The sequence below is a fragment of the Aplidium turbinatum genome, chromosome 6 (genome assembly GCF_918807975.1).
Source record: "Aplidium turbinatum chromosome 6, kaAplTurb1.1, whole genome shotgun sequence".
NCBI lineage: Eukaryota > Metazoa > Chordata > Ascidiacea > Aplousobranchia > Polyclinidae > Aplidium > Aplidium turbinatum.
The window spans coordinates 20,117,990-20,190,078 of record NC_137477.1 but is presented as its reverse complement, the minus strand read 5'-3'; the positions used below and the strand labels follow the sequence as shown (position 1 = coordinate 20,190,078).

The 72,089-nt window shown below is 38.0% G+C and overlaps 2 protein-coding genes across 2 annotated transcripts in view; one reads left to right on the top strand and one right to left on the bottom strand.

Moving 5' to 3' along the window:
* The window catches only part of LOC145772095 (protein phosphatase PTC7 homolog), an 11,043-nt gene extending 2,827 nt beyond the window's left edge, over window positions 1-8,216 (bottom strand). Inside the window, exons 1-6 of the mRNA XM_082583920.1 lie at window positions 7,953-8,216; window positions 6,495-6,668; window positions 6,182-6,361; window positions 1,473-1,671; window positions 1,191-1,314; window positions 140-272 (exon numbers count right to left, since the gene is read on the bottom strand). Coding sequence (XP_082440046.1) covers window positions 140-272; window positions 1,191-1,314; window positions 1,473-1,671; window positions 6,182-6,361; window positions 6,495-6,668; window positions 7,953-8,163 — 1,021 coding nt within the window. The 5' untranslated portion in view covers window positions 8,164-8,216. The remainder of the gene's footprint in view (window positions 1-139; window positions 273-1,190; window positions 1,315-1,472; window positions 1,672-6,181; window positions 6,362-6,494; window positions 6,669-7,952) is intronic.
* A 23,304-nt stretch (window positions 8,217-31,520) lies between these two features.
* On the top strand, window positions 31,521-71,703 carry LOC145772491 (SCO-spondin-like). Its single transcript, XM_082584366.1, has 31 exons — window positions 31,521-31,711; window positions 36,304-36,438; window positions 36,683-36,754; window positions 40,869-41,041; window positions 41,582-41,717; window positions 41,991-42,123; window positions 42,728-42,897; window positions 43,448-43,684; window positions 45,053-45,296; window positions 45,482-45,555; window positions 46,497-46,685; window positions 47,003-47,081; window positions 47,923-48,023; window positions 48,411-48,601; window positions 48,988-49,127; window positions 49,457-49,542; window positions 51,508-51,656; window positions 52,348-52,493; window positions 52,811-52,896; window positions 54,921-55,075; window positions 55,663-55,793; window positions 56,415-56,500; window positions 58,955-59,118; window positions 59,493-59,638; window positions 60,161-60,246; window positions 60,898-61,064; window positions 61,164-61,297; window positions 66,231-66,316; window positions 68,117-68,273; window positions 69,216-69,344; window positions 70,253-71,703. The coding sequence occupies exons 1-31, from the start codon at window positions 31,570-31,572 to the stop codon at window positions 70,530-70,532; spliced, it is 4,404 nt and encodes a 1,467-aa protein (XP_082440492.1). The 5' UTR covers window positions 31,521-31,569; the 3' UTR covers window positions 70,533-71,703.
* The last annotated feature ends 386 nt before the right edge of the window (window positions 71,704-72,089 follow it).

The window sequence follows — 72,089 nt, the reverse complement described above, 5'->3', positions numbered from 1 at the left end:
TTCCACATTTTATGTAGCTCGTTAGATGAAAAGATAAGGAAAACATTGACATCCATTGAGTTACCTTCAAAGTAACTAAAACCCATAACGTGCTACCCAACTCGCCGTAACTGAAGTTAACGGAATATCAATTTCATACCTTTAACCGTTGCATAGCCATTTTTTCTAGCCTGCTTTGCAAATGGTGACATGTAATCTGGGTCGAATGATCTGTGCAGGGCTTGCTCTGCGATGCTCCATGCGGTTCGCTTCACACTTTCATATTTGCTATCCTGGTAAAAGAAAACTTGTATTAGCAGCAAGGAAAATATCTTCTAAGAGTCAAGCTCCCAGCAATGTTCAAAAGAAGCGACCGCGCTGCTATGAGAAACAAAACAAACACGAACTCAATACAATTGACTTATAGCTGCCATTAGCCTGCAGCTGCACACAAGTTGCCGAATAGAAATATTCGAATTGCTGTGATGACTGTATTCAATTTCAAAAGAGAAACTACTTTCAACAAAATGATACAGGGGGTTCAAAAAGTAATGCAACCAGGTTTTTAGCGACATTGAATTTTTATAGCTACCTTTCCATGTAATCTTCTACTTTCGAAAATGCCTTTTCCTTCTAACATTCTTAACTTTCTTTTGGCATAAGTGCACATGTAAAACTTCGCAGCCTTGACTTCCAACCAGTTTTCGATAGCTATTCTGACTTCTACATTTTGGAAAACTGTCTCTTTCAAACTTTCTTTAAGGAGCCCAAACATATAGAAATGAGATTGCGGATACCCAGCCAAAAGACCTAACGTGTTTTAAGGCTGGTGTGAAGTTACTTCCTTATGAAACTATGTACAATTTTCCCTTCATCATTACATCGGTCTGATCACTGATCAGTGCTAACAGTATTGGAAGATGGTCTACCACTACTTGGCCAATCGAAAAATCGTTTTGCCAGGTTCCTATTTACTGCATCGTTCATCTTATGTTCAGAGCTGTTTCTCCGGTAGAAGAAAGTCATCAGCAACTTTTAGTTTGTGCCGAGATTGATTTGGGACAATCATGCCTGTTTTACTTCTTAACGAAGACACTTAGTCATCACCACACAATCTTCAAAACAATCAAATATAGAAGAAATTAAACGTTGCATGACTTCTCAACCCCTCGTACTAGGGAATTGCACAATCGACTCTGTAAGGGCGTTACCTTTAGGGAAGACAACTCTTCTAGAATTATACTATCTGGTAAATTGTCGAATATTCCATCAGTGGCAGTTAATATAATGTCTCCAAGTTCAATGTCAAAAGATGACGTGTCCGCGTCTTCGGCACTGCAAAGACAAAGCCAATAGAGCAAAGTCAGATTGTAACAAGCTTGTATCTTTATATTACCCTTAGAGCAAAGCCAATTATTTCCAAGAACGCGTGAGCATTGTCACATTCAACTGCAAGCCAACTCAAAAACGTACAAAGAATGGAAGCCACTTACGCGTCTCTGAGAACATCCCCTCTGTGGTCATCAGGTGGCATCGAAAGTTGATAGGGCGTATTGAAGGAATGTTGCTGCTCGCTTGACCTGTGTACGACGTTGCCTTTTCTAATCACCATGAAGCCGGAGTCACCTAGATTGGCAGTGTGCAATGTGTGTTTCGTACGGTCTAGTGCGACAATGCAGGCCGTGCAGCTTCCTAAGATAAAATCATTACATATTAAAAGCTAAGCAGTAAGCAGATAAAAAAAAAGCATACATGTCTTACTACTACTCAGATATAGACATTTTTATAATCTAACTGGGACGAAATAACACAAGATAACTAGCACCGTGTACAATTAGATGGTTGAAAACCAAAACTAGTGATTTATAACTCGGTAGGGATACGGACGAGATATCGGCTCAAAAAAATCGAAGTTGCACGATAAACCTGAATAGGATTCCAATGTGTCACACAACGAATAAAAATAATACTGCAAAGGAAAAGTTACTTTGGTTAGTGATTACTTGTTTAAAACACCACGCAGATTACTTTTTTTTCCAGCTACTGCATTATTCACATTTCACAACTACTTCTTTAAATATTACCAAGCGCAGCTGAAGTAAAAAATGCACTAACTCATTAAAAAGTCGCAACAAACAATTCTTTAAAGGTAATATTATACCTTAGTGACTAACACTGCAGGTTTAATAACATGCTGTGCAGTATTTCCAGGTTAATTAAGGGAGATTTCCTAAACCCATTTCAGAGAATATTCCCACAGTTGTTCAAATAACTATCACCATGTTTACTAATGAAACATTGCATGTAAGGAAGCCCATTAAATGGACATGACTTATATTTAAAACTGTTCCAAAAAATGGTTACAGACATGCAGAAAGTTAATTTTATTTTATTCACTAAATTAACAAAAGGTTTATTAAAACTTTTCAGTTATTTCAGAAAACTTAGAATGTTCGATACAGCCCAAAAGAAAGGAAAATTTGGTATGAAAAATATGGGTATTATATGTCTGTTTATTTCTTTTGTAGCTTACGTTACCAATACCATGACCTGATTTAGTGATTAAGGTATACAGTACAGTCAGTACACCTTCTAAGTTCTTTATTTTGGTACAAACTTTGAATGGGCACTGGGCAGCAGTTGATGCACATCATGCAATGAAAAGTGTTTAATTCAAATTCACACAGTTAAACATACACTCTAACCGCACGAGTATATAGTTTCCAAGCAGTATTTGGCTATTGTTTCATTGTCAACCTATTTTTAGCTATGCGTGATTATATTTCAGGTTCGAGCAGGTTGTAGATGTAGACGTCATACAAACAACCAATTCATCAAAGAGTCAGAAAGTTGCATAGCGAGTGCACAGAATGAAGTTTCTGCAAAAAGTAGCCTATGAAGCCAAAAAGCACCAAGACTAGTAAAAAAATCCAGTGACCGCACTTAATTTAATGATTGTTGTGTGTTGTGCCTTACTATTCCTAGCAAAGTCTGCAGATTGTATCAGCTCAGCTTTGGCAAAACCTAGTCGAAGTTTTAACGGAAAACTAAGTAACTCTTCACTCAAGCCTACCAACCGCTTGAATATGTAGGCTGTAGTGTAAAGACATAATTCATGTTATGCCCTGAGACGCCACGCAATGGTAATTACGCAGCACTGTGCGCGTACCTGCCGTTGGGCGACGCAAGGACTGCTACGTGAGCGATGACTGAGGTTTTTGTGGTCATTCGAGACTAACAACCAGCTCAGTGGCCGAGTGGTTTCGCCTTCGGCTCTGGTAGAGCTGAGATCGATTCCAGGTCGGGTCAAACCGAAGACTTTAAAAACGGTACCGATTGTGTTCTATCCTGCATAGCGCAGTGAGAATGAGTCGGGTGATAATGTGATAACATCGTAAACCAGATATAAATTAAAAATGAGCCCTGTCGCTAAAAGACCTTAGCTGTTGTAGAGCGACAATAAATAAAACCATAACATTATTATTATTATTCGAGACTAACACAACATGGTGTCAGAAGTGAGATAAAATGTCGCATCAGATAATGTTACCAGATGCGTTTAACTGGCAACATAACGAGTGGAGCCAGTGGATTAAAAGATTCGAACGATATAGGCAAGCATCCCAATTAGCGTCGAAACCTGAAAAAGTGCAAGTCAACTCTCTAGTCTATTTGCTAGGAAGCAAAGGTGAAGATGTGTTTTCTTCATTTAAGTTATCAGAGGCCGATTCGATCAACTACGACGTAGTCAAGGAACGCTTCAACAACCATTTCAAACTGCGCAATAACGTAATTTTCGAAAGAGCAGTATTCAACCGCCGAGATCAACTGCCATGCGAGCGCTTTAATGACTAATGTTACTTCTCTGTATGGCATGATAGAAAAGTGTCAGTATGGCGCTATGTCTGATCAGCTATTGCGAGACAGACTCGTCGTAGGAATTACAAATAAGTCGCTGTCCGAACGCATGCAAATGGACCCAGAGTTAACTTTACAAAAAGCTATCGACGCCGCACGACACGCAGAAAGCATTGCAGAACAACAAGGTGAACTTCAAGGTAGAGCGGAGAACAATTTCGACTACGTGGACGGGGTTGAAAGAAAACGTCGCAATAAGTTCTTCCCGAAGCGAGAATGCTGCCAACGATGTGGTAGAAATAAACATTACGAAAACGAAAAATGTCCAGCTGAATTCATTACTTGTTTTAAATGTTCAAAGATAGGCCACTTTGCAAGACAATGCCGCAGCAATAAATACCAGGAAGTCTCGTCGATATCAGCTGATAAAGTCGTAACTAGTTACGAAGAGGAAAAGACGTCCAATCTACAAGAACAAGATCCGGCAGGATCTCAAAACCACCTGAACGTTTGTCATATTAACTGCTTACGTCTTGTTCTGTACGTCTTGTGTTTTTTTTTGGGGGGGAGATAATGCAGGACTTTAGTTGTGTCTTACTAGTGCATATTGTTTTAATTTACTATATTTCATTGAAAGTGTCTCACGATAGGAAAGTTGACAACGTTCCGCGAAGTTTCATGATTGTTTAACTTGTAATGTATACATGAGACTTGCTCACAGAAGCTTAACTGATCTTATTTAATACCGTACCCTATTATCTTCCCATGAACCGTGTGAAAACTTATTCTGTTTATCGTACTGTATTTGCAATGTGTGGTTATACACCTGTTTCTGTATGGTGTCTTTACAGTACCTCGATGCTTGGGCGGAGATGTAGTGTAAAAAAAGGCATAATACATGTTATGCCCTGAGACGCCACGCAATGGTAATTACGCAGCACTGTGCGCGTACCTGCCGTTGGGCGACGCAAGGACTGCTACGTGAGCGATGACTGAGGTTTTTGTGGTCATTCGAGACTAACACAACATAGGCTACGGTATATTTTTTACTGATGTTTAGTGTAGTTATAACTAAAAGTGAATTCAGTCATGTTTGGAAACTTGAAAAATTTATTGACGAAGCTTTCGCCGACGCAAACCTGGACTAACAACAAATAAATGCCGAACACGCGCATTAAAAAAACAATATATTTTTTTGTTCAATATAACATTTTGTGTGAAAAGCATTGCCGGTTTAAGCTACTTCACTCATGAAAGCCATGACATATTTTTCTGTTCAAAATAACATTTTGTGTGAAAAGCATTGCCCTACCTGCCAAGCTGATACAATCTGCAGACTTTACTAGGAATAGCACCTAAATGAACGGGCGCCACAGTGTTCCGCACCTAAATATCTTGACGTGCAGTGTGCACGCCTATTTGACCGGCGCCTAACTGTCTGCGCCTAAAAGACTTGCTCCCTAATTTTTTTCTTTTGTCACCTATGATAAATGCCGATATGTTACCTTTTTTGTTATCGCTTGCAATCATTCGATATCACAAAGTTAGCAAGTAACAAGTACGGCACTAAGTTAACCATAGTTTTATAGTTACAAAATATTAGTATTTAACATGACTAACTGTTGTACTATGCACCACACAAATAATAATATCAAGTTCGAAGACATACTGAACAGTGGCTACTGGCTAGCATGATTGCGGATACGGAGAAGGTATTCAATTTGACTTGTGATACATTTGTATGACGTAACATCAAACAGATGGCAGGAAACGCCACTACGTACGTATGAACAGGTTTAAATGACGTAAAATGCTCACACCAGCTGACACAGCACAACTAGCTAGGCCTATACTTAGACAAACGTTAAAATAATCGTTGTTACAATTAATTTCAACATAGACAAAAGCCATCATCAACACAGGCCAGTGTATTGTGGTGTGAACAACTAACACAATGTTGTCCACGACATTGAAGCTAAACTACAACGAAGTTATTTTCTTCAATGAGCCAAAACCTCTTGACCTATAGGCTACTAATAGTGGATATTTGTGTTTTCTTTTAAATTCATTTGAAAAAAATTGCTTTTGAGTTTAAAATAATCTTGAATCAACCGTTTGGCCAAAATGTTTCAACAACATCTAGCAAAACTTAAAGGTAAAGCACTCTTCTATTGGCAGGCAGTTGGACAACCAGTAGCCTACATCTAGAAACCCCTGGAATCAGTGACCTGCAGTGTAAAAAATAGGGTATTTGCGCTACATCGCCACTGCCTTGCGCTTGAGGGTGGTAAATAGCAGAGCCCTTGGACTAGTAAGAGTTAAAACAAAGAAAACTTATGCATACCTGCTGGTGCCACTTTGTCCTCTAGAATTTCTTTGTATCCCGATGCAAGCAGTTCAAGTGGTTGACTAGGGACAAACCGTCCGGTTTTAACAAGCATTTCACATGTTTCCATTAGCTTCTTAGAAAATTTTGAAGGATCAATTCCATACTGCCTCCAACCACCAACACCATCGGCAACTCCTACAGGTTGAGACAGTGAAAACAAGCACTCCAAAGGCTAATCTGACAAAAACTGATTGAGTATTTAGAATTTTGAAGTAAAAATAATTATAAAAACGTTTCACTGAACTCTATGTCTAAAAGTGTTTAGTACCTAAAACATCAGCAGCATTGTAGCAAGTTACGAAGCAAGCATCATCACCAAACAACTTCTTATCAAAAGCAGGTACTGCAGTGGGTGGTATCCTTGATGTTCTTCGAGATGGGGAATCAAACTTGGAAAAACCTGATATTGCCGATACCAATCTACATGGGTTGACAGCATGCACTGTTGACAATAAAGAAATAAAACGTTGTGGTCTTAACGATGGCTAAAGTGATACTACAGTCAACCCCGCTTAATCGGCCCACGTTTAATAGGACCACCCGCTTATTCGGACCATTTTGCACTGGTTCGGAATCCAAATCCATTTTTCTGTACAATTTTTCCCGCTTAAACGGACCACCACCCCACTTAAACGGACCATCTTCCGCCCTAAAATAGGCCTTTATGGTTAACGTTTTTTACTTTTTGTACATTTTTCTGCGAGGTGACGCGTCAAGAGTTGTTGATGGGCAACGTGCTACATTCTCGCTAAGCCATTTTAAAGTGAAGTAGGCTACAGATAAACAAACGCTTGTTGTCACGTCATAAGGTCAATTGTCATCTAATGAGAATTGCAGTAATTGTGATGCAGCACCGAATACTGTACTGTACAGAAGAATGAATGATTGTAAAATGTAAAATGCTTAAACTATTTTCAAAAACGATGAAAAAAAGTAACGAAATTCGTTCTCCCCGTTTAATGGGACCACCCGCTTAATCGGACCAATTTGGCTTGGTCCCGATGTGGTCCGATTAAGCGGGGTTGACTGTATCTTCTTATCTACAATTATGTTTGTTTTGATCAATGTCATATGGTATTTTCATATACGGTACTGCATAACCTTCCCAAACAGCATCTTATAAAATAATTTTACACTTTCAATAGCCTAGAATAGGCCTGCTTGACAAACATTGATACATGCAGAATGCAGATGTGGGCAGTAATATGCAACTGTTTGGTAGCGATAGCGGTGCTAAATTTTGATTAGAGTGGCGGCGGCAGTAGGTATGCTAAGCTACTATTGCTTCAGTTGTAGCCTACTTCTGCTACCCGGCACCACCTATTTTCCAATTTAAACAGAAAAAAATGCATTATGATTTTTGATGGAGACACTGAAGATTAAGCATAAAATTTCACCTAAAACTTGTTTTCCATAACCTGAAAGTAGACTGCATAGATCCCATATAGTTGAATACAGTATGAAACAATAAACATTAATTTGAAGCCGGATCTGTGAATTGCACTGTCTACTATTGTTTAGCTTTTCATAAATAAAAGCAGTTGAAATCCTATAATTTGCATAAATTTTTTCTTCATAAAACACCAAGTGCTTAACTTTTCCATGAAAAGATTAATGCAGATAATTTGCAAGCAGCTCTCAAACTTTTTAAGACAACAGGTTATTCCAAAATAATAGCCACTACTGTACTGCAGTATGCTACTACTGTACATATAAAATCACATACCTGGTGACGAATAAGAACAATTTTGGATTGACCTTCGTGGAAATGATGATACTATAGGAACATGATTGAACTCATTACTGCCTATTGAACTGGCCAAGGAACGAGCCAACACACGGCCATACGTAACAATAGAAAACATTTTACAAACAATTTGTGGAGGTTGCCATGTTAACAGCAGCTTGCTCAACTTCAAAGGGAAGTTTGGAGGCATGCAAAAGGTTGGATAGGTATATACTCCAATATATCACCAGCACTTAAGCCTATGTCACCTGAAATTAAAGTAGCTTGTGAATGTTTTGATAATGAACATGTGATATAATTGGATTCACATTTTGATAAGTATAATAATCAGAAAGAACAAAGCTATTTCCATACAGTAGGATGCATCATGAGCTGTAGGTGTAGGTAACATAACTCTCTTATAAATAGGTGCAAAAAAGCAAGTTTAGTCATCAAGATATATCACACATGACATAGACATGATATTTTCAACTTTAGATATTTTCAAGATGCTCAAAAATTTATGTGCATAAAAAACTAACAAAAACATTCCAGTACAAAAAATTAGATACGCTCATATGTTATCTGAAATTGTCCATCTCAGTAAACAGTGAAGTGGGATGACGGCAAGAGCAAAGCCTGTTTGTATTAATCTGCATTTTGATTTCTTTTTATAGTTTGAGCAAAATATCTTAGTGTTTGAAAATTTGAGTTGGCAAGCTCTGATGTTTTTTAGTAAAGAACTTTGTTTTGCTATGGCAATCAAATGAAATAGACTTTCTTCCCTTCCAGTCACAACCTCCTCCACTTTTCTCAATCCTGCAAATGTTGTCTATTACAAAATAGCTGTACAGTATGTCTAGCATGCGGATGTTGTGGCCAAGATTTTAAACTAAAACACCAGGTTTAAAAGTTCATAATGAAACAATTGTTTTCTATTATTTTGGTAGTTTAGAAAACTACTGTACATATTCGATTAATGATTATAGGTCAAGATTTTTGCAAGTGATTTTCACCTTACAAAGCCATGGTCGACCTATGTACCTAGACAAGGTTTTGTCCAACTCGGCAGCTTTCAAAATTAGCATAAATTTTACTGCAATAAAATCACTGTCAACGTAAAGTTACGGATTGTGAAACTGCGTCGGTGTCAGCTAAAAATATGCAGAAGCAAATTCGAAATGGGTGTTGTAACAGCAACCCAGTCAGCAAATCATCCTTTTTTTACATTGATTCAATGCCTGCAGATGTTGAAACGTGTAATATCAGTGTCAAAAAAGGCAGATGTCGGACAGCAACTGCTCAACCGAGGCAAGCGCAGCACTCCAGTAGGCTTAGTGCGAAATGAAAACTGCAACTCCTGACATGAGGGGTCAATGATTTTAAAAACAACACCGCCTTGAAGAAAAGATCAAAACCATTGGCTTCAAACAAAACTAGGACAGCAAAATGTGCAATAAAAATTCCTCATGATGTTATTGAACATGTGTGAGAATTAAATCAAAAAATGATAAAAGAGGAGACGTTTTATGATATTGGTCACAAACATTAATATTGTCACTTTGATATTCTCAACATTTGCTTCATGTCCTGGGCAGATCTTATTTGGCCCTGGGGACTTGGATGACGAGTGCAGACGAGTTGGTATAAGCAATCTGCTCCACAACTTTGATCTTGCTTGTTGTGAAGCCTTCTTTGTTGATCTGCAGAATGGTTGGACGTCTGAACTTGTCCATTGGCCCTTGCAGCTGTGCCGTCCGGGTGGAGGCTCTTGGTTGACAAATTTCGTTTGGCATCTGCTTAGGTGCAGATGCTACTCACAGGGTGGGGAGTGAGGAGCCACTTTGTCGTCCATTCAACACTGAACTTAAAAAATGAAAGAGTGTTGGCTTTGCCGCAGGTGAAGTTCATGAAGGCACTAACAAAAAATTAAGCAAGATGCGAGCACACAACAAATTATGTCTAGACGTGAACGCAACAAATTTGACTCAGCAGGTAAGTTGAATGAACAACAGTAGGCCTACATGTTGATTTAATGTTTTTCTATAAAATTTGTCAAAAAATTAATGTAAATATTGTGACTTTTATGAAGAATTTCTCCCTTTTTTCATTTGTAATCAACTTCTTTTGGAGCTGGTATACAAGTCCCCCCTTGGTAACTCATGACAAAGAGAAATTGACCAAAACATGTGGATTGAAGTGTGTGAAATTCAGTAAAGCAAAGGTAAAGTAGTTTCACCCTATATGTTTGGTCGAGTCCTGTCTTTGTCATGAGTTACAAGGGGGGGGGGGGGGGGGACTTGTATACCAGCTCCTTCTTTTTATGATCACAGTCATGGCAAAACTATAAGTGCTGACTAACATTTGCATAAAAGAATTTATAATCTTAACCTTATAAAAAAATTATTGCATATATTTAAATGAGTTTTTTTTAGCTAGGACACCAAATTTTTGTGCGACGACCTTAGAAGTTTTAAACACACCAGGGCGTCGGAATGCTCAGTTTGAGAGTCATTAGGCTATTCGACATGCGATAACTCAGCAATTGCTTCAACTCAGCAATTATATTTCAGCTACTGCCAAGTAAGCAAATAAGATTTTCATGCTCACGTCGGACCGGGCATGCTTGGTCATCGCTTGCTAAACTGAATTTGGTGACTACCGGTATTATATGTCAAGTATTAACGCAGCCACTTGTTAAAATGTTGCTATCTCATTTAACAAAGTTCTGCTGACTTGTAGTACACTCCAGTTTGAAAATCAATGTGATAAATATACAAATAAAGCATAAACAATTTTTACATATGTCATAATTGGATGCAACCTAGTTCGTACCATGAACAGTTCGGACCGTCAGTTCGTACCTTGAAAAGATCGAGAGAAAAAATTAAAAACAGCTGAAGTTGCTGATCGCAGTTTCCGCAATCATTTTAAAATTTTCTCCCTGAAAAGATCGAGAGAAAAAATAGCTCAAAACCGAAGTCCGCTGATCACAGTTTCCGCAAACATTTTTCCGCAGTTTCCGCTAACCCTAACCATAGAGTAATCTATGCTCTAACCCTCCTTGATCGCAGTTTCCGCAAAAATTTTTCCGCAGTTTCCGTTAACCCTTACCCTAATTCTAACCATAGAGCAATCTATGCTCTAACCCTAACCCTCGCTGATCGTAGTTTCCGCAAACATTTTTCCGCTGTTTTCGCAAACATTTTTCCGTAGTTTCCACTAACCTTTACCCTAACCATAGAGTAATCTATACTCTAACCTTCGCTGATCGCAGTTTCCACAAACATTTTTCCGCAGTTTCCGCTAACCGCAGTTTCCGCTTACCCCAACTCTAACCATAGAGTAATCTATGCTCTAACCCCCGCTGATCGCAGTTTTCGCAAACATTTTTCCGCAGTTTTGCAGTTTCCGCTAACCGCAGTTTCCGCTAACCTTAACCCTCGAGTTTGTTTCAAGTTGTTTGGGGAAACTCCGATCAGCGACTTCGGCTTTGTGCTATTAAACTGCGATCAGCGACTTCGGCTTTTTTAAATTTTTTCTCTCGATCTTTTCAGGGTACGAACTGACTGTACGAATGGTTCAAGGTACGAACTAGGTTGCACCCGTCATAATTTATCAATTACTGTCTGGGCTTTTTTTTCGCTGAGACTTTTTGGTCGTTTGTCCGAAATGACTTCGTAGTTCGGTCAATTTTATTTATTTCGATGATTTTTAGTTATTTTTGGTCATATAGTCAATTGACTATATATGTTTTCGGACATTTCGACCAAACTACGCATATTTTTTTCAAACATTTTGCTAAAAAATTGGTCAATGACCAAAAAAAAAAAAAAAAAACAGATTACCGTACGCTGCAAACTCAGTTGCTGTACTTTCACGGACCCCCAGACGAGAACTGCTGGTCTAGAGTGTTTGTTACTTTGCAACTTATTCAAAAACCTTAAACATCTCCTTTATATACTTAACCTCATCAAAGTGACATATTATCCATGTACAGTAACATACCTATTCACTAGAAATGTACAAAAAGGGTAAGTCTTTGTCAACTTGACCAAGCTATGTAACCCATGGTCTCAGATTTTGATGAAACTTAGACACTTTGCAGAGCAAGTCATTCTGAGAAAAATGATACCAATCTCAGCAAAATCGGTTCAGCGGTTTTCGGGATATGGCCATTTGAAAATGAGGTGTTTTCGCGTTCGCTCAAGCATGAAATTAGTGAAAAGTTGGTACAACAAATTTTAAACGTAAATAAAACATACACCATTAATGTTACAAACTTCAAATTTTGTGAGAACTTAAGTTTGGTTGAAGTCAACACATTTACAAACTTTCAACAATTTTGGTCATGGTTGAATGATTTTGAAGACTAGTTAACATTGTTGTGGAATTGAAATCAATCAACCGTGACGTAACTTCCAAGCACTATACTGAAAAAGGCCCCTCTTCAATTTTTTCGAGTAATACATCATTTGAAAGGTCTTGACTTCCCCTATACAGTGAAACAAAGATATCTTTGTGTATTTGAGAAAATCTAGGTGTAGTAAGTCGAAATGTAACATATACACAAAGTGGCTAAATTGATTGTTTTTATAATTGTTCAACAGTGCTTTGCTTCCCTTTTTTCCAATTATGCACAAAATATATACATTAGTAGACATAATAGGTAAGTTGAAAGCTTTGAATATCTTGCTTAGTCAATTAACCATACTAATTACTATGACTACTGAAAATCAAAGCAAAGATTATTGAAATTCAATGTGTAAAATGTTTTACTTGAAATTGGTTTTTAATGATTGTATAGTTTAATGCCAGAAGGAAATAAAACCAAGAATATCATACTAATAGAAAAGTGGCTCTTTTTACCTGGTCCAAAGATGCAATTTAATCAACAAAAAAGGTTATCGTGCTTTGAGAAATTTTAAGAAAAACATAACGATATATCACAAAATTTGTCAGCAAAAGCCAAAGGATAATTATATTGAACTCTCATTGCAGTTTTGAACCATGATAACTTTTGGGCTGCTTTTCAATTTATATTCAATTTTTCAATTTATAAGTCAAGAGAGCCGCAACAAGATTGGCGAAGTGTTTTGTTTGTGGGAAATGCAGTAAAGGAAGGAATGAAGTGGAAGGCCATGATGATGAGTTCTGCCATGGCATCGAAACAGTGACAGACTTCTGTTATCTGGGTGATCGGATAAATGGAAGTGGTGGATGTGAAGCAGCGGTGACAACAAGGGCAAGATTGGACTGGGCAAAGTTCAGGGAATGTGGGGAAATGTTGTATGGCAGAAAATTCTCACTAAGGATGAAAGGGAAAGTATATCGGAGCTGTGTGCGGCCTGCAATGCTATATGGTAGTGAGACATGGATATTGAGAGAGAGTGAACTGGCAATCCTGAGAAGAACGGAAAGGTCAATGGTGAGAGCAATGTGTGGGGTGAAAACGAGAAGGGAAAAAAGGACTGAAGAATTGTTGGATATGCTAGAGATGAGAGAGACCATAGACCAACTGGCAAGGGCAAATGGAGTAAGATGGTATGGACATGTGATAAGGAGGGAGGAAGGAAGTTTTCTTAGAAAGGCACTGGATCTAAAGGTGGATGGGAAGAGGAAACGCGGTCGTCCAAGAAGAACGTGGAAACAACAAGTGAAGGATGAATTTAAAAAAGTCGGACTGAAGGAGGAAGATGCAAGGGACAGGGTGAAATGGAGAAAAGGGATTAAAACAATTGCTGCGCGGAAACAATCGGCCACCCCCACTAGTGGGGAACAAACCGACGATGGATTATGATGATGATTCCCAATTTAAATAATTGGTTAAACTGGATATTAATGTATATATAATATATTCCAAAGCATATGTGTGACAGAAATTAATTATTTATTAGCTGATCTCCAATGAGTTTGAATTTGTTGCTAACATTGCATGGAAAATTGATATTGGTCTTGAGTAGTTGCAAGGGTTGGATTGTCTACAACACACAAAACATGTTCAAAAGGAATCCAACATACGTCTTTGGTTCTTGGCCAATGAAAAGATGGAGACGGTCCATTAGGGTGCAGAAAATTTACAAAGATGTCACCATTTTCTGTGTCAACTACCAAAGTTACTCCAACATAACCACTTTCCATCATACATGGCTGCTACAAAGTTACCTTGATTGATGCTTTTGTTGCTGTACTTGGTATCAAAGTTGAAAGTGTAATTATATGTGAGTTCATTGCTTATTCTTTTGATGCCAATTTTAGACTTGTCAACTGGTTCAAAGTAATGAAATCCTCTGGTTCCTTTTATTGTACTTGCTAGCTTCCACCTTTCTTCCAGACGTTTTCTTTCATTCGTCAAATCTTCCTTGAGAAGTTTGATGAAATGTATTGAAGGCAACTTTTCAGTGCAGTGATCCATCATTTCATCTAAAGTACCAATTTGATGATGTAGAGGTCTTCGTAAACTTTCCATAGCTATGGAATGCTTTACAGTGCCTCCAGTGCCATCGCAAGGTGACTTACCATGACTTGTGGCAAAGAAAGACCATGATGTTTCCAGGCCAAAATCATGTTTGTGCAGGCACAAATGAAATTTTCTTTGCCAACAAGCTAGCAAGTGCAATAAAAGGAACCAAAGGATTTCATTACTTTGAACCAGTTGACAAGTCTAAAATTGGCATCAAAAGAATAAGCAATGAACTCACATATAATTACACTTTCAACTTTGATACCAAGTACAGCAACAAAATCATCAATCAAGGTAACTTTGTAGCAGCCATATATGATGGAAAGTGGTTATGTTGGAGTAACTTTGGTAGTTGACACAGAAAATGGTGACATCTTTGTAAATTTTCTGCACCCTAATGGACCGTCTCCATCTTTTCATTGGCCAAGAACCAAAGACGTATGTTGGATTCCTTTTGAACATGTTTTGTGTGTTGTAGACCAGGGCTTCTCAAACTTTTCTGTTCTGCGACCCCATTTTGAAAAATATATTTCTATGCTACCCCATTATGGGGACATCCACGTTAATGACATTAAAACGGGGTTAGTTTTTTTGTCTCAATTTGTTTCGGTTCTTTTTGGCTTACTTTATAATTCTCTTTCTGAAGTAGTAAAACAATATCGAAAGGAGCATGAAAACAACAACAATGAAACATGAAAAAAGCAACGAATGAAAACAAGAAATAACAAACGAATAATCCGACCCTAATTAAGACTATAACAAAACAATACAAATGTACCCAATTCGTTACTTTTGGTCAGCAATGATAGCGTAGCATCAATTGTTACGATTGGTTATATTTTATCGTTCGACATTTCACACCGACGGTTGCGGTCAATTGACATCATGGCAAGACTACAACCTACCGGCACTAGACTAAATTAAACTATTTTATTACGACCCCAAAATTTCATTACGCGACCCCATTTGGGGTCGCGACCCATAGTTTGAGAAGCCCTGTTGTAGACAATCCAACCCTTGCAACTACTCAAGACCAATATCAATTTTCCATGCAATGTTAGCAACAAATTCAAACTCATTGGAGATCAGCTAATAATTAATTAATTTCTGTCACACATATGCTTTGGAATATATTATATATACATTAATATCCAGTTTAACCAATTATTTAAATTGGGAATATAAATTGAAAAGCAGCCCAAAAGTTATCATGGTTCAAAACTGCAATGAGAGTTCAATATAATTATCCTTTGGCTTTTGCTGACAAATTTTGTGATATATCGTTATGTTTTTCTTAAAATTTCTCAAAGCACGATAACCTTTTTTGTTGATTAAATTGCATCTTTGGACCAGGTAAAAAGAGCCACTTTTCTATTAGTATTCTTGGTTTTATTTCCTTCTAGAATTAAACCATACAATCATTAAAAACCAATTTCAAGTGAAACATTTTACACATTGAATTTCAATAATCTTTGCTTTGATTTTCAGTAGTCATAGTAATTAGTATGGTTAATTGACTAAGCAAGATATTCAAAGCTTTCAACTTACCTATTATGTCTACTAATGTATATATTTTGTGCATAATTGGAAAAAAGGGAAGCAAAGCACTGTTGAACAATTATAAAAACAATCAATTTAGCCACTTTGTGTGTATGGTACATTTCGACTTACTACACCTAGATTTTCTCAAATACACAAAGATATCTTTGTTTCACTGTATAGGGGAAGTTAAGACCTTTCATATGATGTATTACTCGAAAAAATTGAAGAGGGGCCTTTTTCAGTATAGTGCTTGGAAGTTACGTCACGGTTGATTGATTTCAATTCCACAACAATATTAACTTGTCTTCAAAATCATTCAACCATGACCAAAATTGTTGAAAGTTTGTAAATGTGTTGACTTCAAGCAAACTTAAGTTCTCACAAAATTTGAAGTTTGTAACATTAATGGTGTATGTTTTATTTACGTTTAAAATTTGTTGTACCAACTTTTCACTAATTTCATGCTTGAGCGAACGCAAAAACACCTCATTTTCAAATGGCCATATCCCGAAAACCGCTGAGCCGATTTTTCTGAGATTGGTATCATTTTTCTCAGAATGACTTGCTCTGCAAAGTGTCTAAGTTTCATCAAAATCTGACACCATGGGTTACATTTTCCCTTTTTTCTGGTCAAGTTGACAAAGACTTACCCAAAATGTATAGAAATATATTCACTAGAAATGTATAACTAGCACATGTCCCATCTGTAATTAATGTGTGATGTATGCTGTCACAACAAGAAGCAAATAAAACATAACCATTGAGAACGTCTACGAACAAAACTTTCAGTTTATTGTTTAAAACTTTTACTTAATCCAGGGCCTGGATTCCAGGCACTCTCCATCCATTTCAACTTCAAGGTTAATGTCACCTCAAAAGATATAGGCAAGTTTCCAATTTAAATTTTAACATTTTGCTGCACCAGATCACGCATCAAGCAGAAACAGTGTTGTCGGATAAAAAACATTCTGTCTTCATTTTGAGGAAATTTGAAGAAGTTTCAATGTCGTTCAAGACAGAAATGTAATATTAAAAAAAAAATTGTCTCTGGATAACTAAAATGGATTTCAAGACGAAGGAGATATTTTTTTATGAATCACGCTCAGTGCGGTACAACTCGCGAGTTTGTGGAACATTGTTGGTGGCAAAAGCTAGCTTTTAGAGAAATACCCGGTGGCAGTAAGAAAATTCATCTTGTGGTTTGTATGCGTCTGCCCTGTCTTCACGACATAGTAATTGTTTTTGAACAACGAATTAAATTTGTTTGTGAAAGGTTTCCTTTAGTTCGAAAAATGTTCGTTTCTAACACCCTTAGATAAGAGTGAGGGAGAAATTCGATTGAGGTTATTTAACATCAGCATGCATCATGTGTTGTGCCTTTATTTGTTTTATTGCGCAATCTATTCCGTAGCATTTCTGATATTAGTGCAGAACATTCATTTCAAGATTAATGTCACCTGAAAAAATATTTGCAAGTTTCCAATTTAATTTCCAATTTCCAATAGCTCAGTTAGTTACGCGTAACTTCGTGAACGAAGAAGCTTCAAGATCAAGTGGCGCTGGTTTGACTCTGGGGGTGTGCACTTGAGCAACGCATTGTAAGGACAGCTCTTCATTCAGCGGCACCTAATGTCAGTGTTGTACGTTGACGCCGTCAATTTGACGGCGTCATTTGACGACGTCAACTTTTTGTTGACGCTGAGGCTAGCGCCGTCAATTTATTTTTCAGTTGACGGAAGTGATAGCGCCGTCAACTATTTTGCCGATTTTAAGCGTCAAGCGCTATGCGTCATTTTTTGTTTTCATGGAAAATCTCGTTTCACAATAAGAGTTTCACAACGTATTCTGGCCAGCGCGACTCGTTTGTTTGTTTTGTTTGTTTGTTTATCTTTATCCTGCATTGCAGGAAAGCGGACTTGAGCGCTATGCATCGGTGTACGCCTTCCGACATACACCTGACCCACGCTGCAGCCGACGGCAATGTCTGTTTCAGGTTGTCTACTCTACTTATGACTTAAATTTGGTACTACCCATTACTCGAAATCGATCACTGGGTAGAGGCAATTATCGTTAAGTTTCTTGCCCAGAGAAACAACAGCAAGTGCGGGTGGCTGGAGTCGAACATGCAGGCTCTCAACTGCGAGCCCAACGCGCTAACCACTCGGCCACGGCTAACCACTCGGCCACGGCATCCGAATTACCAGCTTTTGCGTTGGTTGGAATGGCTCCCTAGAATACATGCGGAAGAAGTTCGCCAAATGGTGATCACTAAGGCCCGCAAAAGTCAACAAAGTCAAATTTTTTTAAGGACTTCGTCTGTCCACGAATCAAAGAATAAAGTTGTTTTCAGCACCTAGGTGACTGTTTCTAAGAAGTTTATAGGGCAAAATAAAGTCAAAATTTTCAATAAAGTCAAAATTTGTCAAAGTTATGACTTTTGACAAACTTTTTGTGTTTCTTGAGAGTAGCTAATTTTGTCAAAATCTTTGTAGAAGCATTGTAAATCAGGAACTGCGACACAATTAAACCATATTAACCCATAAAAGCAGGAAATATGTCACAATGCCCACAGATCAGCATAACTTTCATCGCAAATTGCCCATTGTTTATTCATTGTTACGTATTTCAAACGTGGTTTTTTCGAAGATCAACAGTTTGGATTGTTAGAATAGCCTACTGACATTCTGTAATTTAAATCGTCTTCAGTAAAAGTTAGACAGATTTGTCGAGATTTTCCTGATGAATTTAATGCAACCAGGGGCGCCGGAAGCGGGGGGGCAGGGGGGGCGAATGCCCCCTGCCCTCTTTTTTTTCTGTGGATAGGGGGGCAGGGGGGGCAATAGTGCCCTTTTAAGGTCATGTAAGCTACTGCATATTTTGCAATATAACAATTTTTGCTATTCGCTTTTAGCTTAATTATAATCTTTCATTTTTGCCTCAAAATAATATTCACAACACAAAATTCTGTATCACACTAGGTTACATCCAGTGCCGGTCTTTGGGATGTGCAAACCGTGCGATCGCACAGGGCCCGCAAATTAGGGGGCCCGCAATTTACTCAGGAAATGCAGTAATTTTGTCATTTTCAAAGGAAAAATTCAACAAGTGGATTCAGCAAAGAAATTCGCAACAAGAAAACATAGAGACTCAACGAATTCAACCTATTTCGTCGCCTGAATATTTCATACCCTGAAAAGATCGAGAAAAAAAAAACGACATAGCCGAAATCGCTGATCGGAGTTGCCGCAAACACTTCAAAGTTTCTCGATCTTTTCAGGGGACGAAATAAGTCGAAATTTAATTTTGTTACACGATTTCAGGGGACGAAATAGGTTGCAACCAGACTCAACATACTGTAGAGACATAGCTTTATTTCCGAAAAATGCCAAAGAAAGCACGATCTTATCCTTTTGCTATGCCACCGGACAGCACCATTTCACAGTAATATTCATACCTAAATTTTTGTTGAACATGCTCTCAGAATGTCCCAAATTCAAAATAATTTTTCAAAATTTTCTCAGGGAGGCCCCCCAGACCCCCCGCCGCTGGTTGTCGTCTTTGGCGATCTCGTCGCCACCACCGCCCCTCCCCTTTCAAAGTACCTACCCAGCCAGCAAGCCTATATGGGCCCCACATGGGGACCCATATGGGCTGATGTACGGGCCCCATGTGAGATGCCCATATGGGACCCATACACATTGTGTCCGCGGGCATCACATTGCCCCCATATAGGCTGCCCATATTCATTTATGGGTTTCATGTGGGTTGCTCACACTCAACCCACAAATCTAATATGGGCTGCCCATATGTAACCCATAAATCTAATACAGGCTGCCCATATATATATAACTGAAGACAGATGCCAAAGTGCTGCAAGCAGTGAACGTTGCGCAATGCATAGCAAGTTGCCCCCAGTAAAGTGCTCAATCGGCGTAAGCCAAGAGCGTCAACTGCAGACAGCACACACGACGATGAATTGTTTTAATTTTGATCAACAACGCACGAGTAGGTATATAGCTCCATGTGACATTTTCCTATTTGTGGTACATAAGCACAAAAAATAGTACTACTGCTAACCTTGCCAAAGTGCTCCAACTGCAAGCAGTGAGCTTTGCGCAATGCATAGCAAGGTGCCTCCAGTAATTTTGCTTGTTCAATTTCATTTTGTGTTTGTTTAAAAGATCAACAAAAGTCGTTTGAGACAACTAAAAAATCTCAAAGTCTAGACAAATGCTGATCGAGGTGTATATCATATTAGTATGGGTTGCCCACAAACCTTTGAATCACTGTGTGGGTAGCCCATGGTCTGCCCATAAAAAATGTGGGCAGTCCATGGTCTGCGCATAAAAAATGTGGGCAGCCCATGGCCTGCCCATGAAAAATGTGGGTAGCCCATGGTCTGCCCATAAAAAATGTGGGCAGCCCATGGTCTGCCCATAAAAAATGTGGGCAGCCCATGGCCTGCCCATGAAAAATGTGGGTAGCCCATGATCTGCCCATAAAAAATGTGGGCTGCCCATGTTCTGCCCATAAAAAATGTGGGCAGCCCATGGTCTGCCCATAAACAAAGTGGGAAGCCCATCAATATTTCATGCTTAGCCCATGATCAATAATTTTATGTGGCTAAATTTCTTAAAATGCATTTATATGATCACGCATTTGAAGATTGGAAGTTTTATATTTCACCTTGTCATTTAGAAACACATTCTGCAAGAAAGCCCATATTGGGCGCATATGGCAAAAACAAAAAAACCCACATGCCCACAAGCCCATTAAAATAGTATATGGGGCCCATATGGGCTTGCTGGCTGGGTAGCTACGCCACTGAATTGGATTATTGTCATTGGGGCCCGCAAAAGCATATTCCGCACAGGGCCTGAAAAACCCTAAGACCGGCACTGGTTACATCATTATAACTAACTTAGGGCCCGCAAAAGTCAATAAAGTCAAAAATTTTTAAGGACCTCGTCTATCCGCAAATCAAAGAATAAAGTTGTTTTCAGCACCGAAGGGACTGTTTCTAAGAAGTTTATAGGTCAAAATAAAGTCAAAATTTCTCAAATTATGGCTTTTGACAAACTTTTTGTGTTTCTTGAGAGCAATTTTTGTCAAAATTCTCGTGGAAGCATTGTAAATCAGGAACTGCGACACAATTAAACCATATTAAGCTAATCCATAAAAGCAGGAAATATGTCACAATGACCACGGATCAGCAGTAACTTTTATCGCAAATTGTCCATTGTTTATTCATTGTTATGTAAGCTATTTAAATAATTTCTATAAAACACTCCCTCTTCACAAACGCGGTTTTTTCGAAGATCAACAATTTTGATTTTAGGAATAGCCTACTGACATTCTATAGGCTAATACAAAAATGCCTATGCAAGCTAAATCGTCTTCAACAAAAGTTAGACAGATTTGTCGAGATTTTTCTATCGCCATAAAACATGACGCACTTTTTATAATCCATAAAACACCTTGACTTTTCGACAAAATATTACGTTTGGGTCTGAAATCGACAAAATATTATGTTTGGGTAACTGGTATCTATTCAAGGAAAAACTGTACCCTCTACAAATAAGCAATTTCGTTAGGTCAAAATAGGATAAAAAAAAATAAAGTGAACAATTTTTTTTTAGGTCAAAATAAAAATGGCCCGAATTATAACATAGTAGCCTATGATGCCCTTCCGTGCCATTGTCCTTTGTATACTGGACACTTGTATCATTAATGAGCTGATAGATGAGTATTATCGCTATAGGCCTATCTTACCTTAAAACTTAAAAAAAGCCTTTCAGCAATAAAAGTGCCCTTTTTTCATAATCCTGCCCCCCCAGTCAAAAATCGTTCCGGCGCCCCTGAATGCAACTCCTGGGGGTGATTAAAGGTAGGCCTATAATTTTTGCGAATTTATAATAAAGTGCGATAAAAGTAACTGGTATCAATTAAAGGAAGAACTGTGGCCTCTACAAATAAGCAATTTGGTTAGGTCAAAGTAAAATCCAAATTTGATAAAAATGAAGTCAAAATTTTTTTTTCTTAGGTCAAAATAAAAATGGCCCTAGTGATCACCCATGTATTGAGAACGAGGGATCAGAGACAGAAAGCGAAAAATCCATGAATGGCATCGCGGACGTTGAAGATACTTTATTTCAACAGCTCTATGCCCCTGAAAAGAGCGATGTTGGTGCAGTGGACCTCGTTAAAAGATTTGAAGATGCTAAACTATCACAGCACGCTTGGAACAGTGATACCTTTCCGAGTAAACGTTTTCAACTTGTTTTTGAAACACAACACACCAATACCAACCAGCGCTGCTGTGGAACGCATGTTTTCACTTGGAATGGACAATATGCGTCCCAAACGCAGCAGATTGTCAGACAAACGTTTTGAAATGCTTGTTTTTCTGCAAGGAAATAACTAATAAGCTAAGCAGCTAATTACAATATAGTCTCAAACAAAACATAATACCTGCTCTTTATTTATAGCTATTGTTAGCCTAAACTTGGTTGAAATACTTCCGTTTTATGAGACGCTGGCAAAAAATAGCGCTAGAAATTAGCGCTGGCGCTGACGCCGTCAATTTCTTTAAGAGCTTACGCAGTACTTTACGCCGTAAAGTTTTTAGGCAAGTCGCGCTGACGCTGACGCCGTCAATTTATTTCAATGACGCGTACAACACTACCTAATGTCTAGTTCAGCTGTTTTTATTTCTGACCATCACACGTTTACATAGCAAATGTCGAGTAAAAAGTAGAAGCGATAAAACGCAAACGTTAAAACGTGCTTGAGACTAAAAAAAGTTATTAAGTTGAAAGAATTTTGGCACGGCTGCAACACCTTCAGAAAACTTAAAGATAAAAAGAGAAATAAAATAAAGGAAAAGTTACAAACAAAAATGAAAACAACAGCATATATTCAGGCAGTAGCTTTATTAGCCCGTAGGCTATAACTTTAGGTGATATTTTCAAGATTTGTAGGGGAAGGTGGGGTTAGTTGAGTCATGTTTCAGATTTTTCTTTATAATTTTTTACCTATTGTAGATACACCTATCAAAGTCTAAGTGAAACAAAGGTAATGAATTATGCTTGCTACTTCCCATTTATTAAAATGCTATCTCACGTTTAATTGTCATTTTTATTACCTTGAACACAGAGCACCGTTTGACTCAACCAACCCCGCATGCAGGGTTAGTTGAGTCAGTGGGTGGGGTTAGTTGAGGCGCAGTGGCATTCATGAGATGCATAATTTTTTAGGGCTATTGGGCACCGTCCCCATCTGGCAGACTGGCACCTCTGATCTATACCATCAATGAACGTTTATTGTATCCAGTAGTGGGGAATAACCTATACTTTGTACTATGGGCCACAAGAAATATTAAAAATACCAGGCGGGCCACATGGCTCCTCCAAATTCGTCCGTTTCCACAAACTTTTCATAAAAAAAGAGTTTTCACAGCAACCAGTCACAAATTTTCTTCGAATTTGCCCAACTTCATGCCATTTCTCTAAAAAAAATTTAAAAAAAGGTCTTCACCGCAACCAGGCCCAAATTTCTCTCGATTTCGCCCGACTTCATGCCATTTTTCTAAAATAAAGGTCTTCATATCGCCCAGACCCAAATTTCACACGTATTATCGAAAGTGACATGAAATCTAATACTTTTCATGCTCCCACAGGCCACATTATATTGCTTTGCGAATCACATTTGGCCCGCCGGCCGTAAGTTCCCTACCTCTAAATTAATCACAAGTGGACGTGTAAAAACAGCACTGTTGTCGGTGCACGCCAAATGTGCCCAACTGTTGCATTGGAAACATGTAGAACTACTACTTCCACCATAGGACAGCACGAGTTGCATCAAGTGCAGCAATAACGAATCGAGCAATTGCAAGAGTATTGATGGTGCCGATTATAGTCACTAAATCTCCTCTATCCCTAAAAACAATAGACCCAACTTGTTTCATGCCTTGTTTGTGGTTTGAGCATCCCATCTTTACTTTAGAAGCATCAGCTCCAGTTTCATTTATCTTCTTCAAACATCTACGAAACGTTTCTTTGTCCACACCAACTCTTTGTGCTGCCTTTCTTAACGACATACCATCTTGCACTAACTTCAAACCAGCTTCAAAAGTCTCCATAAGCCATTGTCCACGACCATTTTTTTTTTTATAATTTTTAAGACTTAATTTGAAAATATTTTAAAGCTAAACAGAAAAGTAATAATCAAATAATAGCTCATTTTGTCCAAGTAACTGAATTAATAATTCGCGTTTAGCAATAAAATTCAGAAGTAAGATTTTAGCAGCCTGCAACTTGAGGTAGGGTTAATTGAGTCACTGCCTCAACTAGTCCCGCAGCTATTGACTCAACCAACCCCAATCCTTCCTCGTGACAATTATTGAAAGTATTATCTATACGTAAAGCTTTACCAGTTTTACACAAATGCACTGTGCATAAGATAGCTATAAACTATATGAAACTTCGACGCTATCTTCGCTTACGCCAATCATAGCTTCAGCATCCTAATCAACTTTGAGCTGAAAATATTTACTTTTTAGTCCAAAAAATGGCATTTTGCTGACTGTATAGGCTAACCTGTATAACTTACACAGCTGCTAAAACAAGATGGACGCAGTTACCCATAATGCTTATTATTTCAAGCAATTAATCTTCACGAAGTCATGCTTAGTTAGTCAGAAAACAATGGTGACTCAACCAACCCACTGACTCAACTAACCCCACCTTCCCCAAGCCTATAAATAGACACTTGCTATCAAGATCGGCTACGGTGCGTTATCAAGAGTGCTGATGGTCGTGAATGGAACGCATAATGATGTGTTTAGCTCATAGCAAAAAAGAGCAAGGCAGGCAGGCAAAGGTAACCCTACAAAAATTTCTACCACGGGTAAAGCCATTTCAAGCGCAACGCACCCGCCTTGTAAGTTACGACTTACAAACAGTGTTGGGCGCGATAACTCATTTTTCAGTTAAGCGATAACGATAAACGAAAAATGCTTAAAGAGATAACGATAAACGATAAATTATCGCCGATAATGTCCGATAACGATAATTTTTTTTTCGTGATTAGCGCTGCCCTATCTCATGCAGCACGAACTGTTTTCATCAACATGCCGAAAAATCGAACATAATATACTGTAAAGGGACAAAAAGTTATGCATGTTATGCATAAATAGAATCGCAATAGCGGCAGTGGGTATCGAATCTTCAACCTCTTGATACAGAATCAAACCACTGAGGTAACCGCCGTGCTTATAATTATACCTTCAGATACCAGTTGGATGCTTTTATCAATTGAGTTACACTGCCGCTTATGTGCAGTAGGCTAAATAATTAAATCAAATGAAAATACCATAAAAAATTCCAAACTTTGTATTTTGCTTTCTGCTTGAAGGGCTGTTAACAGCAAAGTCAGCAATAATTGAAAAAATTCCCAAAAACGCAAAATGCTTGAAAATTTATCAGTAATCTTAAGCGTTATTGGTAAGTTAGTAAAAATGTGCATACTGTGAAATCCATCAAGCTTGTCAAATTAGTCGTGTTTGTTTAAGAACAATAACATAATTATCGTAATTTACTGATAATTTCAGATAATTTTTTTTGTTTTCTTTGTGAACACCATCATTAAAGCAATGGCATAACGCTGAGTTGTTGGGATAAGAATTACAATGTAGGCACTGTATTAGTGGGAATAAAAATATTGGATTGAGGTAGGCTCAGGGATATCTAAAGAAGGGGATACGAAGGCTTTTATTACGTCTGACAATAGAAGGGCTTTTGTTTATCGTAAATAATCTGTGTTTATCGTAAAATGACAATTGGCACCGATAGTAGTTTAATAAATCTTGTTATGATAACTTGCATTGCCCTATTAGCATCAGGCCTAGATATTCACAGCTTGCTCACGGTTGCTTGTTAATTCAACTACCCATATACTTGCTTTACATCTAGCCTACTGCAAAGGCTTTGTTAAAAAAACAGCTTACTGGTAACTTTTTAGCTGTCTTTGTAAACAAGTAGGCCTATTCTTTAAATATGCTCTACGTAACATTTGCTAACTGTCTTCTGTAGCTCATTGTACCAGCTGCACTACAAAACTTTCTACGGTTTTAAGAAGAACCACATGTTTAAAGCACCACAAACTACCGCCCTGGTAGTGTCACGAGTATAAGGCAATCGCTGCGAGCCTTCATATCCCCTTCTCTAGATATTCCTGGGTAGGCTATGTCGCATAGGTAGGCTACAGTAAATGAGAAAGGTTATACTGTATTTAGCATAATTTTACCACGCAACTCGATCCGCCTATTGTCATGCAAAAACTACTACAAGATGCAAAAAATGTGATGTCGGTCTGCATGTCAAATGCTTCAAGCAATATCATATTCCGCAATGACTTGTTTCAGTGATGTTGTGTTACTTTTCTAATTTTCATCTTTATATTTTTTGAACTTTCATTTCAATAAAATGCTCGATGACAATAATGACATGACAAGACATGAACAAGACAGCGATAAGTAAAATGTAATAATAACGCTCAAGCATTACGCACAAGAAACTTGTGAAATTTGATAACGGATTTGTCTAGCGTCTTATATATAGGACGGCTTTTTTCTCAAAAAGTACAAACACAATCAGGAAAAAAATAATTGTGATATGTTTTTTAGGTCATAATTATGCAATATTTAAATTTTCCGAATTTTTTTTAAAGTAGCCTACTTTCACTTTCGGCACAAATGGGTTAACATTTTAAGTTAAATGGCACTTATGCATTTGGTTATTATTTTTAGATTAAAGTTATATCGCCAAGCTAGAAAAAAATTGATCTTATACAGTCTATAACCGATCTTGTGTTGTTATTGTGTGTGAATTTTGTCTTTTAATCTGAGTTTGTGACGTAACCGCACGTCTCAAGACAAGTTCTTGCAATTTTAGTTAATCTACTCATCTAAAGATTTAATGCGCTTAAAACAGTAAGTTTCATGTTTTGACGAGACAGATTTTATTTTTTATACGACAATTACTAAAAACTAACACTTCCAACAAAAAAAAACAACACAAGAATAAAATAGTTGATCGTGAGGTGGCGCGAAAGACCATGTTTCCGATGTAAAAGCTGCCTTGTATTGCGACACTTTCACAAACCCCTTGCCAATATCTTTCGCTTCGCTTTAAAGAAAGTTGTGACGCCTGTCCGCTTACATTTTAATTGTAAAATTCACTCGCGATTGCCCATTGCAGCAAAACAACAAGAGACTTATTGTTGCATGCATTTCATTGCATTGCAATTTGCAACTCTAAAAATTATTGTGTTGTCAGGGCCGTCGCTGCAGGGTGGCGTGCCCCCCAGGGATGGAGGAACCATTTTTAAAGTAGGTGGGCACAGAGGCGCAGCAGCCAAAGTCAATCCAACTTCTGGGGGGCGAAGCCCCCCAGACCCCCATAACATTGTTGCATTCCTATTAAGTTATTTGAAATCATTTACACCAGAAGTCGGCAACCTACGCCCGTCAAATCATCCGGCCCGCCGCTCCTTTACAAATTGCAATAATATGTGGCCAGGCCAGTGGTTTGTTACAGTATAACTTAATCGAATGAAAGAACAAGTACAAGAACAACTCAATCAAAAGAACAAGTACTTTTCATTAATCATTTTAGTAGGCCCACGTCTTTGATTTGCAGCGTTTCTGTTTGTATAAACAAAGACCTCAACATAAAGCGCCTTTATGATCCAAAACATGTTATTTTTTCCAAGTTACTGGGTCAAACAAGGAACGGAAATTTAATCTACTCAAAAATAGCTTTAAAACAGCAAATTTCTCTGTTACAAAGGAAAGGAAAACCAATAAATCAGAAAATTATTTTGCTAGCTACAAGGTAGCACAATCAAAAGATAAAGACAAGAAATCGTATACCGGTAGTGATGGAGAATTTGGGAAAAGGTGTAAGATGGATGTTATTGAAAACATATGTCCAGAGAAAAAAAAAACGAACTACTTTTCAGATATAGGCCTAAGTCTAGTCTAGGCCTAAGTCTAAGTCTAGGCCTAAGTCGGCAGCAATGGCGAGTGGTTAGCGCATTGGGCTCACAGTCGAAAGCCTGCATGTTCGACTCCAGCCACCCGCACTTGCTGTTGTTTCTCTAGGCAAGAAACTTTACGATAATTGCCTCTACCCAGTGATCGATTTCGAGTAATGGGTAGTACCAAATTTAAGTCATAAATAAAGTAGACAACCCAAGACATTGCAGTCGGCTGCAGCGTGGGTCAGGTGTACGTCGGAAGGCGTACACCGATGCATAGCGCTCAAGTCCGCTTTCCCGCAATGCAGGATAAAGATAAACAAACAAACAAAACAAACAAACAAACAAGACCCGTAACTCGACGAAAAGAAGAGATATCGGAGAACGTAAGACCTAGCAAAAAGTTATTGCATATCTACACAGTTCTTCGCAGTGGCAATAGATGAGAGCGCAGACACGACAGATAAACCTACAGCTGAGCTGGCAGTATTAATTGTGCGTGCAGTAAACAAAGATTTTGATGTTTAAGAATTTATTCAGCTGATTCCCGTCAAGGATATTACTTGCCGATATTCTGAAAGCATTAGGCTACGTCAACGTCTTGAAATCATGCTTCTGGATCTATCAAAACTGGTAGGCTATTAATTGGCTACGGCCCGCCAAGACCATGTAAAGTTTGGCTTTGGCCCGCTGTTAGAAAAAGGTTTCCGACCCCTGGTTTACACATTGCGTTTTTATAATTGCTTTTCGTACCAACAGGCAAAATTTTCCATTTTTGGGCCGGATTTGGTCAAAAAATTTACAAAATTGTTAAATTGCTCTATAGCGCTGTACAAAATGAGGCGATGCCGCAATGTACACACAAATAGAAAGGCAACAATACACACATAATTATAATACCACCTGGGAGTAATAATATGCAGCATTATACAGTACATGCATATGTAGGCTAATGATATCACCGTTCTAACCATAAAGAACATAGAGAATAATTATATTGAATGATAGATTGCACCACCAGTCACACGGAACTACACCCACACGTGCTGCACATCAATAAAAATGGACTCAACAGAAAAGTTTGAAGATTGGATTTCATCATTGAGCTATCAAACTCAAAGATAATCAGTTCAGTTCAGTTCAGTTGTTTTTTTATTTCTGACCATCATATCAAAACAATACACATCAACATAGCAAAGGTCAAGAAAAAGGTAGAAGCGACAAAACGCGAACGTTAAAACGTGCTTGTGATCGAAGTAAGTTATTGAGTTGAAAAAAATTTGGCACGGTCGCAACACCTTCAGAAAAATTTAAGATATAAAGGGAAAATAAAAAAATAAAAAATGTTACAAAACAAATAAACATATATAGGCTATAACTTTATTAGCCTACATAACTTTAGCTGATATATTGAAGATTTGTATGGACAGTTGCTATGAAGATCGGCCATGGTGCGTTATCAAGAGTGCTGATGGTCGTAAGGGGAACACGTCTTGATGCGTTTAGCTCATAGCAAAGAGCAAGGCAGGCAAAGAAAACCCCACAAAGAAATCCTACCACGGGCAAAGCCATTTCAAGCGCAACGCACCAGGTCTTGCACGACTCACAAAATAGATAGGCTATAACTTATGGATATGGCTATGGATATGGCTATGGATATGGCTATAATCAAACTATTGTGTATCAAATGAGTGAAGATCTTTTTTTGGAATTCCCTCTCTGATTTGCCGTTTTCGCTACCTTTTCAAAGAAATTCGGCTTTCAAAAGTGGGTGGGCCAGGCCCACCCAGAAAATAAAGTAGGTGGGCCCATGCCCACGAGGCCCACGTGGTTCCTCCATCCCTGGGCCCCCTCCCCTGATAACGACCTGTGCACACACACTTCAGGCACTGCAGAAAAACTGGTTTTAATTTTAGTTTCATTAACTAGGTGGCTAGTAAAAATATTACTTTTCATGGTCTTTCCACTTGTGTGTTGATCCGAAATAAAATTTATCGGCTATTAATTATCGGCGATAATCAAATATTGCCTTTGGCGATAACGATAAACGATAACTGAAAAAATAATTGAGCGTTAAATAGATGGTACAATGAAATGTAGCCGATTAAGCAGGTTTAATTGTAACTTATCAAGCTACAGTGCGCGTTTTGTTATGCAGACATTGACTAATTAGTGCCAAAGTTTGCCTAGAAACATGTAGAGATTTTTTTGCATGGCAACGCTGTTGTGTTGGCGTCTGCTTCCTACCAAAGTCATCTTAGGTTTCCTTACCTTGCGAGACGTTTCCTTGCGAGTTTCACGGCTTTCAACGGCATTGGCTTGGCTATCTTTTGATTCGCTTGAAGCTTTGGTTCTTTTCGATTCGCTGGAAGCTTTGAATTTAGCAGTGTGCTGCTTTGGCTAGTTGATTTGTTTCATGTTGAATAAATTGCCATGCCGGACAATCACTCCCCAAAAATATATTTTGATACTGTTAGAACGTTTTAATACTATCGGATTATAATTCATGTTGAAAGACGTATCCCCCCAACCGTTGTTTTTGCCACCCTAAAAAAATTTTCTATCTATGTCACTGGTATTAAATGAATGGTATTAATGAATTTTTTGTTGAAATACAAAAATAAACCTACTGCTACACCGTTATGGTTAGCGAATCGCCACTGCTGCTTGCTGTACTAGTGAGTGATCAGCCTTGTGCTGATAGCCGGGAAGAACGCCCCTTCTTCGCGTAAACCTACTGCATTGGGATAGCTTTGTATTCCACAATGATTCAGTTCAATTTACATGCAGTAAAGACAGCAGTGGTCTGCAAAAAGGTACCGTAATAAAACTCCAATAATATGTTTGAGATTGAAGCTAAAATAATACGGTACATTTTTTAGCAAGTTTAGAATGTACCAATCTCATACTCAAATGAAATCAGAAAAGTCTCATTAAATTGCCTAATTATTAAAATATAACAGTAGGCTAAAAATGTGCTGTAAGTTGTGCTAAATAGATATTTTTGTCATTACCATACTTCAAATGAGATGAGAAAAGTCTCATAAAATTACTGTACCGTACCTAATTTATTAAAATATAACTGTGAGTTGTGCTAAATAGTTATTTTTGTCATTAAACAATGATAATGATAATTTTGCAGTTTGTTTTAACACATTTCTATATGATGGACAGAAAGCTAATATTGTTTATCAGTTTTTATTGATATAAAAAACGAACTGGTACGTTAGCCTACTGTAGGTTTTATGCAAACTGCTAAATTTCCAGCGAATCGGAAAGATAACTAAGCCAATTCCATTGACAACAGTAAAAATGAAAGAAATGGTGTTTCAGGCAGCATAAAACTTATGGTATTGACACTTTTAAAGGTACAGTTATGCAATTGGGATATCATGGCTGAAGCTACATTTTAATAGATGCTGTTTTTATATGTCTGCCCAGACTAATGATTTTCTATTTTTATGGTTTAGGTTAGGCCTAGTTTGCAACGTCAAAATTTCAAAATAATTCTATGATTTGTTGTAGATGACCTAAAACAGTTTTCAAGAGTGTGTTTCTTTCTGATCAGTCAAAATGCAAAGTGATACTCATCAGAGAGAAACTAGGGAAGGGACTGGGTTTCCTAAGCCAAAAGTAGTTGTAAGTGGAACACCAATGCCAAGTAGTGCCAGGAACATTAAAATTCAGGGAGAGAATATCTCTGCAACAAGTATCAGTAAGATTATTGTATTGAATTGGTTGTTGCAGACAAAAAATTGAGATAATTTTAACTGTAAACTTTAAGTAACTTAATTAATATAGAGTTATAGACCAGCGGTAGACCTCCCTAATCCCCGGACTTTTTTTGTTTTCATCTATATTGTGACTTTTCTGCATGGGTTTTCAATGCTGATTTCAAAAATATGCATAAAAAATTTTTCGATCAACGTCTGGGAAGTTATTTGCTGTTGCTTAGCAACAACTTTTCATAAAAATTACAAAAATCTCCTTTAAAACCCCTTTACTTTTAACCTAGTATCCTGATATTTAGATTATCTGAAAGCATTTCTTCTGCTGAAAAAAAAAAAAAAAAAAATTATTAAAATTGGACAATCGGTACCAGAGTTATGACCGTTTAAGTACCCAGATTATGCAGTCACGCATGACTGGTTTTTGTTAATTTATTGCCAAATAATACTAGAAAAATGGTGAAAGTTGCTGTCAAGGGTTTTTTGGGGGTAAGGAGTTCAAAAAATATATTAAAAAGTGTCTCAGAGCAACAGAAAAAAAGTTATTAAAAATTGATACGAACAGTCATGCATGAATGATTTTGTCGCAGTCGCTTCATTCCTACAACGAGATGTATTCCTTAGGCACTACAAACGTTAAATGCCTGGAGTCATATACAGTATAACGTGGAACCGATCATCTCAATGTAGCTAATATCTGGGTACCCATTGCACTTGATGTTAGAATACACGCTTCATTGCTCGGAAAGAGCTCTGATCAAGTGCAAGATGGTCACAGTCCGCCACAATTTCAATAGCATCTCTTACCCAGCATAATGTAGTCTATGTATCTAAATCATGTGGCAAAAAATGGATTAAGTCAGCTGAACTTAACGATAACCTTCTGTAATGCATTTCAGGTTTCACTATTGATCAGTTAGCATTTTCTACTTGTATCTTGTATGATTATATAACGTATTGTATACACTTTTGCTGTCTAATATTCCGTGTGTATTCATGTATCCATCATGGAGCTGAGGAAGAGTAAAATAAACAATGGTGGTTTGCTTGGTAATTTGCAGCCTTTAAAACATTTTAAGGACAATTTTGACCAACTACTGGAGATGTTCTTCAGAAATACATATATCATCTTCAATTAAATCCTCGTAACCACCAGAGTGGGAAGCTCGCAGCTTGGGATACAGCAGTATGTCCAGCAAAAGTATGGCAGCCTGCTTGCATTCCACTGATGACAAAACAAAATACCGGTATCCAAAACAAAATTATTCGTTTGGTTGATATTATACAAGAAATACAAACATGACAAAAAGGAATCTGCTGCCTTAATTAAATTTCGAGAAACACTGACAACAAGATTTATGATATCTGCTAAGAATGTCGAAAATCTTATTAACAAAAACAAAACATTGCTACCAGAAAATAAGGCAGAAGATATACAGTTTCTTACAGTTTCAATGCAGATTCTCAGCCATCTACCTCAGGACTTAATTTCCTCTCCTCGTCATCTTTCCAATAAATTAAGTCGAATCTGCACTGAGAATCTGCATTTATCTGTAAAAAATGTCTTGTTTATGCATCCGTATCAAAAATTAATAGGTATGTTACTTTAAAAATCATTAGGCTGTTAAGCATACTGGGAATAAACATCGTCATACTTTATTACCTTTATTCGATTCTTCAACAATGCATAATTCTTGAAGCGTTTCAACCTCTTTCTATCAAGGGGTCCAAGAGATGCTGGTTGGTTTGTTTCAAGTAATTTAAGAAACTGTATACCTTCTGCCTTATCTTCTGGTAGCAATGTTTTGTTTTTGTTAATAAGATTTTCGACATTCTTGGCAGATATCATAAATCTTGTTGTCAGTGTTTCTCGAAATTTAATTAAGGCAGCAGATTCCTTTTTGTCCTGTTTGTATTTCTTGTATTCATCAACCAAACGAATAATTTTGTTTTGGATTGTCATCAGTGGAATGCAAGCAGGCTGCCATACTTTTGCTGGACATACTGCTGTATCCCAAGCTGCGAGCTTCCCACTCTGGTGGTTACGAGGATTTAATTGAAGATGATATATGTATTTCTGAAGAACATCTCCAGTAGTTGGTCTAAGTTGTCCTTCCTAAAATGTTTTAAAGGCTGCAAATTACCAAGCAAACCACCATTGTTTATTTTACTCTTCCTCAGCTCCATGATGGATACATGAATACACACGGAATATTAGACAGTAGAAGTGTATACAATACGTTATATAATCATACAAGATACAAGTAGAAAATGCTAACTGATCAATAGTGAAACCTGAAATGCATTACAGAAGGTTATCGTTAAGTTCAGCTGACTTAATCCATTTTTTGCCACATGATTTAGATACATAGACTACATTATTCTGGGTGAGAGATGCTATTGAAATTGTGGCAGACTGTGACCATCTTGCACTTGATCAGAGCTCTTTCCGAGCAATGAAGCGTGTATTCTAACATCAAGTGCAATGGGTACCCAGATATTAGCTACATTGAGATGATCGGTTCCACGTTATACTGTATAATGACTCCAGGTATTTAACGTTTGTGGTGCCTAAGGAATACATCTCGTTGTAGGAATGAAGCGACTGCGACAAAATCATTCATGCATGACTGTTCGTATCAATTTTTAATAACTTTTTTTCTGTTGCTCTGAGACACTTTTTAATATATTTTTTGAACTCCTTACCCCCAAAAAACCCTTGACAGCAACTTTCACCATTTTTCTAGTATTATTTGGCAATAAATTAACAAAAACCAGTCATGCGTGACTGCATAATCTGGGTACTTAAACGGTCATAACTCTGGTACCGATTGTCCAATTTTAATAATTTTTTTTTTTTTTTTTTTCAGCAGAAGAAATGCTTTCAGATAATCTAAATATCAGGATACTAGGTTAAAAGTAAAGGGGTTTTAAAGGAGATTTTTGTAATTTTTATGAAAAGTTGTTGCTAAGCAACAGCGAATAACTTCCCAGACGTTGATCGAAAAAAATTTTTATGCACATTTTTGAAATCAGCATTGAAAACCCATGCAGAAAAGTCACAATATAGATGAAAACAAAAAAAAGTCCGGGGATTGGGGGGGGAGGTCTAACCAGCGGTCACCAACCTTTCTTGCATGTAGGCCACTTTGGCACTTAGGAGAGCTGTGGCGGGCCGCACTAATAAAATTTTGGGTAGGTTGACTCTTATGCTAGAAAAGAACGCATTTCGTACCCAGTATCCAGCATTACATGTTCTTAAATCTTAGAACACCACAGCAACAAAATTAGTTGAACAACGCTACTACCAGTCGAACAACACTTTTGACTTCTTTAACAATGTCTAATAAACGAGGCCACTTGTTTTGCGCACTTATAGCAAGGCTAGCGGATTCTTCAGAATATTCATCGCCAAGCAAGCGTGGTGTTGTCACTTTGCTTCACAAAAGATATCTTGCCATTAAAAGTTTCAGTAAACATGGAAATGTTTGACACATCGCAATACAGACAACAAAAGTGACCTGCAAACATATCAGCGAAAAATAGGCTCCAATAACAGAGAGAAAGAAACCAGGCACCATGAAACAAACGCTTGTGGAAATCATCGAAAAAACGTTTCTATCGTAACTCATGAACAGTGTTCCCTCTAAAAAAGCAATGAGTTGGTTTTTCATCCTTTTTGTGAGAGTCTATAAAACCGTCTTTCCTTGATTAATAAACAAATGTGACTTGCGGTGCTTATCAGCATGGCAAGAATTGTTGATTAACAACATTTTGCATTACTAAGCTAAATATTTTCATAATACCAGAAAAAGTCTTTAAAGTTATATATAATATTTTTCCAATTTATTATAAATTAAGTTGGCACATTGACCTATTTTTCCAACAAAAACTTACATAAATTAACACTGCTCGTGAAACCCAATAACGATGAAACGAACACTAGTGTTTACAGGACATTTACAAACTTAAAATAAGCAACCCTATGCTCACAGACATTTTCGAAATTCAAAACAGACATTTTAATCAACCACTGGGATAGTGGGGTTGGACAGCGCATTAAAATGACTTTAAACAACACCTACCTGGAACTACAATCTAATTGGTCGGGCGGTAAAATGGTATGCAAAGCGAAAATATGCTTCCCGGAAAGTATTTTTTGCCTTCATGCTGTTTAACTCCTTAAGAAAAGTATTTTTGGTTATACTAGTGCGCTGATACCTTCCGCGGGCCACACATAACAGCGTGGCGGGCCGCATGCGGCTCGCGGGCCGCCAGTTGGTGACCCCTGATATAGACTATATTTTTTTGGAAATTTAAAGCATTTACAATTTAAGTGGAATTTGTTTATTTTAAAAATGTACTGTGCAATATATATAAACATTGTAGTTTATTGTAGTTACATTTATTGTATTTAATTATTGTATGTTTATTGTATTTAATTATTGTAGTTAACCACTTATGTTGCCATAATACAATTTTCGAAAATCAGCTTTGTTTTAGTGATATTAACTGATTTCAAATCTAATTCCATAGGCCTTGTAGTAAGATTGAAAGATTATAAGGTTTTGCTTTGCAGATTCTTTGGAGTTTTCTCGGCGAGCAAAAAATCGAAAATATTCAGTTTATACTCGTCGTCGCAAAGCAGAAAATCTCATGCTTGCTATAGTTACTCCAATAGCTATAGTTGGTGTTATTCTCGGCCTTATTTTGGGTAAGTAATCCAACCTTTGCAATAAGGAGAAGAAAGAATGGAAAACCATGCAGTAGGCTAATAAGCCTAGTGGTTCTAGAATAATTGAGTTGTGCGTATCAGATACTAAGATTTGAGCCAACTACTATTTTCACTGAAAGTATAAACTTAATAAATTTGATATCCTACTTATTGTCAGGTTGTGAGCTAGCAACCAATATGTTCACATGCTTTTCAACTCACTTCACTGTATATGTTATTTTAGTATTTCGTTACTGCAACACCCCTTGCAACTTTTCTGGGACTCCAACAGAACAACAAGTTGTCGAATGTCAAAGTAGGTTCAGTTTATCTTGACATATTATGCTACGCACATTTTAATTAGGTTTTTAGTCGTAGCCTTCTATTATGAAAGTGTTGATATCCATAGGCGTCGATTTTTTCTTAGAAGAGAGGAATTCTGGGTGGGCGAGAATTTTCAAACAGATTTCATTGAATGTGTATGTTTGCAAATTCGCAATGGTTCAGTCTTCGAAATAAGCATATTTTTACTTCGGCAAAAACGTTGCCGAGGCCAAACGGCAAAATTTGAAATTGCCTCGGCAATTACTGTAAATATTTAGTAGGAAAAGATTGTAGGTACTAAAACATGTAAAATGAGAAGCGAAATATATACTAGAGTAGTCTATTACGAACGCATTGTTTGATTTGTTGTGATGTAATAATACCAAAAGTAGCGAGAAAGCGAGCAACAAGATGCGCACGCTATCACGGTAATTCACGTTAAAAAACTAACGGGGAGGGGAAAGTAAGTTACTTTTGGGTTGATTCAACATTTGAGTCAGCACAAATCGATATAATTTTTCCGGCGGGTTATATTGCGTAACAACAATGCCCAATAAGAAATTTACGTTTGTTTTACACTAATTCGACATGTAGCGACGTTGAATTATCATAAAATAACGTTAATTGCTCAACCAGGTACAAGTAACATATTAATAGCTCCCTGCGAGAAGATCGCCTCGATTTATGTAAGCCATGGCGACCTTTATACACAGGCCATGGCAACGTGCAGCTTAAAATTTGACTGAAGGCCGATCTGTTAGTAGCCAAAATCGCGAGTATAAGTTGATAGTTTGAGTATTAGTTGATAAATAGAGTCTTTTTCTATATTTTGTGAGAGTTTGAGTTACTTTTGTGCTGTTTTTACCATTCAAATAACGGAATAGATTTTGGCACTTGTACTGGAAATCCAAAAAGCGTTTGGCAACACCAGTATTTCGAAAAATATTGTCATTTTGTCAACATAATTTTAGGAGTTTTGCAGTGATTTATCAGCCTACATAATTTCGGCACAATTGGGACACTGCGAGCAACACAAAGTCTGTTTGATGAACTAGTCAAAATCGGTATCATCAGATGCTGTATCAGCTGGACGAGATAACGGAAAGCGAGGCGCAACAAGGAGTAGATGCTTACAATAATTTGACGTCTACTGGAGTTAAATCAATGCAAATAGGGTGATATTTTTATAATAGAATCTCCCAGCTGGGCACGTGTCTAAGCGCCGGCGAAGTAGGAAGTAACCCAAATAAAACATCCAGCAATAGTAAGATTGAATCAACCTCCTAGTCTGGTGTAGTCTTAAGAAAATTAGTTTTTTCTTGTAATCTTGTGGTCCTTACAATCACCTCGGCAATTGCCGACGCTAATTTCGAAAAGTGTGGTTAGTCTTTCTCACAAAGATTGCGTTTAGCGTCGCTGCAGCAATTAAGCTTTAATAGGTTTGATGTTTTCTTTCTTGCATCTTGCGATCTTATGAGCGCTGCTAAACTAAACAAACTTCTTTTATGTTTTCCGTTGCGACCGAAAAAGCGCGTGACTCGTGACCTGTTATCTTTAAAGTGGCGCCTTCGGATTAGCCGGATTTTGATCAGCAAAAGCGATTGTTTTAGTATATACGTCTTTAGTTTGTATCGGTTATTTTATTGTCATGTTCATTACGATGTCTTATTCACATTCCCTTACGCTGACCGGGAACTGAAGTTTCATTGTGACGTAACGAAAGTGAGACCATTCCGAGAAAAAATCAAATTGCCGACGCAAATTCGGAGAAAAAATCAAACGTGGCTTTCTCTCACCAGGAATTGCCAGCTGTGGCAGTTGCCGTAGCAACAACAATGCAGTGAGGACCGCATTTTTTTACGCAGCGTTGTTGCGAAATTGCTTTGTTCTGTCGGATACCTAGCGAGAGACATAGCCTAAAACAAGAAGTTGCGCTGCAGTTGGTTTGATAGTCCAGCGTTTAAGAAAAACGGAAATAATTGTAACGAACACTTCATACGTGTCATGAAAACAGGGTGGGCGAAACATATTTTGCCCACCCTCGTTTCACGGCAGGGTGGGCGTCGCCCACCCGGCCCACCCTATTTCGACGCCTATGTTGATATCAATCACGTTTGATTGTGTGGCCAGGTAATGAGAACCTGTATGCCTGTATGGCACTCAAATGAATGCTGGTTTGACATTTGTTGCAAGCATCTGGCAATGTCTTTGCTTAACACCTGTTGATATGCTTCCAACTACCGGGCATTCATCTAAAAATGACAACAGATCAATCCTTGTGGGAGAGATGTTGCACCAATGAGCCATTTTTCACATACAATAATTGTAATTTTCTCTCCACACAAAGCTCATGAATCCTTTTTTTCTGGCACAAAAGTAGATCACGTATCTTGGTATAGTCTACTAATTTTTTTGTAATCTCACTACAAAGTGACGAAAACTAACTATTAAATTAATGCAAAAAGTGACCCGCTGGTCCAACCCCATAAAGCACCAATGGGTCACTGCTATTGGATCAATGGGCCAATTGTTACATAGCAATATTCTGATGCAATATAAGCTCATTTTAAACATTTAATGAATGAAATAATCATGGCCAACTGGAAATTTTGTTAAATGATTTGTCAGATTTTAATTACCCTACTACTAGTGTTTTACTAAAACTTTCTAAGATGTTTTTACTTTTTGCTGATTCGTAATGGTGTAAAAGCGTTTTGTCACCTTGGGGAAGCAGTAGAAAATGAAAAAAAGTAAGTCGAAAAACGATCAATCATACTGTTAAAAAGCGATTAACAGTCTAACTGAAATTTTGGGAATCAAATTGTTTTTGTTTTTCAACGTCTTAGAATGATGTTAAAACCCATTGTGTTACCTAGGGAACACAGTAACCAAGACATTAAAATAAGAAAAATTCATACAGACAGTCACTAAAATCTGACATACGGTATTCTGCAGAATGTGGCAAATCAGGCCGTAGGCTATCTCTAGGTAGCCGTTAAACAATGTACTAACATCACAACAACATAATACAATGGGATACCAGTTCTTAAATTTGTGAACATTACGAGCCAACATTGTTCGCGGCATACCATACTTCTTCGCCTCTTTTTAAACAGAAATAATTTGTTCCAAAATATTTTGATAGTATTATTGAGATTTTCGGAACTAAAGCCCTGTTATTTGTTTCAATTGCTAACATCTTTAATCTGAATACAAAACGGAAGACGTTGTTGAGTCGTTAACTGGTTACCCATTGGTCCAATGTATTACACTTCTTGGATTCCATGGCCTAGTTCAATGATGGACGAAATACAAACGTTCAACTTGATGTAATTTGTGTTGATTATGAATATACCATCAATGGACAAAAAAACAAAACAGTTTTGAAAAGAGAAACCAACTGATGAAAAAACTTAAGGAAAAAAAATAAAAATTAACTTTTCTTCCCTGTAAGTGTAAACGATACTTTCCTTTGCAAAAATACAAAAAAAATCACAAGTTCCAGCAAAGAACATTTCCAAAAGCAAAAGTTTAATCTCGATTTCACAACATTCTTTTTGTTTCAGACTTTTGTTTTAAGAAAAAGAAGGGTAGACCATTGACCCACCCAAGTCCTTGGGGCAACATCTCCTCAAAATGATTAAAAACATTGTGTATCGACTATTAAATTATGCACATTTAGTTGCAATGAATTATAAATTTATAAATACCATGATGGCTGGAGACTGAATGCGATCTTCATTTTTTGTTTAATGACATGTTTTTAATTTCGGGTCATCACTGTGCTGATGACACCCAAAAAGTCAAAGCAAAGCTACTGTATGCTGTCTATTAATGTTAGTTACACGTAAGTTGTACTGGTGTCAGTTTGAACTATCAACAATTTTACATGTGATGATAATTAGTAGTTTATTTTTCAATGATCTTTTTTTGTTTGCTTTTTTTAAAAACAACTGACAAGTAGTATCAAGCATGAAAATTTCAACATGTTCAGTAGGCTACTAAAAACCTGGAGCTTATTACAATAATTTGTTTTCTTGAGAGACGAAAACTAGTTCGGAATCCGTTTGATGCGTTCTTTAACTTTAAGAACTATTGTTATTCAGGGGCAACTGATGGTGAAGAATGTACTTTTGATACATCAACTTGCTCACAAGTGTGTCTGCTTGGTTTTAAACAAAATGAGTACACTTGCCCTATCAGTTGTGAGTGTGCAACAGAAGGAATCTTTGAATCTGACATCAAATTCAATCCAAATAATATTCAATCTATTTTACTGGTTAGTTTTCATGTTTTATCAAGCTGTTTTTGCTCACTGCCAAGTGATGACATCGTTTCTAGCACTAGTTGCAACGTTATCGTTATCTTTTTTAGCTTTTTTTAAAACTGTATAATACCGTATTTAAAGTGTTAACTGTTAATTGTATATTAATTAATTATATCAACAGTGAAAAGCTGTAACTAATGATTTAACTAATGCAGATTCATACACTTTAGTTGTAAAGCGATGTTGTATATTTTGTGTATTTGTGTATTTTGTGTTATATTTTGTGTATTTGTGTATTAACATTGAAGCAATGGAATTAGGCAAAGGATGTCTTCAGAGGTTACGTGGAAAGTTGAAGGAAAATGTTAAGTTTTCTAATCATCATGGAGGCATGAGGTTGCGTTTGATCAATACACTTAGCCTTAGATAATTGCGTGCGGTTTTGCGAGGCAGAACAGAATAAACAAGTTCATCTTAAGTTTCTATTTGATGCTAAATAAAGAAAGTGTGGCAAGGAGATATTGAAGAATTTCTATTTGATGTTTACTTTAGACATATCTGACAGACGAAGATAACACTTTTCATATCACAAACAAGTACAGTTCTGTGTCGATCCACCAGAAAATATGGGATGAGGAAATAGTTAACGGACGACCAAGAGTGCCTTATGCTTTTTCATACGAAATTTGTAAGTATCGATATGTTGAAGCCTACTGACAGGAAACCCAATCATCACTCTGTTCCCTGCTAGTAGAGGAGGTTAGCTTTTTCCTTGCAGCTGTTTTCACAGCTTATGATATCACATGACGATTAGTTACAACCGCCGCTGGTTTCATGTTTTTTTTTTTGCAGACTTTTTGGAGTGAGTCGCCACCGCATGTAGAGTTAATGCAGAAATTTCAGTTTTTTCCGATAGTTTGCGTTGATGGAAAGATTGAAAGACTTTTTGCAATTATTTCAGATCAACGTGACAGCGCAATCAAAGTTATCAACGAAGCAATAAATCAACTCTCTCGAAAGACTTGTGTAGATTTTATCCCTAGGCTAAGACAGACTGACTTTGTGGAGTTTATCACCGGAAAATCGGGATGTAGGTAATTTATTTGTCAACCACTGCAAAGACTAGTCACTTCTGAGATTTATCTGAAATAGGCTACGTATTTTATGAGTGTTGATTCAGAGGGAAACATAGAAATGCCTGCTTGTACTTGCTTTTACACCGACCCTCATGCAAGTAATAGGCTTCGTCATTGGTGGAGAGGTGCACACGCATGTGAGATTGATGTAATTGTTGGATAGATTAGCTTGTAGTCAAGTTTAAGTGATGTGGTAGGATGGCACAGCAGATAAGGCGCTCGCTTTCCAATCATGCAATCCTGGTTCGACTCTCGACTTAAGTTAGTTATAGAAGAACACCGCTCACCTCTACTCAGGGTGTAATAAATTGGGTAGGCGTAGTTGCTCAAGGAAAGGCAACTGGCAACCCTAGAAAGGAACTAGCAACCGTACTCTCTTTAATGCCGAAGTCTTAGTATAATGAGAACCTTGATCGTTTTACGTATTGATTTGTATACACTAGGCTAGACAGTACACATGCATGCTTTTGTTTTTCAGACATCTTTACAATGCAATTCTTAAGCACAGTTCACATTTGCACCTCTTTCTGTTTATAATTCCTTGAAATTTTGTCACTTTCAGCTCATTCGTCGGCCGATTAGGAGGTCGGCAAACTTTAACTGTTGGTGAGAAGTGCGAATATTCAGGAACCATACAGCATGAGCTTTTGCATGCGATTGCCTTCTGGCATGAACAAAGCAGGCCAGATAGAGATCACCACGTAACCATTGATTTGGACAACGTCAGTCCCGGTGGGTTATATTGTATGGGAGTTAAAATAGACTTGGTTTGTTTGAGCTATTTTGTTGAGTTGACGACGCGAGGTTAACTTTTCACAATTTTAGGATTTGGATTGTAAATACAGAGACAGCGATGCCTGAGCCCAGTCATTTCAGATTCGTCTTACATGGGTGCAGTTATAAGCGTTGTAGGCCTACTGTATTAGTGGAGAAGGAAATGGGATATTTTTTATTCTTTAACTTAATTTTATCAAAGGCTGTTCAAATGTGGTATGGTACCCTCAGGGAAACCGTCATATTGATTTACGAAGACTAGATTGGTGAAAAACGTCAAATCTAACGTAATAGAGAAAAACGATTTAAGAAAGAGCAAGAAATTAGTGTTCATGCGATGTTTGGATAGTTCTTGAGTGTCTTCTCATGGCAAGGCCGCGTCCTTTCAACATAGACATAGGAAATCATTTTATCAATTTATTATCGGAAAGTTAATGCAAACATAGCGTGATAGTAATATCACAAGGAGAACATTTTGTTAGCAATAATCGGGAATTCAACTTTTCAGCTTTTCGACATAATTTGAAAGCTCGGGGTCGTGACAGCTCTCGAAACTTCGGCTCCCCCTATGATGGTAATTCAATTTTGCATTATGACGGCTACGCGTTTTCTTCCAACTCCAATCCAACGGTGCTCAACAAAACGACAAACAAGGCCATCAAAGCTCAACGTGAAGCAATGACTCACGAGGACTTCAATGAAGTCAACAGACTGTATCTATGCTCCCTTAACACAACTGTGCTTGGTAAATAGTAATTCTCCATTGTACCTGCAAAACTTTTTTTCAAATACCGATTAGATGTTTGTTAGATATTAGATATTTGATTAGATATTCATCTTGTTGAGAATGCAGGTATGTCAGATGCGTAATTAGGTGGGGTGTTTGTGGAAAAGGAAAGCATAGATAAAAGGATCCAATTGTAACACTATTGTTCATACCAAATTAAAGTCTCAGTGGTATTGTAACTTTCATGATGGCCAGAGTATGATTTTCTTTTGCAGCTTTTTGTCTGATACGCTCCTGGGATCCCCCTAATCGAGCTTGCAACATCCGTCCCTTTTACACTGATAACTAAAAATAATCATGTTTTAGTTTGCGCCCGTTGTGGCCACTGGTCACGTGCAGTGCACTGCGATTACAGATGCAACACAACAGGCAACTGGAAGCAGCAAAGGGACATGCAGTCATCGAGTCAGCTGCTCCGTTATTCTGACATGTCGTTAAGTGTCTGTTCGAGACACAACCGCATGCTCTCCAGTGCTGTAGAATCAACATCCTTTTGAACGTTGCGCAGATGGTCTCACCACTCGGTCACGTAGCCGTCTATAGACGTTAAATCAATCTAAAAACTGACGGATTTTGCTCGCTAGGTTATCTATATTAGGATAGTTAGGTTATTTCAGCAGACCTTATCTATGGCTGTGAAAAGAACTACACCACTTTCACATTACTCATCATATCTTGACATCTATAGACGAGAAATTCGTTACTTGTGAGTTAATGTTTAGTAAAATATGATTGAAGGTTTTCAAAACGTTTTCAGCCTCTTATTTTGCTTAGGAGATTTGTAGTTTAGAACTAGATAACCTGCAGTATATTTTAATTGATATTACTTTCTATAACCCTTCATCGTCAGCCAGTTATGCCACTGCTAGCAGGTGGTTTCCACATACGTATCCACACCATTCTATCTTTTGCTATGTTTTCATCCAGGTGAATCTTTTCTTCAATGTCATCCCACGCAGGCGCGGATTTATGGGGGGGGCCCAGGGGGCCCGGGCCCCCCCCCGAAATTTTGTGAAAAATTGTATGTTTCCGCATCAAATGGTTTGATATGCTTATAAACAGCTGATATTGGTCCCTCGGCATCACAATTGATGAAAATGGTTGTTTTAATGTCTATTTTCTAGCATATCGTATATGTCGTAGTATCATTGTTCATATCTGTTTAGCTTTTTCTTTCTTTTTTATTGATTTTCAAATTTTCCGGCCCCCCCCGAAAAAAACTCTTAGATTCGCGCCTGATCCCACGTATTCTTTTTGGTTTCCCAACTACCCTTCAGTAGCCTAAGTGAATAAAACATTCACTTTTTGATTCATTTTATTTCTCAGATCGACAGTTGGCCGATCATTGGTCAAGTTGGACCCAATGGGGAGATTGTTCTGCTTCGTGCAGTACCGGCCACAAATACCGGGTACGCGATTGTGGAAACGCCGCTGACGTCACTGTGTATGCTGGTCGTTGCGAGGGTTCCCAGTATGAAGCCCAAGAATGTGTCTTGCCCCCTTGTGAGCAGGGAAAGTGGGGGCCATGGTCATCATGCTCGCGCAGCTGTGGACTGGGTTTGAGAATAAGGTACATGTGCAATAAAAGTTATTATGTAAGTTGCTTACAAGTTGAAAACATGATGCTTTACGAAAAGAGAATTGTTACAACATCCTTGACGGTTGAACAGTAATTCGTGTTCTGTGGTCTATTATACCCAACTTCAAAAAAGAGCGCGATTCATATCATTTACAACAGCAGAGTACTTTTCATAGAGAGTCTTGCTGCTCTCCGATATCCAGATACGAACAAGCTGTGTGCAATGTGACAGCCTGCGGCCGCCCTAAAGGCAAGTGAACGAAAAATGCATTTATTTATTTTTAAATTACTGCATAATATTAGTGCTTACCACTTTTTTGCATTGCCGGCAACTTACAAGCAGCCTATGCTGAAGTTTTTTTTTTTTATTAGCTTAACCCCCAATTTCGCGTTGTTTCCGATTTGCATTTCCACAACCACACCCTTGTACATTTGTTACACTTTGTTAATTTCTAATATCCTTACTTGTAGTTCGATCATTTTTATGTAAAAAAGAAGGATTGAGACTTTCTCGTCACATATACGAAAGCAGTTGGAGAATAGGCCAACCCTTATTGTCATTTATTGGTACGAGAAAACGCTAAAAACCTACTGGATATCTTTAGAATGTGGATACCTTTTGGTTGATAAACTTTAGGATCTACTTTCGTGGAGTGATCACTGACGAGCTCAGATCTTATGAATGCCCATGTCACTGGTTGCATAGCCGAGTCGGCGAGTCTGCCCATGTCGGCTGCATAGCCGAGTGGTGAGAGCCCTGGAACGGCAATCGAAAGGGCGCCGGTTCGACACCGCTCAAGAGTATGCGGCTGTGTCTTTGGCAAGACACTTAAAGGTCTGAAGGTGGAGATGAAGATTGGCTTCCTTGCCTTTCCGTCCATTTAATCTAAATCTTCAACCACCAGGCGTAAGCCTGGATACGATACACAAAAACTGGTTGCAGACCATGATCAATACAAAATTCTTGCCCTTTTTCTGCTCTAGAGTCACAAGAACTGCGCTAGTCTGTGAAACTTCACAAATAATTCTGTCAATTGCGATTCTACACTGAGCTAGCCAAAGTTTTACATTGTAAGCAAGCCATATTGCAAAGTGATGCGTCTTGCTCGCGCATTTCACGAAGTTGAGCTTATTGCTTATAGTAAATTTGAGCATTTACTATTACTGACGTCACAATGTTTTATCCTTCAGAAGTAGGGTCCTGGTTGTCGTGGCAATCTTGGGAAAGCTGCTCGCACACCTGTGGTGTGGGGTGGAAGCGTCGGAGGCGTGACTGCGTTGACAGCAACAGAAAAGTTCTGTCCATACGTGATTGCCCGTGGAAGTTACCGATGGAATCGGAGTTTATGACTTGCAACACTGAAGCCTGCGGTGTCCAAGGTATCTCGCAGTTGAGCTTCAGTTTAGACTTAAAAATACACAAAAGGTTATATTTTAGGATACAGTAGATTATTAGCATTGCAAGTATTTGGGTTAATCTCGTACGAGCAATATATTGTTGAAGGTTATCAACTTTCGTTTTCTTTGTTCTCATATTTCGATCTACCTTCGACTTCGCTTCAAAGTAGATATCTTGTAAAAAATCCAGTTTTGTTTCATAAGTTATTAATATCCGTAATTTGGTTAGGTAGTAGGTGTGCATTGTGCAATCTTTTGGCATGCGTAGCTCGCTGCGACAACTTGTTCGATTTCTTTAGATCCAAATGCCGGCTTCTGGCATTCCTGGGATTCCTGGTCTACTTGCTCGGAAACTTGTGGGATTGGAATCCAAATTCGGTATGTTATTGCTTTATATATGGTTTGTTGAAAGCTCAACTCGTAAGTACGTAACAAGCTTTAGAACTGATTCTCATCAAACATTTTATGTGAAAAAATTGATAATTGTATTGTGTATTGCCAGACATATTGGTGCTTGGCAGTATACTGGAAGGTTAGTAAAGCAATTTTTTTCGTCCACTTTTATGCACGTCATCAAATGTTTTGCCGAGGTATAACCTCATGATCTTGGTGGTTGTCGAACCGAGAAGGCTTTGGAACATCAGTTAGCCAGACTATTGTCGCCTTCGGGTTGTTAGGTCCAGTGAGATTTGAAATAAATTAAATGACAAATATTTTTACAATTCGAAACGTAACGGTGGGTTACAAATGGTGTCCTGTCCACATCTTTTGTGATTTTGTTTGTGTTATGTTCCAAAAGTCTAAAAAGCACGATCGTGCTTACGTGTACGATAGTTTGTTTGGGAACATGCTGCTGGCCTGGCTAATACAGTGATTTCAATCTTCGGTTCTGTCGGCCTACTGATGGCCAATTAGAGCTTGTCTGCAAAGGTTCTTGCTTTATCTTTTCCGATTGAAAAAGTATTTTATTACCTAAATAGTAGTGGTCACTGGTCATCGTCTGGTGACCGCGTTAGTCACGTAGTTAAAAAAACCAAAGCTGCTGACTTTCATTTATCACTGACGATGGTGACGATTGTAATATAAAAACAGAGAGAGACTGTTCTGAGAGAGAGAGTTCTGAAAACAGAGAGAGAGATTGTAATATACATGTTTTAAAGGTTATTTTAACCTGGAGTTTTGATGCATTGGTATGCAGCTATATCGTTATATCTCACAGACATCGCGAATGCATAGGAAATCAGCCGGGGGAGGGAGGGTGCAACGGCGACGATGATGATATGCAAATCTGTGAGTGGACGATCGCTTGTCCACGCGAAGGTAGCTGACATGAGATTGTTCTAGAATGTCAATTGGTTTATGTTTCTCAACGTGGCGTGAGGTTAACATAGGCTATTTTAAGTACTGCACGTTTCTAAGAAAGAAGTAAAGGTACTACTGTATCTTATCATATTACCCATTGTTTTTCAAATACGTTTTATTACGGTTCACTTTATCTGATAAAGCCTAACCTTAATGATAAAGTTTACTATGACGAAAGCGTTACAAAAGGTTTACCGCGCTTCACAATGTTTGCAGAAGCGTAGCTTGTTTTCTGTTGTTCCGTTTTTGAATATATTGAAGATCTGTAGGCGACTTTTCATTATACTGCAAACATGAAAAGAGAGTTATCAGCTTTCATATAACTTAAGTTCCTTTTCGTTATAGAATCACTTGCTACAAACTGGGGACCCTGGACCAGTTGGAGCCTCTGCTCTACTCCTTGTGACAGAGGCTTCCAGAGAAGGGCGAGACATTGTTATGGATTTATCAACGATCGCTATGTAGTCACTGATACCTGCTTAGGCGACAATCTTGGAAAAACAGAGGAACGTCAAAACCAGACGTGCATTGTGAAGGTAAGTTGTGACAAGCTATCGAGACTAAGTATAGCATCGTCTACATTTGTTCTCTGCCAACGTAAAGATATTGAAGTGTTTTGTTTCGACATATTTTGGTAGGAATAACTTCAAATATAATACACCAACAATGTGAGACTTTAGCATAGTTTCGTTGTGACATTGTGTCTGCAGACGTTGAATCAATGTAAAAAATGGTTGCTTTGCTGTCTGAGATCTTGTCCGCTATAGTTTTTCACCGAGGATTCACAGCAGATGCAGCACAATATGCAGGCCTAAAACATTTTCTTGATTGCCAAAAACTTAATTTCGTGATATTGACATTTCTAGTTGTAGTGTAACTTGCTTCAGCTGTAGGATGTGCACAACTTGTGTTTGTAATGTAGATTTGCGGCACTTCGAGGAGATTAATCGGAGTCAAGTCGGCGTCAATGCCAGATCTTCGTGGTGGTGCTCCTCCAAGATGGTCGGAGTGGAGTTTCTGGCATCCCTGCACAAAATCTTGTGGCATGGGAATGACTTGGAGGTAGCAGATGCTGGTTGTTGCTCGAACTTGTGATCAATAGGCAGTGAAGTTTGAAGTTAGCGCCGTTATTGTAATACGTATGTCGTGTCTCTATAAGGCAAGTGTCCGTAAACAATAAACATGTTTGCTGTCCAATCTGGTGGAAGGCTGGCATTACCTGCATGGAACGGCTATCAAAGTGTGGCATGCAAATAAGACAAAGATGTTATTTAAGTTTTAATTTAATACGACGCTTGGTGAAGCTGAATTATAAATGCCACAAAGTGTTTGTAAAAGGTTGATTCATTTTTTCTGTGCTGACTAGTAACAAGCTACACTTTATCTTCTAGAAAGAGAGATTGTTTGTTGGGACGAGTAGGAGGCAAAGGCTGTGAATCCAAATTTCATGACGTCAAAACTTGCAACACTCAATCATGTAAGTCTGTACAGCAGGGGTTCCCAAATTGGGGTACATGTACCGTACCCCCAGGGGTACATTTCGACTTTTCAAGGGGTACATTAGATTAAGTATAATTGGTTGTGTGAGTCAACATTTTCAGTGCTGCTTGGAATCAAATAAAAAAACAGATCACAGCTCAAAACACCTGAACATGATCTTCGTTGTGCTGTTGCTAATGTTTCACCTCGTATTAATGAGCTTGTTGCTAAAAAGCAGGCTCATCCATCATATTAGCTAGGATTGCTGGGCTTATCCAGCCGATATATTGTTTGTTTGATTGATTGATTGATTGTAGTGTTTGTTTAACCTTTTGGAATACATTGTTATGAATAACTTTGTGTGCTTTGATTGGTACAAAATATCGTGTATGCAGTCTTCTAATGCAGCTCAACTGTTAATTTGTTGCAATATCTAAACTTTCTAAAGCCAAAAATATGAGAAAATTTTGGGGGTACACGAGTGAATCTATAAGCTGACCAAAGGGTACCGATGAACAGAAAGTTTGGGAACCCCTGCTGTAAAGCATCACTTACTGGATTTTATTTTCGAGATTTTACGAAACTAATGTCATGCTTTCTCGCCATCAAAGTCTTGGATCCATTCCACATCCTTCTTTTTTCAGTTTTACTTAATTTTAACAGAGCTAACCATCCCTGATTACCATATGGATTGCCTCGCAGTCATTTCCTTCTCAAACTGTAACATGTTCTCCGGAATGTGAAAATTGTGGTTTGAAATATTGTAGTACAATTTTGGTAAAGAGATCACTTTCTTCAACCACAGACATATACAACCAAGCAACCACACGACATTTAACATAATCCATTAAAATTGAACATAAACTATAAGCTACAAACGTTTTCGGCCATACACACGTTAGCCCTTATCAAGTCACAAAAAAATAACTGCTTATCATATCTACAATGAAAATGAATATGTAACTGATCTAAACATGGAATTGAATTGAAAAACGGAATGCATAAAATGAAACGGCAGAGCAAAAGAGAAAGGCACATCACATCATTTTATGCATTTCGTTTTTCAATTCAATGTTTAGATCAGTTATTCATTTTCATTGTAGATATGATAAGCAGTTATTTTTTTGTTACTCGATAAGGGCTAACGTATGTATGGCCGAAAACGTTTGTAGCTTATAGTTTATGTTCAATTTTAATGGATTATGTTAAATGCTGTGTGGTTGCTTGGTTGTATATGTCTGTGGTTGAAATATTATAGGTTCAAAATTTAATTATTCTATCTGTCCCAAGCCACTGATGAAAAAGCAAACACATCCGGTTTGGTTTGTGTCGCTTTGTGTAAATTGGCCGATTTTTTTCTCGTTTTAAAACTTTACTACGAAACTTTATGAAAACATTCTCATTGATGAATTCAATTGTGCTGACTGAAGAAACGTTGGTACTATAGCTGGTTGTTGACTTTCATCTTCTTCTCTTTTTGCTTATGAGGCGAATTTTCAGAACAGCACTTTCTGTGACGTGCGTCTCCTGTAGAAGAATAGCCGTTACTTGGGAGGCTTTCACTAGTTGACTAGTTGTTCTGAGATGTCGATTTTAGACTTGGTCAGGCCTTCCACATTCAACTGCAGCAAGGTGATGCCTTCCCATACGACAACCGAAGTTGCCCGTCCTGAACAGCTATTAGACATGAAGGGCGCATGGTCTGGGTCGACATCACTCTGTACAGGATGGAGTTGCATGGAGCTCTGCGAGCTGCAATTGCTGTCTCGATTTGTTGTTATTCGCTTGATTGCAAGAATCAATTACCACGGCTAACCACTAGGAGGTTGACAACTTGAACCCACTTTCATCATTGATTGTAACTTACATTTTACGGTAAATCTGTGGCTTATTACTTTTCGTGTGTGTCACAGTGCAGTTTTACTTTACAGCTACTGAAATAAATTGTATTTTACAATTTTAGGCAACTTGTTATTGGAATGGGGAGCGTGGACCCCCTGGTCGGTTTGTACGAAATGGTGTTATGGCACACGGCGGCGCCACAGGCAACGTGAGTGCGCAGAAGAAGTTTGCACAAGCCTGCCTGCCACCGATGTGGAGTACTGCAACACGGTGAGACCGGCTCTAGAGATTTGAAGTTGAATGAATTATTGTTGAAACAATGGCAAGGCGAACGGATCACAAGCGATGAAACCAGCGTTGATTTTCTTGTGCTAAATTTGCGTCCGGTGATGATGAAACGACATAGAAACAATTCGTTTTATTTGGTTGATACTGAATATAAAAAATATTTGCTTGCGAGTATTCTATTTACAAACTAATATTCAGCGATAGCACGAAGTAAACTTGCCAAGAAATACGCTGATAGAGTTTCAAGTAGCCTCTGTGGTGCCGCGTATTGATAACAAGGCGTAACTCTTCACTGAAACGTCACTTTCAAAAACCACCACTCGAATTTTGTCTTCTCTCACTGGCTTTGTTCGGAATTTTACTTCATACATGAAACATGCACAATCTCAACTTCAGAAAAAGGAAATTACAAATCACACTTTTTAATCTGACTAACATAGCTTGGCAGTTATGACGTAACAAAGGTTTTTAAACAACCCGCGAGATTATACTGAATCTTAAATCAAAGACTAGCAATCTCCCAAACAAACACGAATTATAGTGAAGTGATGTAAAGAAATATCAATATCAATGAATTGATTTTATTTGTGCTTCCTAAAGCTATGAAATTATATGCAAGTTTCAGTTCAGTGGTTAATAGACAATTTTCGAAATATTATCCTTTTTTTCACAGGCTTGCACAATTACATCCAAGATGAGCGAGGAACATCTTTCTGATGTTTATGGACAAGACGTGCTGGATAGGTTTGCAAGGAAGTGGTCGGAGTGGGCGGCATGGGGACATTGCACCAAGTCGTGCAATTCTGGAGTTAAGTGGAGGTGATTGGAAAAGCAAGATTTGCAGAGTTGAAGTCGATTTTGGAAGTTTTAAAACTTCAAAGAACTCCTCAAAATGAGGCTTGCGGATTGTAGCCTACATGTCCGGGTGTGCTTTTTAATCTATGCTGTTTTAACAAATAAACTTTATATTCACTTTATTTATTTCTAATTCATGTTAGCTGATCTTCTTCAAGCTTATTAACATGTTTGTCGTTCTCACTGCAATGTCATTTGCTTGATAATCTTGCTTCTTGCATGACGTTTTTATTGCTGGATCTAATATCATGTCAAGCAGTGATTACTCTGCTACATTTCAGAAAAAGAGAATGTTTATTTGGGAGGATTGGTGAGAGTGGCTGTGAAGACAGCGCTCACAACATCACATCTTGCAACACACATGCCTGTGAGTTACTGTGTGTGTGTGGTGATTTTGTAGTTTATTGGTTTTGCAAGAGTCAACTGACAGTGTGGATCAACCGTTTGTTAGCGGTTGCACGTTTCAACTTTGTATCATATTAATTATTAACTTTGTATATTTATTATTGGGGAATGGCCTCTTCTTCCTCCTGTGAATGTGGTGCCGAGGAACAGACCGCAGACCACATCATCAATGACTACTATATTTAAGCCACCCAACGGAGTGGAAGGTCTGCGTGTCATGGATGTTGAAACCAAAGACTGGTTGCTCTGTAGTAGCCTTCCAGTGTAGTCCGGGAACATCGTGAGTCTGGGGTGGTGAAAAGATAGACCCTCGGCCCCAGAGGCTCACACGACGACCACGATCATATTCGTAATGTGATTGTTTTGTTCTTTATAAATATTCTCACAGCTGTACACAGTGAAGAGGGTCTGCTACTATTCGGTGAGTCCGATTCAGTGAGTTTCCAACCTCTAACCCCTAACCCTAAAACGGCAATGATAATTAGGCTACGGTACCCGATAATTTAAAAAAAAAAAATTTGAAAAAATCACCGAATAGGGATCGGACTCACCGAATCGGACTCACCGAAACGGGCCATTCCGCAGTGAAGAACGTGATCGGTAAAATTTTAAAGAACTTTGTACGAAACCGCCTAGAATCGTTGCTAGAATTCAACTTAGGTTTTGCGCTAATCGCTCAATCCACGCAAGCGATTATCGGCTCACAACGGATCGATTGTGTGCTTTTTGCTTGAAGCATTGAGTTAGTCGAGATAACAATGTCAAATCACAAATTTGATACACAAGCTGAAAAAACGGTTGCTATAGATCTTCAGCTATTTCAGAGCGACAAGAAATAAAACAAGTGATTGTTATTAACATTGCTTTCAATATCAGAAGTTTGTAATTCATTATATTTCAACAGTGTTAAAAAGAAATGTGGATTGTAGTTCTATGTTTTGCATTAGGTTTAGAGCAGGGTTTCCCAAACTTTTTTGGGCCACGGACCACTATTTGTAAATCTGTTTATTCGCGGACCCCCAATACAAAGGTAAAAATGAATTGTTTATTTAAAAGACTGACAACATCAATGGGGCCGATGGAATTGCTTCTTATTGCATAAGTCATCAATGCTCGGAGTTATTTGTGAAAGGCAAACTCGTAAGTCAGGGTCCACGGAAATTCTGGACCTGTATTTTGTCGTCATGTTGGTAAGAGCTGAAAATGCTCTCTCACACATATGTAGGTCGTGGCAAAAGGCAATAAAATTTTAGTTGCCTTTTGCTGTAGCAATGAGTATTCCTCCACAACACTCAACCAGAAAGAATCAATAGCTGTTTGATTGTAACTAAGTATTAAAGTTTAATCAGATGATAATTCGGCTAATTCTTCTTCTTCACGTCCTGACAGATCAGTCTTTGTAACAACAAAAAGGGTTAAAATTCAGTCAAAATTCTCATATGTCTCTTTTAAAAAGTACTTCTTGAAATGTGCAGAAAGCAATTCCAAATGTTGTGTTACGTCAGAGAAAATCAAGTCTGTATTAATTAAGGTTTTGTTGGTAATGTAGTCACATAGAACAGGAAACATGTCCACAACATTATTATCATTTATCCTTGTTTTCCATATGTTGGGTTTCTTTATGAATGCTGTGATTTTGTTTTGAGAAATACGAGAATTTTTCGTAAACAACTTTTTAACTGCAACGAAGGTGCAACAAGTAAGATTTACGATACTGGATAGCAAAAGCTTTCGAAATCATTTAAGTTGTAAAGAACTGCGGCAATTATCTTTGACAGGGTAGGTAGGCTACTGTACAACGTCTGTATATGTGTGACTTTTTAATTTCTTGTCATATCGCCATGGACTACCTGTGCAGTCGTTGTGGACCACCAATGGTCCGCGGACCACAGTTTGGGAAACCCTGGTTAGAAACAATTCCTTATCTGTTTATTTGCATCAGTTTAACTTTTCCAAACGTTAACTACATGCAATGTTTCCGACAAGGCGAACTCCCGAAATTCACTTGGAGCCAGTGGAGCGGCTGGACGAGGTGTTCATCGTGGTGCCATGGGAAAAGGAAGCGAATTCGAAGGAGAAGATGCATTCATCCTTTCGATTGTGACACCATGCCAGTTATCGCCTGGGAAATTTGTAACATGGTAAGTAGATTATTTTGGTCATCTTTCTGATATCGTTTTTTTTTGTAACTGTGACTTCATTGCTTACAAGTTATACCATATCATAATAACATATCACACTATGACGCGAACCAGTGTGGACAACAACGTTTTAGTATTTAGCTTTTTGTACTCAAATCTAACATCGTGTTATGCATTTGTCATGAAAACATTCAATTTTTTTAAAACTAGAACGTGGTTCAAAACGAAAACTTCTGTCCAGATCGCTTTGTGAAGCATTTTACTTCTGTTCTTTCACGACAAAGTCATAACTTTTCTCTTTCAATTAAAGTTGCAAGAAAAATTGCTCCTGAGGAAAGTTTTATGAATCATTTCTGCACGCAAGGATGCTGGTTCTTGAGAAAAATGTTTGAGTTGCACTGTGGGGCCTTTCATCTTTTTGAATATTAAAGTCACGTGTTCAGTTTACTGTATTTCGAAACAATAAATTGTTCTGGGAAAGCATAAAAAATTCAACTAATTTTTTGAAGATATTATCCGTTGAAGCTGTTCTCAGTTCAAAATCACCGTTTTTATGAACAAGGAAACAGAGCATTTCTTCCCCTCAGGAATGCGTCGATACAAGCCATAGCCGTGTGCACAGCTCCGACACGGATAGACTCGTGGTTTCAGCCAAATGGTCACGCTGGGGCTCATGGGAAAGATGCACAAAATCATGTGACTCTGGTCGCAGATGGAGGTAATGTTAAGTGAAACTGATGCTGCATCTGCGCATGTGCCGTTTTGTTTTAAGAGTCAAATGACGTTTGAAGACTTGATTTGAATAATTTATATTGTGGTAAAAGCTTTAATAGAGATAAATTTTAGCTTGTTTTAGTACATATCTTTTATTATTACTATTTTTTTTTCTTCTAAACGTCTGGCCAAAGATACAAAGACTATTCCAGCGTCCTTGATTTGTATTAGATAACTTTAGAAATGACTAATGTACTGATAGTATAATCTACTTTGTGACTGAAGATGAGATAACACACAGGTTACCATGTCAACTCTGGTCCAACCGATCTACCATGCTATTGCTTACGATTAAACTTCATGTTACTTTAACTTCAAACGATAGTTAAAAATTAATGTTATCTAATTATTAGTATGATGCAAAGGCGTCATCCAAAATCAAAAAAGCCTTTTAACTATATTTTTGGTTTGCTTTGTGCTATCCTGAGGAGAGTGTCAAAGCTTGCCTAATTATGTGATGGAAATTCTCACTCGTAGCTTGTTTTCTATGAAACTTGTTTGGCCTTCTTTTGTTTTATGCGATTCAATTGTCAGGAATTATTCACTTTCATTCGTGTTAATTCAGGAAAAGAAAGTGCTTGTTCGGCAGAGTCGGTAGCAGTGGATGTGAAGATAGCTCCTTTGATATCAAACTCTGCAATACGCAGGCCTGTAAGAAAGTTTTTTTTTTTAAATGTATACAACAAAAGTTAAATTTTAGATGCCAATATACAACTTGATGATTCCACAAATGTTATGGAATAACAAAATTTGTCTAAACAAGTGATCTTGTTGTATAAAATTAATGTTTTGCCGCTAAATTAACTGCCGAACAGCTGAGAACTTGAATCTGCAGTGTACTGTGTATTTGTATGCTAAATAGGTGCACTGTTGCTTATAGTAGGCTGCTGCCGTGTATACTATTAGTATGTTTTGTGTTGTATACTTCATTATCTTTCGATAATAATTTAAAGTTTCGAATGAGGGATTTGCGTGACCTCAAATTTGATCAATTTCTCTCATTTTTGATGTTTGCATTAAAATATTGTTAAACTTGCTGCTGTTAGCTGAATGATAACACTGGCCAACAAAAAAAATCTTTTTTTCGAGTGCCGAAGATTTTTGAACGGTTTCTGGGCGATTTTTGGCCACTGAATCCGAAAATAACAGCGGTTTCTTTGAATTGGTTCTAATTTTTGAGATATTTCATGGTTTTGCTCTAGAAAGTGGGTCATTCCATATCAAAACAGCCAATATGAAGATATCTTGTTATGATACCTCTTAGATTTTGCTAAAAAGTTGTCATACTATGCCTGAGGCTACCAAACGAAAGAATCCTAAGTTTCAGATCAATATCTTAAACGGCTTTTTCATGGCGGCGATTTGAATTTCGGGCGCTACCCTCGTTTTTGACTTGGGGGTAGGGGTAGCGAATAGCAATTTCAGCCATTTTCAGAGCCCCATAACTTTTATTGTAATTGCGGTAGAAGACTAAAAATTGCTGTGCTAGTTCATTATAAACTATACTACACAATTCAATAGTAAAAAACAACATCTCGTGATGCATAGGTGTTAGGTGGGTCATCAAAATCTTGTTTTTTTGGCCCGTATAAGTGTTTTTTTTTCAATTTTCAAATGCTTCTACCACACAAACCAATCAAAATATTTCTCTAAAACCTACGGATTGAGTGCTTGAACATACAAACTTAACCAAAAAGATTATGATAATGTTCTGACACTACTTCCACAGTTTCTTAGTCAATAGATGATAGATAAGCTGATTTGAGCAATGCATTTTACATAATGCAGAATTATAGTGCAAACAATTTAATTTTTGAACACGACTTTATCATTTTCATACGATTTTATCTCTACACCATAGCTCATTGATTGCAGGTGGGTACTTTTTCATGGGTGAGTTCAGTTCAGTTTATTGTTTTGCTGGCGATAAACAAACAAAAAGTACATACAAGTTGAGTGTCTATCAGCACAACAGGATGGCAACGAAAGACCTGTAATGTCATCTGAGGTGAAGAGGTAAAAACATCATTTTGAACATAAATTAATGGTCAACAGTGTCAGAATTTCAATGCTTATGATCACTAAGCATAGTACCTACTTATTTTCACTGTTTTCATGATAAATCATTGTTGAATTTTCTGTGACCTACTGTACGGACTTGAGATTATTTTCTAAAAATGACCAAAATGTTGCATTTTAAAGACATAAAATTTATAGTGAAGGGGTTTGATCAACAAAGATTTTATTTCATGAAATGAAAGAATAACTGTATGTGTTTGTCCAGTATAAATTTCAGCATGACTATAAAATGCCCACACGGTCATTTGGGGCTCTAAACATAAGAGCAAAAATGGGCCATTTCTGCCTGATAGGGTTTCCAGACCCCCATAAGGTCTCTGTTAATGGCACCACAACTCCCAAATTCAAGTTGGCAGAAGAAAAGTTTCGTAACATTACAAACAATTAGGTTTTAGAGAAATATTTTGATTGGTTTGGGTAGTAGAAGCATTTGAAAATTGAAAAAAAAACACTTATACGGGCCAAAAAAACAAGATTTTGATGACCCACCTAACACCTATGCATCACGAGATGTTGTTTTTTACTATTAAATTGTGTAATATAGTTTATAATGAACTAGCACAGCAATTTTTAGTCTTATACCACAATAACAATAAAAGTTGTGAGGCTCTGAAAATGGCAGAAATTGCTATTCGCTACCCCTACCCCCAAGTCAAAAACGAGGGTAGCGTCCGAAATTCAAATGGCCGCCATAGGAAAACCGTGTAAGATATTGATCTGAAACTTAGGATTCTTTTGTTTGGTAGCCTCAGGCATAGTATGACAACTTTTTAGCAAAATCTAAGAGGTATCATATTATATTTTCTGTTTAGGTATGGAATGACCCACTTTTTTGGAGCAAAACCATGAAATATCTCAAAAATTAGAGCCAATTTGTAAAAACCGATGTCATTTTCGGATTCAGCAGCATCAAAATACCCCAAAACCGTTAAAACTTTTTTGGCACCAAAATGTGTGTTGACCAGTGTAATGTATTTGTTTAGGCTACTTCATTAGCCGTTTGGCAACACTTTGTCTTCTTTGCAGGTGGCCTGTTGCTTGAAGGCTGGCATGAGTGGGAGGAGTGGTCTGACTGTTCTAAGTCTTGCAAAGGTTTGAAGTTCCGTCGAAGGTACCAGAAGTGCCAGGCGCCTGGAAACTGTTCTGTTCCACTTGCTGATAACGAAACTGTATCCGAAGAATGTAACACGGTCAGTTCAAACTTATTGAATAATTTTCGAAAATTAATTCTTGCTTTAGTACCTGAGAAAAGGGGAAAAACGTGTCTTCTGATATGTATCGATCCCACAGACCCACAACCGATCTCGAAGAAACGACTCGACTATAAAATTCGATACGAAATTAAACGTTGCCTGAAAATCATGTCATGTTGTAGATGTAATGATAAGATGACTGTTTTCTAAATATTTCATGATTTTTCGGACTTTAATGCTGGTTAAAATTTAATACGCGAAGAATAATACCGAGATAGTGCTACTGTCAAGACTCCGAAGATAATTCAAAATGAATTTATCCTGTCCATCTCAGAAGCGTTGAAGTTGATCCCATGTATTTATTTACGTAGAAATGTTTAACAACCGACTACGGAAGTTTGAAGCCGAGAAACCATCCGTCGATCGGATCAGCACCAGCTCAAGCGCCCGCGATGTGGTCGCGATGGTCGCCCTGGGGACTTTGTACAAAGTTTTGTGACTCTGGAGTCAGATGGAGGTATATCTGATTTCATCAAAGCCTACCTTTTTATTACATGCTGAGAGAGTTGTTTTGTTCGCACAACCTCCTGAAGGTCAAGGTGGTCTCCTGGTTTTAACAAGTTTCAAACGAATTTTATTAATTCAAAATGTGTCTAGAAGTTTCAGAGAAAACGCGTAAATTATGCAAAATTTCATGTGAGGGCTGCCACATTTTCTCATTTATTTCTTCATTCATGTATACGGGGTACAACCGCGACCATATTCCACACTCCACCGTACATGGGAAGTTACGTTGAGAAGCTTTGAAAGACTATCCAATATCCATCCTTAGATTTTAGGGTGTATATAGAGAAACTCCCTTTACTTTCACATACTTAGGAACATCAGCAGCTGCGGAGAAATTTTCGAGTCACGGTCAAATTGGCTGAGGTGACTTTTTTTCTATTTTGAATCAGAAAATGACTAGATGCTGTAACAATGTTACATCGTCTTTTGAGAATATGCTACTTTTCGTGACTTGCTCTCTTTTGTGCTTTAGAAAGCGAAGATGTATTTTCGGAAGAGTTGGCCAGAAGGGATGTGAAGACAGCACTATAAACGTTGCTGCTTGCAATAGACTTCCATGTAAGTAGGCGAGTTGAGCTTAAGTAGACAATGTTGATTCAATTCCGCTGAAGTAAATAATGCGCTACTTTTTCTAGAGGTAATACTACTATACATTGACCTCACACCACATCTTTGCTTTGTTCATTGCTTAGCCGGTTTACCGGTTATTAAATATAGATAATATAGGTTAGATAATTTGGAAATGGACGATCAGGTTTGGTTGTGTTTCTTTAGAGGCTTTATGATAATTAGATACGTAAACAGATAGTTGAGTCTCGTGAACCTTGTACAAAGCCCATCACCCTATTATAAGGATCTATTGCAAGCAGTGCCATCACAATGGTTTGTCGTCAGCACCGTGCAGTCTCGTCGGTTTCAGAACAATCTGGTTTCTACGCGTGCGCACGTAACCGGGTTATCTCACCCACAAACAAACGCGATTGTCTGCTGTTGCAAAACCATTGAAAAGTTGGCTTTTATCGTTTTTTTGCCCTCAATGTTGAATTAACATATAAACGTCAATTTTTTTTACCTGGTGTGTGCGACTACGAGAGCGGATCACGCCATCAACGATCGACTTACTCCGTCTGCCCAATCAAAGTCATACGTCATCTAAGGCTTGTTTTTGTTTCGTACACCCATTTTGTTTTGCTATGTGTATTCTACCAGGCAGTTCAGCATTTTTCCGCTTGACAGAATGGAGCAATTGGACGGTCTGCTCCAAGAACTGCCATGGCAAAACGTGGCGTGTGAGAAAATATGAATGTGTATCTCTTAAAAAATGTCCCAGTCTGCCCTCGAATTCTATTCAAAACATCACACAAAGTTGTAACACAGTAAGTCAGTTGCTTAAATTAAACATCTAGTGCAACAAGTTCAATGATTTAATTTCGCTTATAAAAGCATATGTCAACGAGCGGTTGTGTGCTTCGCAGGCTTGCTCGACACACTTGAAGAACAGGCAGAGAGCTGCCAAGTCGAGCAATCCCCTCGGACTGCCCCCTCAGTGGTCTGGTTGGTCGCTGTGGACGGACTGCACGAAATCCTGTGACGGTGGAGTCAGATGGAGGTGGTGGTTCAATGTAGTTTTTTTGTGAACATAGAACAGAAGACTAACGTTTTGTTATTGTAGTAACACGACGTCTAGAAATGGATTATTGGTTGTCTGTGGTTTATCCGCTTGGCTTAATTGATTGACACGAGAGTTTTCTTCAGATGAAGGCCTCCGACAAAGCTCAAGCTAATCTTTGCTAATGCACAGATTTGTAAAGTGAGCAATTGGCCCAAGCATACGCTTGCAACAAGCGTTTGTTGCCTGCGAGCTACTTCATGCAATAGACTCAATTTGGCAGACTCTACAAATACCGTGCAGTCTTGCTGTCTTGTCTGGATGTTAACTAATTGAGCCATGACCATACTAGTAGAGATGACCGGCTATGTCACATTTTGAAGCCTTAAAATACCGGGCCGACTGTTTCGTAGCAGTTCGGCAGACAAAACAAATTACTTTTGCCTTAAGAGTATGTAGACATGAATCGCAGGTTTGTGGACGTTGACTCAATGTAAAGAAAGTTTGTAAATTGAGAGCTAAAACATTGCGCAGCTGGACATTTTGCTTGATGGGAGTGAACCATGAAGTAAACTCATACGCATTACGCAGTTAGTCGCAGCATAGGCAAGTCTAGCAGCTAGAGTGAAAAGGAAAACACTATAGTCGCACAATATGTGCACTTGTGCAGTTAGTTTTCATGTGATATTCTCAAGCAACATAACACAGAAAAGTAATGCACGGTACCGAAATTATGCAGCTGATTACTGAGCAAATCAAGCTTCTGATATGCAATGGCTACAGACCTAGTTGTATCTTCACTTCAGCATACTTTTTAATTGCTACTGTAGTCTACTTTAACTTTGTAGTCAGTTGACGAAAGGAAAGCAGGTTAACTTCATGTTTGCAAAACTAAACCAGATGAACCAATCGTTTTCTGTCAGCAAAATGTTGTATCTCTTTGACCAATGTATGAATCGTAATGCAAGTCTTGGCATGTAGAATAGCCTATACAATTATACATGACCACGAATCGGTCATGATCTGAAGTTCACATGTTCAAGTAGATGATGGACTTGTTGTTTCATTGCATTTTATAGGAATTAAGTGACAAAATGCCTAACAAATGCGTTGCGTTTGGTTGCAAATCAGGCTACTTTACTTCTGCTACCAATAAGTTTGCTTTTCCTTTGAATATACAGTAGTGCGAATGTTGCTGCCGCAATGGATAAAATTTGTTAACCGATCTAACTGGGAGCCTACAAAAAAGTCTGTTTTGTGTATGAAACCTTTTGAAGAGAAATTTATAAGTTATGGTAAAAGAAATAACCTCAACAGGCATTTAAATCCAGTTCCGACAGTTCACTCAATTCAAGCATTAAAACGCCATCACTCCATCAGCTATAGCATCTTTTCACAAATTGGGACTAGGTGGGCAAATTTTCAAAAAAGGGCACTTTTAGCGCGAGAGTTATGTTAAAAAGGGCACTTTTCGCGCGTAAATGATGTGAAAAAGGACATTTACTTCCTGAGCGTAAAACATGTAAGCTTAAAAATGTAGATTTCTGAGGCAAATTGTGGGTGTAAAGGCATATTATAACTAGACTAAACTTTTGAGACCTATAATTGATTCCTATATTCATCCCCGCCCACAATATTTTGTAAATATTAATGTAATAAAATTTAATCTAGCAACATTTAGTTGCAGAGGTCTCTAGTACTAAAGTAAAAAGCAACAACTATGGCAGGCTAATAGCCTATATGAAACACAACTGCTAAGATATTATAATGAGTTGAATCTTTGCAGAATTAGATGATACTAAAGAGCTTGTATTTTATTTTAATGAAAATCAGGTACAAACCTCGGTAATTCAGACATTTAGAATCTCACACAAAATTTGAGGTAGGCCTACTCGATCACAACACAAATTGATAATAATTAATCTGCTTGAATGGAACATGAAGGATATTATAAGTAAGGTCAAAGGTAAGCTCATAAGTTCTAAATGTGTGCTAAAGCTTTTTCATTTAGTTCAATGGTTCCCAACCTGAGGGTAAATTACCCCCGGGGGGTAATTTGCCCTATTTTTGGGGGGTAACGAGACCCGATTTGGAAACAATGAAGCAAGTGAAGGTTATAATAATAATGTTAGTTTTTATATAGCGCTGTATCCATCGCAGAATGCGTTGCTCCTCAACGCTTTACAAAGCAGACAGTGTCAATGCAGCCGTATAGAGGCGCAACTGAGTACATTATTACCCGAATCCACTCCATTACTCAGTGCCAAGCAGAAATTAGATTCAGTACATTTTTAAAAAGTCTTTGGTATGACCCGACAAGGTATCGAACCCATGCCTACCGATTCAGAGGCGGGCGCACTAACCACTAAGCCACCGAGCCGATTTGAGAACTTTATAAAAGCAAAGGAAAGGTTGGTTGTGAACTTTATAAAAGCAAAGGAATTGAACAGCCGTCTTTTCAAGGAACTGTGCAAGAAGATGGGAGAAAGATGTGAAGCATTATTGTACCACACACAAGTACGATGGCTGTCTCGTGGCAAGCTGATAACCCGCCTGGTCGAACTTCGTGAGGCTGTCCATGTTTTTCTGATAGAAAAGAAGTCCGATTTGGCTGAATACTTTCCTAACCAACAGTGGATTTCCCAGCTGTGCTACCTGGCTGATATCTTTGGTGAATTGAATAAAGACAATCTTTTAATTCAAGGCAAGATTGTAACTGTGATCGACATCAAAGTAGCCGTAGCTGCATTTATCGCGAAGGTTAAATTGTGGAACAACCTAGTTGAAAGAGGCACAGTAGTGCAGTTTCAGACGCTTGACATGTAGGCTACTTCGAAGGCAATGGACTTGAGTTGACAGCGTTGAAGGAGGACATAGCTGACCACTTAGGCCAGCAAGCCAAGAAGATAGACATTGGCCAACTACTTTCCGAATTTGGACACGGCTAGTCTCCAATGTTGCGCTTAGCCCTTCACATGTGATGACAGCCAGGTGGATGATGACGACTTTCCGGCCAAAGAAGAATTTATCACTCTCCGAATAAACGAAACGTTGAAACTTGATTTCAAGGGGAAAGAGTTGGATAGGAACCCTTCTGGTTTGGCAGACTCCAGGACGCACCAACATTAGCGACACTGCATTAAATATCCTGACATCTTTTTTAACAACGTATCGCTGTGAACAAAGGTTTTCAACTGTCTTGGGAATGAAGACAAAGAAGCGCAATCGCCTGGATGTCGAAAGCGACACAAGAATCGCCCTCAGTACCACAAAGCCCAAGATCACAAAGCTGGCGGCTGAAGTCCAGGTCCAACCTTCGCATTAAATGTTTACCACGCATTGTCATCTTGTATTCAGCATTGTGTATTGCATTTTGATTGTCATAATTAGCCCTTTGAAATACGGTACATAGCAACAAACACTTTGTTTTTGAAAATTGATCTTGGGGGTAATTGGCTCGCTTCAGGGCGGAGATTAGGGTAGCAGCCAAAAAAAGGTTGAGAACCACTAAATTTAGCTGTTCATTCTTTAACTTGGATCTAATTTAAACAAAAATTAAGTCTTAAAAATTGCCCACCTAGTTTCAAACTAGGGGGGCAAAGAAAGGTCTAGGGGGGCAAGCAAAGGGACTAGGTAGGCAAGTGCCCACCTAGTTTATATGTGAAAAGATGCTATGCCATCAGCCTTATGAACTGGTAGACTTCTCGCAGAAAAACAGAATATCTTATTTTCAGTGACATAACTGAGGCACACTGCCCAGATGGTTTCCAGTACTGTCGGGAATAAAACTTTTTGATTTTTTACAACATTATTTCTGACAAGTTGTCTGGCTTTCCCAAGGTTGCTGAAGCTGTTAAAGTAGATCGAAATTTGCATGTGCAAAAAGATTTGTTGAAAAGGGATATTCGATTTTGGAAAGAGGATCTAGCTGCAAGTGATCCATGCATTTCAAGCTTTTAAAAGTTTCAGGAAGATGTGGATGAAGTTGCCAATGAAATGTTTAACGCACCATTATCTTCTAATAGTGCAGAAGTTGGCTTTACAATAGCCGGTTATGTTGCAAAAAAACTTGTTAAACGCTCTAAATTTGCAATGTGCAAAAGTTTACTTACAGCTGATTCTGCAGCTAAAGCTCCTTTGTATTTTCAGCTTTTGTCAAGGGGGGCTTCAATATGCCTTCTCAGCCACTTTCTGATTTTGTTTATAGTGCTTTTGCTGCTTTAGATGTTGTTGAAGAAAAGGTACGCAAATGTGGATTGCCTTGTCGAAAAGCTATGCAGTAGCCTATGTTTTTAAAAAATTTCTTTTCTCTGGTGTAAAGTTTACATGTGACACACATGTGGTCTGTGGCAACCACTTTGCATCGAAAATTGTTGTTAATATTTATTATAATAATTATTACCAAACGATTATAAATGAGTCAAAAAGAAAGGATAACATTGTAGCATTTAAGCAAAGGCAAAAGTAGTTTAAGATTCTATTGTAGTTGTGGGATGTCTTTTTTCCGTCACCATGATCACTATCGTCTTTGTAGTTCCCCCCACTTCATTGAATAAAACATATATCATTATTTTCGCATGTCATTACACTATTTCTGTTGTAAAAAAATAGTCTGTGCTGTTTGTTATTGTTTAGTTTGAGATGTTTGTTCACTTACAAATTATTAATTTGCACCATTCATTATGTAGTTTGGTAATATATGTCTAAATGTAAGGTCAGGCACCTGTTAAATGCATTAAAAACGCCTAACAAGTCTGAAAAATATCTGTTTTGTTGTACCCCATGCCAGTAAGAGCAGTTTCTTTGTTAGTCAAAATTTTAAGTATTTTTCCATCGGCCCGTTGTAAAAAGGCCTTCATAATGTGACATAGCCGGCCATATTCTACTAGGTGGCCATGATTGAGCCATTGAACAGACATGTTTAATTTTTTAGAAAGCGTGGATGCAAGTTCGGCAAGATAGGCAGCAAAGGATGCGAGGATAGCATCTACGACATCAAGACCTGCAACTCAATGTCTTGTGAGTGTTCGATAGCATTCATCAATGACTTATTTGGCACAATCCGCCCTTCTCACTCTACGTAAAAACGACAAAATTTTAAAATTTTGCTTGCTTGGTTTTTAGAAAACGGCCCCGCAACTGCGATGATGTTTTGGAATGACTGAACCGAAACAGCACCTTGTTTTTATTACATTTATGAAGACATAGTAAAATTTATTGGCCTTATTGTATGTATCAAGTTGACTGTATGAACTAAGAGAAGGCATACTAAACCAGTAGCCAAATTAGGAAAAAAATGGAGAACCATGCTTTCTTTCCTAATAATTACTTTAAAAAGAAATAAATAATGCAAAAACAGAGGTTCTATGACTCTACAGAAGGCTGCGTTGTAGTTTGTAACTCTGACAATTTACCTTGTTTTATCCCAAATTAAATTATTTTCGAGGGCATATGGCTAAATGCTCCTTTTTTCCAGATGACGTTAGAAGAGAAAATGCTTCTGGAGAAAAACATTTTATTCGTAATTTCGTTATTGTCCGTTTACTCCCTCCAGTGCAATTTTATCAATATTTTTGACGTGACGCTGGCAGAGTGAGCCTCCCACACTCAGCAGTCAAGGAAATATGTTTTCTAATTTTTTTTGCTCCAGACAGGATGACAAAATATGGCGAGAACGGCGAAGCTCAGTCCAATTATTTTTTCTGCAGTTTTTTGTGTCATTAGAATTCTGTTGTAGCTCACAAAATAGATGTTGAAACTTGTATGGCGTAAAGAAACTATAAAGTAGCGGTTCTTAACCTAGTGGGGTAATTTGGGGTTTTCCAGGGATAGTGAACAGAATAGGGCAAAATTAGTTGTTACCCATTTTTAATCAAAATGTACACGATACGATAGGATGGCGATACGTCTGTTTTTTCCGGAGTTAGCCAACTTGCTGGAAGCTGTTCCGGACGCCCAGTGTTCCTTTTAAGAAGAAATCTCAGTACAGCAGCACACATCGCTGTGACACAAGCGATTGAAGAGTATTTCCCAGGTTTAGCAAAACGAGGAAGTGATGCTTGGACCATGCGAATATTTAACGCGGCCAAAAACGCAATTCTTGATACCCTCGTTCAGATAGTTGGGGTTCCTGAGGCTGAGAGAGAACAATCGTGTGAGGACCGACTTTTAAGATGCTGAAAGCGTGGTCTCCTAGGCAACCTAAAGAGGGGATTACTTTCAACTGGAGGAAGAAGCCTTACAGTGCTTGTTCAGGTCGCATCATCGTATCGCTGTGAAGCAAAGTTTTCAATCATGCTAACCATGAAGACCAAATTTCAAAACAGGCTTCTCATTGTTGGGGGTTGGAGGTGTTTCCTCACTATTTATATCCCACGGTTCAACCGTTTGATGGCAGCGAAGCAGTTTCAGGTTTTTCATTAATCGTGTTTCTTGAGGTTTGACATAAACGTCATTGCGTTCTCTGGAGGCTGCTCTGTTCGTATTTTGGCTGATCGTTTATTGATGACTCAATGAATTTTATTGTTGCTCTATTCTTCTCGGACGTGAGTGGGGTAGTAGAGATGCCCAGGATACTCAAGTGGGGTAGCAAGATAGAAAAGGTTAAAAGCCGCTGCTTTAGGGTGTAAGCAATATGGTGCTCTAATGTTAGGCAAACTGACTACCGGTGGCAACTGTTAGATAGCAAAAGCGTTTAGTCAAGTACACAGAAACGCAAGGCCTAGTCACTTTTGCCAGTTTAAACTTGTGTCAGAAGATGTTTGTAGAAGTGAAACGATAGCAAAGCAACAATATGTTACACTGCTGTGCACTGTGCAGGCAAATCAGATCCATCCAAGTGGGATCAAACGACGATATTCTGCGACCAGAAATTGCAAGTTGTTGACGTTAATGGAGACGATCTATCGGACCTGATCTGCGTCCACAAGCAGAACATGTCGTCAATGACACCTGGCTTCCCTCAAGCTAACAAGATGTAGGTCAATGCAATTACTGCGTTTAGTTATATTCAGCAAAAGATAGCTTTGAGTTGTTACGAGACCTTTAAAATGGTTGGTAGTGTTTTTTCATCAAGTGTCTGGTCAGTACTGTAGAGTGTAGAGAGCTTTCTTGAAAGCAGTACTTATTGAGAATTTACGTCCATCGTGGACAGGTAGCAAGAGCAAGTTTTTTTCTGTTGCAAACTATGTTTAATTGTTCATGCACAAGGTGTTTCATAGTGTTTGAAAAAAAAACCGGTTAATTCCGTTAAACGCCCATAAATCGACCGTTTTAAACCTTTTCTTTTTGTCAATGATTTCGAATAAATTTGGAACAAAATTCACAGTTTAATCACAGCATTTAAATCGAAAGTTGAGATATATGGACTTCAAATTATTGTGTCTCACAACCAATGCTTTCAAACTAGTATTTTAGGTTCACTAATGTGGGTCTGCTTCCAATGCGACGTCATTGTTCCACTTGCTACCAGGAGTGTGCAAGTGGTTACTTCTGCAATCCCTGCTTACGTCATTTGTTTTTGTTTGTTGTACCCAGGCTTACACCCGATAGTTGAAGATTTAGATTAAGTGAACGGGAAGGCAAGGAAGCCAATCTTCTTGTCCACCTGCCAAAGACACAGCCACATGTTTACACCTCTTTCGTCACTTTCATACTGAAGTCGCCATTGCAACCGATTTTGCAAGAGCAACTCAATGTTTACTACCATTTTAATAAAATACTGGTAAAAACCCTCCATAACATAAAATATCACCATGGTAATAACAATACTATGCTAATAGCAATAATTTATAACAACTATTCAATCGGAAGCAACTTTTTCAGCTAGCAAAATCCCTTTTTTGGAACGGATTTCGCTAGCTGGACTATCATTATTTTGCTAACATACATCCTTGCTCATGCACTATGACTGTTTCAGGACCGTGGCTATCAACAATGGCGATACGACGTTCAAAGTGAAACAAGTTGAATTCAAAGCAGAGTTGTTCAACGTGGAATGCGGCAATCCATTCACTGAAACCGATACCAATTACACTGAAAACGCGTCGTGAGTTTACAAAAAAAAAGTTTCTTCATTCAGTTTCCTTATTTTTTAAAGTTTTTGTAAACATTTGTTCGAGATTAATATGAAGTTGATTGCTATGTTTTTGTAAGAAGATTTCGACCATTGCGTTTCATGTACGAAGCTGTCCTGAATTCATTTATTAAGGGTATTTCTTATTTTCACCATTTCCGACTTTCAATCAATCTGATGTGGGGTTTTCAATACTCAACACCAAAATTATTTTTCGTTATGACGTCATAGTGGTATGGGGCACTGCCCTTAAAGTTCCGAATACCGGAGTTTTGGTGTATATTATTTTATAAATATATTGGTAATAATAAACAGTTGTTTTTTCTTGCATGACGCTACCACATGTTACTTCCCTTTTTGTCTTGTACAAGCAGTTTCGTCGTAACTCAGTTCTCTATTGTTTGAAAGTCATTTCTTTAGCACTGGCAGAAACAGCATTGAGTGAAATCGTTGCATGTTGTTGAGCATCACTAGATGTTGCATACAATCAATGTCAAACAAGAAGCAGGTTGCTTTCTGGCCGCAATTCTCTGTATATTCATTTGCGCAGGGCACTTTGACGGCACTTTTCTCCCAACGACAGCTGAAGAAACGAGAAGATAATTTACAGGCAAAAACTACTCCTGGTTTAAACTTTACCTTGGTGATCGGGCTTGGGTCTACCGTTCAAAGCCTTGTGAGGATGCCGAACTTTCTGGACTGAGGAAGAGGTTTTTACAGTCTCAGGACAAATATTTCCTAAATCCACAATACGAAAAGACCAACAAAAAATAGGAACTTTTGGTCATTTTCCTGAAATTGCTAAAGCTTTTTGTTTTATGATATTTCAAAAAACTTTTATTAAACTTCAAGCGATTAAAACAAACTTGCATCTGCTCCAGAAACATGGACGTCATATTCCGACGTCACCGTTGGATGGCCGGGAGTTCTTTTGGTGGTGAGAGGTCGGAACTAAACAGTCGAGGATTCCATTCTTGGTACAGACGTAAATCTGCATACAGGCATTCTAATAAAGGCATGTGCGGAGAAGACTTCAAAACCAGCCTCATCGAAAGACAAATGGTGTCTTTCTTAGATGGTGGAGTGCATGTGTTTTGTTATGATGCTAACGGCATGTTGAAAAAAGTTTTCATGAATTTAACTTTAGACGACGGCATATAGGATAAACCTCTTAATGAAAGTTTATGGCATTTTTTGTATTCCTATGTTTCCAGTTCATTCAACAACTACGAGTGTATAATGGTTCTTAGAATCGGCTAACTCATTCAAGCAGTTTATGTTTAATTATTTGTTGGTATACTTCAGCTTCCAATCAACGCATTTTATCATAGCCATGCTATACCTAACATGATTTATTGTTGACTTGTATCATTGAACTTATTGTCAAATTGTCATTTTTAATACTTCGTTTGTTTTCATATGACACTAATGTCAAGCCGTCACAGATATGATTTCTCCGCTTGACAATAAAGGCAGTTCCAGTGAACCAAGTACATAACCACTCGATAGCGTGGTTACTGGTTAAACAGCTTTATGAATATCGGTTAACCATCGTCTTTTTTTCTATCCTGTTCCTGGATATATTTAACCGGTTAATCGGATAACAAAAAGTAACAGGACTATTGTGCTTTTACGTTTTTTCAAAAAGTTAAGATATGCAATAGTTTGTTTTCAGATTCGGGCGGCTGAGATAAGATATGGCCTACTAGAAAGACCGCAATTAACTTGCATCGATAGACGAAGCTTGTGATCGATATCTCTCCCAACTATGTCATTGACCTCAATGTTTTAACCTCAGTATTTTTTCTGGTTAGTGCCTGTTCAAATACAACCCTCCAAATGTCGTAATGATAATGGTGGTTATGACATCCCAAGTGTGATGTTTAAATCTTTCACGGTATTTAGATTGGTGACGTACACTTAGGCTATCTCCGTCATGTCTAGCGTTAAATGGAAGAGGAATAGAATCAAGTTTAACGTTTAAGCTAGGGTTTGTGTGTGTTTGTTGTATACTATGATATATCAAACCAGTTCATTAGGCTACTAGCCAACGAAATCACGTTACGCGAATGTGGTAGACACGTTGGTTTGAGAGTGTTTGACTTTGAGTAACATTTCTTTTTAAAAAGTCATTCTCTAAGGTTTCAATTGCAAAAATGTTTTTTAAAAAATCATCTCAACACGCAATTAGTTTGCTTTGATGAGGTATCATATCATTTTTCTTAAGAATATTTCATTTACTACGACGCTTTTATTGCAGGAACTACTGAGTAAAAATGACTATTGTTTGACATTTCAATATTGTTCAAGTGTAGAATAAAACAAAATATTAGGTCCGATCCCTGATTGTGCAATGATGGATTAACTTTTATTTTATAGCCTACAGTGAGTGTAGACATCAAATAGATTTTTCAAAGTTGTCTTTTCCTTCAAGATTGGATACAGTGTATACGAAGGAGCAGTAAGCGCAAGATGCTCGTCCAGATGCTCAATTGCAGCCGCACCAAGTACGTAATAAAATGAAAGTTAAACTAAACAGTTTAGAATCGGCTGAATCGAACTACAGTAGGCCTTTGTAAAATTTCTGTATGAGTTACACCACACACAAAGACAAGGTTATATTTCAACTATTGCCTTGTTGCTTACTGGTGAAAAACATAAAATTTGGTGCCATGTGGGGCGGGATTAAAGAAAGCTTAAGCAGGCCTCATATTAGCT

Coding starts and splice junctions, on each gene's coding strand:
- LOC145772491 (XM_082584366.1), top strand. CDS start 31,570: ATGCAAAGTGATACTCATCAGAGAGAAACTAGGGAAGGGACTGGGTTT. Junction 45,297..45,481: donor GGACTGGGTTTGAGAATAAG/GTACATGTGCAA, acceptor TACTTTTCATAG/AGAGTCTTGCTGCTCTCCGA. Junction 47,082..47,922: donor GGGATTGGAATCCAAATTCG/GTATGTTATTGC, acceptor TATATCTCACAG/ACATCGCGAATGCATAGGAA.